General features: G+C 31.8%; 3 protein-coding genes across 11 annotated transcripts; 1 reads left to right on the top strand and 2 right to left on the bottom strand.

Moving 5' to 3' along the window:
- Window positions 1-5,385: 5,385 nt before the first annotated feature.
- Window positions 5,386-8,787, bottom strand: LOC138936824 (hexosaminidase D). 3 transcript variants are annotated; one of them, XM_070302561.1, is made up of 10 exons: window positions 8,588-8,787; window positions 8,409-8,463; window positions 7,620-7,835; window positions 7,102-7,450; window positions 6,938-7,012; window positions 6,626-6,821; window positions 6,489-6,558; window positions 6,283-6,350; window positions 5,909-5,995; window positions 5,386-5,808 (listed from the first exon to the last, which is right to left on the bottom strand). In XM_070302561.1, exons 1-10 carry the CDS (start codon window positions 8,623-8,625, stop codon window positions 5,634-5,636), a joined length of 1,329 nt encoding a protein of 442 aa, XP_070158662.1. In that variant the 5' UTR covers window positions 8,626-8,787; the 3' UTR covers window positions 5,386-5,633. The 3 variants fall into 3 exon arrangements, with proteins under 3 accessions (XP_070158662.1, XP_070158661.1, XP_070158663.1); XM_070302560.1 differs by having other exon boundaries at window positions 5,387-5,808; window positions 6,283-6,558; XM_070302562.1 differs by lacking the exon at window positions 5,386-5,808 and having other exon boundaries at window positions 5,915-6,063; window positions 6,283-6,558.
- Window positions 8,788-10,981: 2,194 nt separating this feature from the next.
- Window positions 10,982-47,697, top strand: LOC138936780 (putative leucine-rich repeat-containing protein DDB_G0290503). 3 transcript variants are annotated; one of them, XM_070302432.1, is made up of 10 exons: window positions 10,982-11,078; window positions 19,189-19,288; window positions 19,421-19,640; window positions 19,905-20,204; window positions 23,000-23,196; window positions 23,283-23,438; window positions 27,241-27,529; window positions 27,596-27,724; window positions 28,697-28,940; window positions 47,491-47,697. In XM_070302432.1, the coding sequence occupies exons 1-10, from the start codon at window positions 11,030-11,032 to the stop codon at window positions 47,523-47,525; spliced, it is 1,719 nt and encodes a 572-aa protein (XP_070158533.1). In that variant the 5' UTR covers window positions 10,982-11,029; the 3' UTR covers window positions 47,526-47,697. The 3 variants fall into 3 exon arrangements, with proteins under 3 accessions (XP_070158533.1, XP_070158534.1, XP_070158532.1); XM_070302433.1 differs by lacking the exon at window positions 47,491-47,697 and adding an exon at window positions 29,167-30,004; XM_070302431.1 differs by lacking the exon at window positions 47,491-47,697 and having other exon boundaries at window positions 28,697-29,084.
- LOC138936781 (UPF0047 protein YjbQ) lies at window positions 46,002-49,442 on the bottom strand. Of its 5 annotated transcripts, none has more exons than XM_070302437.1 (4): window positions 49,115-49,442; window positions 48,566-48,727; window positions 48,248-48,384; window positions 46,002-47,222 (listed from the first exon to the last, which is right to left on the bottom strand). In XM_070302437.1, exons 2-4 carry the CDS (start codon window positions 48,723-48,725, stop codon window positions 47,007-47,009), a joined length of 513 nt encoding a protein of 170 aa, XP_070158538.1. In that variant the 5' UTR covers window positions 48,726-48,727; window positions 49,115-49,442; the 3' UTR covers window positions 46,002-47,006. The 5 variants fall into 5 exon arrangements, with proteins under 5 accessions (XP_070158538.1, XP_070158537.1, XP_070158539.1 ...); XM_070302436.1 differs by having other exon boundaries at window positions 49,119-49,442; XM_070302438.1 differs by having other exon boundaries at window positions 49,281-49,442.
- Window positions 49,443-60,948: the final 11,506 nt, after the last annotated feature.

Below are 60,948 nucleotides of genomic sequence, written 5' to 3'. Positions count from 1 at the left end.
TTGTTGTTTACTGCCAATATTAAATATCTAATATTAAAAATAGTTCACCGTTCTTTAATATTTGAGGCTATCGTGCTGTACATGAATATTTTAGGTTTGGCTCCCGGGTTTGAGTTGTGTAATATTTTCTAAACAATCCAATATCTGAATTCCCTATGTTGGGATTGCATCAGAAATTGAACTGATAGAAAATAATTACATTTGTAATTTCCTGTCAGTTGCTCTTTGCAAGCTTTATATAATTCTGATGACCAAATCTCAAATACGAGTTCGCGTGTCGCATAGCGGTAAACAAACGAACTAATGGTTGAATATTATTGTTTGTAAAGTTTTTGGAATGTTGCGAACAGTAACATTTGTCATGAAATATTAAATAAATAATAATTTTGGATATATGAAAATGTGCGCATGGGGATATGCTTACATCTAAGTAGATTTTAAGTTTTCATTTTTTAAATTAACGAGATTTAATTAGATATAATTACATCCCAGATAGCACAAAACATCCTCGGGATCATCCTGAATATGTCCAGGACGGTTCAGGACATTTGTAGGATATTTTAAGATATTATTATAAATATATTTATAAAAATTTAATATGCATACATAATTATTTTTAGTTGTGTCGGCTATTTAATATAATTTAGAAATCTTAAGTATTATAATAAGTATTAATGTCCTATAAATGTCCAGTGAATAACCCCTGGATGTCTGTAGGATATATTTGCCCTGTCTATTATATTGGATGCCTTTTGGATTTCCAGAGGACATATACATGTGCAATTAATTGTTAACGTTAATTTCGTTTAATATTAATAATTGAATTTGATGCGCACATTTTCATATATCCAAAATTATTATTTATTTAATATTTCATGAGAAATGTTACTGTTCGCAATATTCCAAAAACTTTACAAACAATAGTATTCAACCGCTAGTTCGTTTGTTTACCGCTATGCGACACGCGAACTCGTATTTGAGATTTGGTCATCAGAATTATATAAAGCTTGCAAAGAGCAACTGACAGGAAATTACAAATGTAATTATTTTCTATCAGTTCAATTTCTGATGCAATCCCAACATAGGGAATTCAGATATTGGATTGTTTAGAAAATATTACACGACTCAAACCCGAAAACCAAACCTAAAATATTCATGTACAGCATGAAAGCCTCAAATATTAAAAAACGTGAACTATTTTTAATATTAGATTTTTAATATTGGCAGTGAATAACAAAACATAATTTTATTTTATATTAAAATTTTAAAATTTGCTCCTTGAAACATACGAAAAATATCCCTAACATATCCTATAAAAATCCTTAGGATGTTCCACAGGATCTCCCTGAATTCTCCAGAGATTAATATATGGCTATTATTTACTCTTCCTCAGGACATCCAGAGGAGATCTGAGGATTACAATGGGATATCCTGAGGATATCCTACATGTATGTCCTGGATGCCCTTTGGACGTCCTAAGGACATCCTTGTGCTGTCTGGGTTATTAATCATTTCTTTGCTATTTGGATCCATTTAGATCCAGATAGATCTATCGATGCAGATCTATTTCAAAAATTCATCTGCACCAGTAGATCTAAATAGATCATCATACGTATACTTTAATCTAAGTTGATCTTTGAAGATCTACAGAGATTTAGATAGATCTACCAGTGTAAATCTACATAGATTTATATCGATCCACTTACAATTAGATCTAAATTGTTACATAAGTAGATCTAAAAATATATAAGATATATATGCTTAAATCTAAAAGTAAATCTTAAGTTTTCCATTTTTTACATCTAACGAGATTTAATTATTAGATATAATATTATATCTATTTATATTTAATCTATTTTTTTCTGGGCTTACTAAATAATAGTACTTAAATTTAAAAAATAATGTTGTTAACATTTGACGCTATTTAGAGTATATAAATGTATAAAAAATATATATGAAAATAAAATATATTCCTAGCATTAATCCAATTATTTTAATAGTTTCTTTTTTTATCGGACGCAAAAAACAAATTTTTAAATGCAAGCGATATTGCATCGTATAATTTTATTAAAAATTATTGAAAAAAAACTATAAGTATTAGTATTATCATATTTAAAATAGTTATGTTAAAAAGTCAAATATAGATTGCATATAGATAGCCAAGAAGCAAAACTCGGACAAAAATAAATATTGGAGCGTAAATCAAATGTAAGGAAAAAGTGACAGAAGCGTAAACGAAGCTTCTAGAAAACAAAAATTAAAACAACGAAATATAAAAAAAAACGCTTCTTTTACGTTTCGTTGTTTCAATTTTTGTCTCCTAGAAGCTTTGTTTACGCTTCTGTCACTCTCTCCTTACATTTTGATTTAAGCTCCTTTGACTTAACTAAAACAGTTTATGCCAGATAAATTAATTATTTCAACAGTTGTAACGCGGTCACCTCGTTCGACGCTCGGATCGGCTCGTCGGTGTTCGGGTTCGAGAGGAGGGGAGATTCAAGCTTGCGTAGACACAGTATAGGTAGACAAGATAATTTATTTTAGTCAGAAGCAAACATATACAAAGCAGCGTGCAGGGCCAGGCGATGTCGGTCAGCGTGCGGTAGGCAGAAAGCTGGTGTCAGGCGCGAGGCAATGTGCAGCGGACGTGCAAAGCGGCGGCCGCGAAGCGATAAGCGGCAAGACACGCAAGGCGGCATGCGGCGGTAGCGCGGCTTAATTTCTACGGCGGTTTTATTTACAGGCGAGCTTAAGATTACGGCGCGGTTATAACTAGCAGGCTTATCATTAACAGGTTTATTACTAGCGCGATTAGAACTAGCGGACTTATAGCTAACGGGTTTATTACTAACGAGCTTATTCCTACGGCGCGGTTAGAACTAGTGGAGTTATAACTAACGGGCTTAAGACTACGGCGCAATATCTACAGACGACTTATCACTACGGTGAGGCTGGGCGGCTGGGTATTGCCGGCAGGCCCGAGTGTCACGTCAAGCTCCGCCTGCAACGGAAACCGGAGAAACCCGGTGGGGCTGAGAAAACCTCAGCCCGGGCTGGTACGAGGAACCGGAGAAACCCGGTAGGGCCAAGAAAAACCTCGGCCCCTAAGGTACCGAGAGCCAGAGAAATCCGGCAGAGCTAAGAAAAGCCTTAGCCCCCAGAGGTAGCTGGTTAGGTTTGTGTTGGGATTTGGATCGCAGGATGGGATCTGGTCCCGATGTCTCGGCCGGCCGGGCTCCGGGCTTATATACCCGGCCGGTGCCCCCACTATCCGTTGTCGGTCCGTTGGTAGGAGTCGGTTTCGCGGGGGGGGGGGGGGTAAGTGAGATAGCGTGAGCGGAGTACGTGCGAGCGAGATAGCACGAAGAATGTTATGCGCAAGTAGGATAGGTATAGCCGGGTGAGGAAGCGAGGTATGCGGAGTTATATACATATATATTTACATATATTTACACATATTTACAGTGACGACTTGGTCGTTACACTGTAATATAAAAAATATAATAATTAACTTTTATATTACTATTGAAATAATTAATTTATCTGTCATAAACTATTCTAGTTCGCCGGCCGCTTGCCACCGCTGCAATATCGCGTCACTGATCTGTCTATTAATCTCATGTTTATTCTCATCATTTCATCTCTCACACTGTCACACTCGTCTCGTGGTCATTTAGTCCGGATTTGCACCTAAGAGCAAAGTCTATCGACAAAATTGGATATATTTAGTCTGGACTCAAACCAGGAGCATAGTCTGTCGGTAAGGGGCATAGTGTGTCAATAATCTGAGCACGGAAATGGCAGTCTCGCCTTAACCTAGGCCATTGGCTATCTGTCTATTCATCTGTGCTGATAGATAGATTGCTGATGTCCTATCCCCCACCACAATATTCTCGTCCCCAATTGAATGCCGCCATGTTAAAAGGGAAAGTTGTCACGCATGCGCGTTAATCGTATTGGATATATATATATATACAGGATGTCCCACCAAAAGTGACCACCCCCTTTTATCTTTTAAACTAAAAGAAATAGACCATAACAAATATATATCAAATTAAATAGTTCAAACTGAACTCTATTTTGAGCATAATAGTTGCTTTCAAAAGCTATTTAGGTTAACAAATGGAAAGGTACCCATATTTTTTCTATAATAATGTGAAAATTTCGATATGATAAAGGTTGTACCGCTATTTGAAACGGATACATCAATGTATGATTTAATATAAATATTTTATATATTATATAAGTTTTATCGACTTGAAATATCGCAGGCGACATCTACTTTTTCACTTTTTGCCCTGCGTTATTTACATGCCCTGCGGCCAATTTCTGACTCGTGCATTAGAGATTGATGTGTGTGATGTTGTCATTTGATCATAATATTCAATCCAAAGTTGGCCATATCGCAGGGCCGTAAATGAAAAGGTAGACGTCGCCCGCGATGTTTCAAGTTAATAAAATTTGTATAATATGTAAAATATTTACATTATATCATACATTATTGTAACAAAGATAAAAAAATATGCCAAGTACATATCTAAAAAATAAATTATAAAAAATTTTTTGGTAATTATTTACATCAACGGAATCTCGCCGATGATCTTGACATATGTTGTCAAGGACATAACCTTAAATAACTTTTCCTTATAACTTAATCGGCGGTTATTGTTTATTAAAAAGCTATAAACCAAAAAAGTTTGAAAATTTTGCCACTTTGTGTCAATGCTAAAGAAAGTAATTGATATATTGGTTATGTAATATAGGGAACCCAGCTTCGATGACTTTGACCTTGACATATGTTGTCAAGGTTATTACCCTGAGTAACATACAATAGATTTTAGTTGGCGCTCATTGTTTATTAAAAAATTGTTCTACAAACAAAAGTTATGAAGCATTAATATAAGTATAACCAGAAGCGTGAATTTTAGTTTTAAATTAGAAATAGATTTGGGATAGGTTATATCTTGCGGAAGTAGACCCCTCCGTAGGATGGGGGGGGGGGGCGCAACCCACTGTGTCCACGCATATACTTTATAACGCGAAGCGAAATCCGCTTCGCAATTGTTGTGTGGATGAAAAAGTATATATGTGGACGCAGTGGATTCTGCCCCCCTCCCCCTACGGTCTACTTCCGAAAGATATAACCTAACCCAAATCAAATTTTTAATGTAAATAATTATCAAATTTGGTATGAGTTACGTTGTACATCCCAAACCAAATTTTCGTTTTGAATCAAACTTTAAATTTAAATATCTCAGAAATTATAAAAAAAGTTACTGAGAGTCATGTCCTTGACAACATATGACAAGGTCAAGGTTATTGGCGAGGTGTCCGTTAATGTAAATAACCAAAAAAAAAATTCTTTCTCAGAAAATTATGTATTTATTTTTTAATAATTTTTTTTCCTTTAAATATGCTAAAGTTTTAAAATAATAGATCATCTTACATTTTATAAGCAATGACTTACCATAATAATAAAAATAATTTTCCTCTACATCCAAAAAATAATTAATTATCTAATCATTAGTTAGCATTTCATAGTCTCTTTAAATGGAACTTTTCGTGGTTGTTTTATTTCATTTCGGATGTGATATATCCGAAACTGATCGCCGATTTTTCAAATAAAAAAAATATTATATACGACTACTTATTTTTAGTTGATTTTCAGTTGTTTGTTTCAGTTCTGTTAATTTTACTTTTATCGGCTGAATATTGGTGCCTAACCATTCTTCAATCATTGACGAGAAGAAAATCGCTTCCATTTGAACTCGTAGATAGCCCTCCAGAGAAGACAATTCTAATAATAATCTGAAATAAAAATATAAATTCTATTTCTTGGTACAATGTGTCAAAAAATTTGCAAAATCTAATCTATTTTTATATAGCCAATTACTGTAAAAATACTTACTCTGTAAAAGTAGGTATTAAATTCTCCAACTGCATAGGATTTGTGTAGTTATTTGCCACCTGCCATGGATTCATCCACGTCATAATTCTATTGAGGACAATTACTTTTTGAATATAATTGAGATCCAAATGCACACATTCTCAGCTTTTTAAGATCTCAAATATTCAAAAAAACATTTTATTATATTTAAAAATAATCAGTATTATATATTATATTTAAATAATAATCAATATATATTCCAATATATTTCTCAAATAAATATATATCTTTTATATATATACAAATAAATAACTAAAAATTATTCTATAAATTTAGAAAATAAAAAAAAGATTTTTATATTATAATAAATATAAACTGCTTTTGTGTGTACTTACTGATCACTGTTAATAATGTTATGATATTTCGTCTTGAAATTAAGAAACCACTCCATACCCACAGCTACCTGCCATCCAGGAAAAAGCAAATTACTAGGTATCGGGATTGGTCTAGGTTGTGGTATTACATGCAATGGATGATCAATATATCCTAAGCTCTTTGCAATTTGTGCATATGTCTCCTCTGAATAGCCATAGAGCCAAACCTTTAGACATAAAGCTAATGATGGTATAGCTGTGGGTAACAATTCGCACATCGTAGCATAATGATCATATCTAAAATTACAATTGTAATTATTGTTATATTTTAAGATGGTATAATAATTGTTCTGATTTTCTTTACCTTGACCAACCAGTAAATGCTGTGCCTCGAAATTCATGTACCTTACTCACATGAATTCCCAATTCTTCTAGCCATTTTTCGTGATTGCTTATATGATGTCGAATTACAGGTATATGTTGTGTGGAACCAGTGGCTCCTTTGAATGCAGTTGCTATCCAGATATTGGAAAAGACTGCGCTGTATTTATCCCACAATCCTAACAAATGATTCAATAATTATAATTCCATGCAATAATTATAATCCAGCAAATATTTTTATATATCGATGAATTTCTAAAAATATACGTGGTAAAAAAACGGAGTAAAAAGATACCATTAGGCAACATAAAATTGTCCCTAGGATTATAATGCCATATCATAGGTTCTACATATTTTCCAATATAATATTCTGCAAAGCGAAAAAAGAAAAGATTAGTTTTATTAGCAAAAAGATTTGCATAACCATATACATGTAACGCGAATAAGCTATCGAGATACCGTTCAAAACCTGTAAGTCTATTGACCTCAACATGTCATCCCAAATGATAATCTTTAAGTATGGATAAGTTTCCTGAATGTATTGAGCTATTGCCAAAATATGTTCCAAGTACAATGAAAATTTGCCATATTTACTGGCTGCAGCTCGTTTAGTACAGACTGAACAAAGGCCTAAGTGCCATACTTCATCAGAACCTATATGTAGATATTGTATGTCAGGATGAAAACTAACAATCTGACGTAATAATGATTTGACCAATGGTAAAGTTCTTGGATTTGATGGACAAATAGAACTTGGAAAAGTTTCTACTTCACGCAATGACCTCCATTCGTCATGTTTCAGGATAAACTATAATTAAAATTATAATAAATGAATAATGATGAATCAAATTTATGAAGCAATATTTCTTGAATTATAATTTCAAAAGCAAATATATAAAAATTTAATAATTATGTGTCATAATTAATTTTATACAAAATGAATCAATCTCAAAATGAATGAGATATCTTTTGTATACCTCCATATGTCCAAAAGTTTGTATCAATGGGACAACTGCTAAGCCACAATCTCCTGCTATTTGCAGAATGTGTCCAGCTTCTTGAATTGTATATCCACTTGCTAAACTGCTTGGCCCATTACTTCCTATTGGAGAAAGTTCTCGATTGTAAGGAAATGTATCCTCCCATTCCAGCAATAAACCAGTAGCTCCCCATGTTCGCAATAATGGAAAAAGCTGTAAATATTCTATTGAATCATAAGAATAAAAATAAATGCAAACAAAGAAACAAGAAAGTTATAATTGATGATAACTGTCAACGTGTTAAATATATATCATGATAATTATACTAGAATTAAAATCGTTACAGTTCATTCAAAATTTAAAAAAAATTATGTTAGATTGTTATTATTATTATAATGATATAATAAACAATAATTTATTTTCAGTTTCTAAATCTTTCTAATTCATAAAACTATACTCATTCTTTTGATTACTTAAAATTCAAAATATCACTATCTTTTATAAATGTTATTTAGACAAATACATTTGTCTTCATGCTCTTGTGTGTCACATACAATTATAAATATCAATTCAAATATAAAGATACAATCTCTGACAACAGTTATCTGCATGTACTATCCCAGATAGCCAAGTGTCTGTGAGGTTGCTATCATGTTGCTAATAATGTAGTTGTTGGCAACATGACAGCAAACAATTATATTATAAAAATTTTTTTTCTGGATTCAAATACACAAAGTTCTAAAATATGTCAATGAAATAAGGCAAGCGTTTACGAGTAACGTATACCTTTTCAAAATAACAAGTCCGTGGTGGTGCTCCTTTTAAATCAAGATGAACCAATCTGAAAAAGAAAAACGTGTCGTAAAATTTTTTATTCTCACATATATTATATAAGATATTATATTAAGATATTAAGATATTATAGAAATTTATATATGTTGATCTCTGGACTATTTACTACTTACCTATGTGAGCCTAACGTTAAGGCGTCCATTTCTGCCATTCCATTTATTGGGATATTAATACTGATTGAAAGGAAAAGAATAATTTTTTGCGTAAATAAGTAGATTTATGAAATCATATAAATTTTAGATTTTTATTTGTTTTTTTCATAGTAATACTTCCTACACTATTACTTTTGTCTTATTAAAGCGGGGAGCACACACTTTTGCATAAGCGCATAATCATAAGCATAAAGAATTTCATTGGTCCATTTTCTTATGCATAAGGAAATTGACCAATCAAATTCCTTATGCTTACGATTATGCGCTTATGCAAAAGTGTGTGCTCCCCGCTTAAGGATTGGCAAGAGGCAGGAGTATAAATATAAGATAGATCAGGTCTAGAGACTAGAGACACTATAATCAGAGACTGACCACAAAAAAACCAGTTTTGATTGGTCCGCTATTTTTTGTCTATTCCTGCTGATTTTTAAACCTATTAATTATGTTAATCTTAAAATATAACACAATTTTTAAAGGTAAATAAAAGTTAATAACTTTTAAAGTTAACAAAAAGTATGTTTTATCATACAATTCTAATTTTTTATAATATCTATTTATATTAAAATGCAAAATTGGATAATTATAAAAATTAATATATGCAACAAAAAGTTTAAAAAATTATTTACCTTTAAAAAACAGTCCATAAAAAAATTTTCTCTTAAAAAATACTTCGGTAGAAACTAGACCAGTATAATATATATCAGTAATATTTTATTTACTTTTTTCCCAATATATACCCGGGAAAAAATGGCCGATATATAATTATATATGAAATATGGTCATATATAAATATATATACAAATATATATGATTATATGTATATACCCAGACAGCACAAGGATGTCTTTAGGACGTCCAAAGGGCATCCAGGACATACATGTAGGATATCCTCAGGATATCCCATTGTAATCCTCAGATCTCCTCTGGATGTCCTGAGGAAGAGTAAATGATAGCCGTATATTAACCTCTGGAGAATCCAGGGAGATCCTGTGGAACATCCTAAGGATTTTTATAGGATATGTTAGGGATATTTTTCGTATGTTTCAAGGAGCAAATTTTAAAATTTAAATATAAATTAAAATTATGTTTTGTTATTTACTGCCAATATTAAAAATCTAATATTAAAAATAGTTCATCGTTCTTTAATATTTGAGGCTTTCGTGCTGTACATGAATATTTTAGGTTTGGCTCCTGGGTTTGAGTTGTGTAATATTTTCTAAACAATCCAATATCTGAATTCCCTATGTTGGGATTGCATCAGAAATTGAACTGATAGAAAATAATTACATTTGTAATTTCCTGTCAGTTGCTCTTTGCAAGCTTTATATAATTCTCATGACCAAATCTCAAATACGAGTTCGCGTGTCGCATAGTGGTAAACAAACGAACTAATGGTTGAATACTATTGTTTGTAAAGTTTTTGGAATGTTGCGAACAGTAACATTTGTCATGAAATATTAAATAAATAATAATTTTGGATATATGAAAATGTGCGCATCAAATTCAATTATTAATATTAAACGAAATTAACGTTAACAATTAATTGCACATGTATATGTCCTCTGGAAATCCAAAAGACATCCAATATAATAGGCAGGGCAGATATATCCTACAGACATCCAGGGGTTATCCAGTGGACATTTATAGGACATTAATACTTATTATAATACTTAAGATCTCTAAATTATATAAAATAGCCGACACAACTAAAAATAATGTATGCATATTAAACTTTTATAAATATATTTATAATAATATCTTAAAACATCCTACAAATGTCCTGAACCGTCCTGGACATATTCAGGATGATCCTGAAGATGTTTTGTGCTGTCTGGGTAATTATATATGATTATATATAATTATCATATGATGTATATATAGTTATATATAATCCTGTATGATGTTTTATATATTGTCATATAACCGTATATGAGATTATATATATTTATATATAATTTTATACAATTATATATATTTATATATAATTATATATAAAATTTATATATGAGCATATTTCATATATAAATGTATATAATTATAAAAAGGCCATTTTTTCCCGGGTATGTATATTTTTTTCTCGGGTAATGATGTGCTGCATTTATTTTTTATGATTTTTAAAAATATTTTTTATATTCTTCTTATTTTTAATAGCATTATATTGTATTTTTATGCTCAAGATAAAACAATTATTATATTCAAGATTTTTAAAGGCAGATGGAAAAGAAATATTTGAAGAATGCAGCTAAAAACAAAACTTGTTTTTCATTTATAAAGGTTGGTAATGCTGCACTATTCGACTCTCGGCGGATTTTTAAAATCTTTTATATCTACTGGCATACAGTGCGAGATCAGGTCTCTGCAGTTCACCGCTAGTCGCGTCAGAAAACAGTCGCCTGTGATTGAATGCATTTACGCCATACGTTTTTTCGTCAGAAGGATATAAATTTGATAAGTGAGTAAAGCAATCGATATTGATCGTTTCAATCGTCCTTCTTACGTCGAAACAAAAATCGAGTCTTTTTTTGATATCGATAGACATAATATTTAATTGTATATTCGCTCTTTCCCTTTATACATGATACTTACGGAAAAGAATTAACACACGCTATTCATCTATCTGTTATATCGCCTCTTATTTTATAATCGCATTTCTTTTCTATTTTATTCGCCTTTTCGTTTATGCATACATCTTTGATTCCGATTTATTTAATTATTGCGCATTAAAAACGCGATTTACATCGCGATTGTATTGTATATTACTTATCCAATGAGCAGATAATATTTTTAAAAACATTTTTAAAAATTTTTGAGAAATATTTTCAAAAATATAGTTTTGCTTATTGGGTACTTATATCACAAACACATTTTTGCAATTTCTTGGAGATTTTGATCGATTAATGGAAAAATGCTGTCTCAAGACTAATTGAAATCACTAAATAAGTTGCGTCGTTCGATCAGTTTCTCTTTTTTTGAAATTTTTTTATTGATATCTGCAATTTATCTCCCTTTTATATCTGCAATTTATCTATTATCAAAGTGCACTTCATACAAAGTCGAATAATGCATGAAAATTTAATTAATTTTCTTATAAACATTTATACCTGTTTTTTATTGCATTATATTAAACTTTTGGAATTCAAAATGATATATGTATATATGCTGATATTGGGGAAAGAAAAGAGAAATATATTGCGAGAATGATAAAAAACAGATAAAAATTAAATTTATCGCTTAAAACAAAAAAGTTTATGTTAATATTATTTAATTACAAGTTTATAATAAATATTTTTTTTGCTATATTTTAGCCATTTATATATATCTTTGAGCATTTTTATATACTAGGTGGAGCATTTAAAACAGGCCATCTGAATAACTCGACTGCTTTTGGCGATAGAAAAAAATGCATCAGACCAATTTTGCACCTACAAAAAAAACTATTGGCATCAGATTATGTTCTTGAAACCAAGCAAAATTGGTCGGATTCATTTTTTTCTATCGCCAAAAGCAGCCGAGTTATTCAGATGGCCTGTTTTAAATGCCTCACTCTGTATTTTATCCTCTCTTTATACATTGTCATATTCTTAATATTTAGAGTTTTAAATATTGTTATCTCTCTGTGCTTTTCTTGTCTTAGTCGATAAAATAAATATTTTGAATTTTGAATTTGAAAATATAGTTCTAACAATAATTATAAATAAATATATAGAATTGATAAATTCACAAATAAAAAGAAGAATTCTTGTTTTTTTTTAAATATTAAATCTTTCAAAGATCTTTCAAATCTTTTAAATTTTTCAAAATATAGTAACTTCAATCTCTACAAATTCTATGATATATATCTGAATTCTTAAAATTTTAAAAACAGAATATTCCTGGATTTTTAAAATATCAAAAATATTAAATATATCTCTAAACTTTGAACTTTTTCTAATAAGAATGTTTATTGAAAAATAATGGTGCAACATTTATATAAAAATTATATTAACATTGTACGCGTAACAGTTACCAGTCTTCTTAGCATTCTATTTATAGCACAATATAGCCTGTTATGAAGGAATATTCCTTGTTCAGCTCAGCAAATTATATACATCATACTGCAATCTTTCCCTCTCTCTCTTGCTTTTTCAATAATTATACTTTAAAAGATTATAAATCTTAACATCTCTCTCTCTCTCTCTCTCTCTCTCTCTCTATAATAAAAATATGTATACATTATATTTTGCATGTACATAATGTTATATATATATAAACATCTGTTTTGTTATTAAATATAGTAAAATTTAAGGATTTAATAATTGCATAGAAATAAAAAGAATAAATTTTTCTTTATTATTGAAAAAGTTTATTGTTACATTCTGTTTATTTTTTTTATTACACATACACACGTATGTATATATATGATAATAATAAAATTATTAAAATAAAATTTGATTGCCTTGCAATAAATGAATTAATGAATTTTCAAAACTTGCTTCACATCTGTTAGTAATGCACTTATATAAAAGATAAAATAGATCTGTTGCGCGCACTTGAAACACATGGCTTGATGGCTATAATGGCTCACATGGCTTCTTGCAGGAATGCTTATTTATGTGTCCATAAATAGCTACACACATCTTATTCTTTCATCACTTCCATAGAAGAAAGGAGCTGTATTGTGTAGAGAAGTTACTTAGTAATAAATATACATTCTACAAAAAAGTATTTTACTTAACTAATTTTTGTTTAAGCAAATTAAAAATATGTAAAAATTAATGATATTTATAAATTTAATTTTAAAGATAATATAAACCTCTGAAAAAACCTCACAAAGGTAAAAAAATACGCCTAGTATATAAAAAATATTTCAACTTCTATGCAACAAAAAGTTTGAAGAAATAAAAACAGATATCCCTAGTAAACACTGTTTATTGTAATAATATAAAATGGTAGTAACAAATAATATAACACAAGTTACTTATATAATATATAATTGAAATATATTATATGTGTTATTATGTAATATTATAATGTTTACTATATTAAATATTACTGCAATTTAATATTGATATATTAGTGTTATAATATAACAGAATATCATTGCAATATAATATTGCTATATACGTGTTCCTTCGCTTGCCGCTACGCGGCAAAATCAGATTTAATTAATTCATATTCAATGAAATACACATAAAACTCGCAAAAGACGGATACTAACATAAGATACAAAATATATCTTCTTTTTTGACAGTTTAATTTCTGATAAAGGCTGCGTTCCGATGTTCACTGCTAGTACCTGAAAATCTATAGTATACGTGACGTAAACTATAGATTTTCAGTACTCGTAGTGAATATAGGAACGCAGCCACAATCTCAACAAGAGATCCAGAATATTAAATAGATTATTTGAAATTGGGCGAGTAAATAAAATAGTCTATTTACTACTGGAAAGCAAATTTACTATTTACTATATTTTGAAGCAAAAAATCGGAATTTTTATAAAAATTAAATCGCAAGTTTTATAAATTAGATAGATTTATAAATTATTAGTTATTAATTAGTTTTATAAATTATTTTTTATATTTATTTAATTACCAAATCTATAGTGGATTTTATATGAACCAATTCTATATGGTATTACTATACGATATAATAACGATATAACATATATTATATTACATATTATATTTATAAGTGAGAAATTATAATAAACATATTATAATTAACCAGTAACTTACCGGAAATACTTATAGTATTTCCTTTGTAACATTTCGTTTTATTACTCTTATATAACATTAATATAACAGTGTTTACTGGGATATTAATGATATTTACAAATTTAGTTCTAAAGATAATATATATAAGATATAATCGACATAAAAATTAATATTTAAAAGAAGATAAATTTTAGAACATTAAGAAGTTGAAATAAACTTTTTTATTAATTTTGGTTCAGCAACTAAAGTTAATATTTCGTAGAATGAAATATACAAATATAAAAAAGGAATAATATATATATATATATATATATATATATATATATATATATATATATATTATCCATTATTTATCAATTATTAATATAATATAATATAATACAATATAACACAATCTAATATTTATTAATATTTACGAAATCAAAATCCACGGATAGAGATATTAATATTAGAATTTTTATAACTAATATGTATATAATAACATACAATAATATATAATTAATTAAATAAATTCAAACATGCTTTTATAAACGCTGAGGGACAGAATCGTCTTGAGACTAAATGTCTTCTACGCGAGTATAACTGATAATTAAGCATGATTTATTATGAGTGATTTCTTTCTACATTTCTTGGGGTCATCATGGGTGAGTGCGTGCTTCTTATCTCGATGCAAGTTCATTCAATTAGACACATAGAAAAAGATATTTTATAGCTTACACAAGTAGTGACATTCTTATTTGTTTAGTATAATTTTATTGAGATTTTTCACTGTTTTCTTAATTTATATTAGATTTTATCAATATCTAACAATCTTTTTGGGTAATATCCCATAACAAAAAAGTTATGGACATATTACAAAATAATTTTATTGAAACATCGCAATATTGCAAATCAGTTGCGAAACATTTCTTTACGATTGCTATAAGATTGTAGCAACATATTAAGATATCACCTTCTTGTAATATTGCAACAAAATATCATAGCAATTTAATTCATACAGCAAGAAGTTGCAAAAACATTAGATATCCGGATAGCCAAGAATGTTAAAATCATGTTTTGTCAAAGCTTTGCGACAAGGTGTGCTTTAATTTTGACAACAATTATCTAACAAACATTTGTCTTGTTTTGGTTTGTCAAAAAGTTTGAAGCAAATTGACGGCAAAATTTTTTGTCTTACGATGCTGTAAATGTGTAAATAATAGAAAAAGGCTTGTCCGAAAATTTTACGCATAGAAGAACACGCATGATGCTATTCACGGTGTAACACAAACTTTACGTCAATTAATAGCAAATCTTGTTATACACGCTATAATAGCAAATTTACGACAAGAACAGAGCAAACCTTGTTGTACACAATATGATAACATATTTACGAAAAGAACAGAACAAAGTATACTCTGGCACAACGAGATGCAAAATTCATGCAAATAACAGAGCAAACCTTGCCATGCATGGCATGACAGCAAATTTACTTTATTACAAACTTTACAAAAATATAGTATTCAGCCGATAGGTCGTTTGTTTATCGTTATGCGACACGCTATATGCATCCATCTTGTATTTGATTTTTAGTCATGAGAAGTATATAAAGCTTGCAAAAAGCAACTGGCAGAAAATTAAAAATATAATTATTTCTATCAGTTCAATTACTGATACAATCGCAAACATAAGGAATTCAGATATTGGACTGATTGTTTCTTTTAGATCAGGCAGATAAATGTCTGAAAAAGTTTAAATCATCCGTTTATTGTTTACTTAAAATGTAAATATATATATATATATATATATATATATATATATATATATATACTGGGTGTATATATATATATATATACTTCTATGTACAGAATAATGAGACAATTCAATTAGTATAAAAAAAAAATTGTTTTTAGGAAAATTATTTACAATGTATTTTTTTAAACAATTATTTGTTTTTTTTGGTACCAATTAATTTGTCTTATTATTCTGTACATAGAAGTATTACGGTAAAATTATCGAAAACTGAATATTTTACGAAATATTTTATTTTTTATATCAAAATATGTCAGATTAAAATATAAAATAACTCAAAAAGTACTTAATGAAAAAATACTTTATTATAGTGTTTTGGAAAGCTCTCGATGTCAGCTACAAGAATACTAAATAAAAAATGGAGGTTTCCATTTAAGATTTTAAAGTTGACCTTCACATGACCTTCAAATGATTTTCCAAGGTCAAATCATTGTCACCATCTTATGGCCCCCTTGAAGCCACACAACTTTTGTTTGAAACATTTTTCTCTTCCGGGCTTGTTTTTTGAGATATTCGACTGGATGAATTAAAATGGGCCACCCAGTATATATATATATATATATAATTCATATATTATGAACTCATTTTCAATTATTCATATATTATTATCATCTCATAATTATAATAAATGTCACCTAAAACTCTTGTCTACGCGGTCGCATATTCTTAAACGACGCGTCAGAAAATATGATGGATTGCTTCACAAAAAATATTCCTCTCTGCGAGATTTATCGTTCTTCAGAGTTTGTCGCAGAGTTTCTGAATTACCCTATACAGAAAATTACCATAAATTTACTATCATGGGCATACGTACATGGCAAGATTTGCCCTGTTCTTGCCACAAATTTGCTGTCATCCCGTGCACAGCAAGGTTTGTCCTGTTCTTGCTATAAATTTGCTGTCATGCCGTGCACAGCAAGGTTTGCTCTATTATTTGCGTAAAATGTACGTCACACTATTGCGACAAGCCTTGCCAGCAAAAACTAAGCTTTTTGCGGACACACCTTGGCACAATTTTCTTGTAAAGGCATGCTGCGAGCTTTGCGCGAAATTTGCATCATTTTGCTTGCTGGGTACCCAGTAAATACAAAGTAACAGTAATATAATATCAATGTTATAATTTCCCACTCAACAATGTAACTGTGATATAACATGCCTTGTACATAACAGTTAAATTGTTGAGTGGGAAATTATAACATTAATGTTATGTTACTGTTACTTTGTGTTTACTCTGGGTAGATATTTCAATGTAACAATGGAATATTCCATATGCATTGCAAAATATTGTTATAATGTTGCTACAAGATTGCAATAACATTAAAGTGTCCGCCCAGTAATATTGCAATATAACATTGCAGTAATTTTATAATGTAACATATACTTGTAATAATACAATACATTACTGTGCAAATTTATTTATAATAGTATAATAATATATAGCATACAGATGGTTTTCATCTTAACATTTACTTTTTCTAAACTGCCTTATATCTGTAGTTACAATACAAATATTACTTTATATATTGTATGATAAAAACACTTGATGTAACGTAAATTAAATAATAAAAATAATAAAAATAAATTAAAGAATTAAAGAATTTTTAAATAATTTAATTCGTAAAATTCAAAATTTTATTTATATGGATATTGTACCCCAAGTAACAAACTGACGTCATAATGACGGTAAACATTAGTCACAAAATTACCAATTAGACGTCCTAAGTTAGATTTCATGTGACCCGAAAATGACATCGATATGTCACACCCACGGGACGTCATTTTCTGACGTTTCTCAGACAGCACAAAACATCCTCAGAATCATCCTGAATATGTCCAGGACGGTTCAGGACATTTGTAGGATGTTTTAAGATATTATTATAAATATATTTATAAAAATTTAATATACATATAATACATAATTATTTTTAGTTGTGTCGGCTATTTAATATAATTTAGAAATCTTAAGTATTATAATAAGTATTAATGTTCTATAAATGTCTATTGGATAACCCCCTGGATGTCTATAGGATATCTGCCCTGTCTATTATATTAGATGTCTTTTGGATTTCCAGAGGACATATACATGTGCAATTAATTGTTAATATTAATTTCGTTTAATATTAATAATTGAATTTGACGCGCACATTTTCATATATCCAAAATTATTATTTATTTAATATTTCATGAGAAATGTTACTGTCCGCAACATTCCAAAAACTTAACAAAAAATAGTATTCAACCGCTAGTTCGTTTGTTTACCGTTATGCGACGCGCGAACTCGTATTTGAGATTTGGTCATGAAAATTATATAAAACTTGCAAAGAGCAACTGACAAGAAATTAAAAATATAATTATTGGATTGTTTAGAAAATATTACACGACTCAAACCCGAAAGCCAAACCTAAAATATTCATGTACAGCATGAAAGCCTCAAATATTAAAAAACGTGAACTATTTTTAATATTAGATTTTTAGTATTGGCAGTAAATAACAGAATACAATCTTAATTTATATTTAAATTTTAAAATTTGCTCCTTGTGAAACGTATTCCTTGAAAAATATCCTTAACATATCTTATAGAAATCCTTAGGATGTTCCACAGGATCTCCCTGGATTCTCCAGAGGTTATTACTCGGCTATCATTTACTCTTTCTCAGGACATCCAGAGGAGATCCGAAGATTAAAATGAGATATCCTCAAGATATCCTACATGTATGTTCTGGATGCCCTTTGGATGTCCTAAGGACATCCTTGTGCTGTCTGGGATTATATATGGGCCATTTTTTCCCGAGTTCTCATGATTAAAACGTAAATACGAGATAGATAGAGCATAACACGCCACATAGCGGTAAGCGAATAAACTAGCGGTTATTGAACATTGTTTTTTGTAACGTTTCTGGAATATTGTTGTAATATTTCTAATGAAATATTACAGTTATATGTTCCTAACGTCTCTAGAATATTATATTGCAACTTGTAATATCGCAACATAAAATGTGTTCAGTGCTGTATGGGTATAATATATTATACTAACAATAAGAAAAACAATCCAATACAGATTAATATAAATTACAGTTCCTTGGAAAAGCAACAATAACAAGACAATGAGACTGCTCATTGTTTTGATGCTCTTGTATTGCTTTTGCATCAATATTGGTCATACCAGGGAGATAACGTATGTAATTTATTAATTATTTAATTTATAAATTGATATTTTAAATATGTTCTTCTTTTTTCAAATTCAGTTTTCATAATATTTCGTTATATTTATTCTATGTCCTATAAATGGTTACATCAAATTTTATAGTCACGAAGATATTAAAGATGCAATGTTGAGCTTAGTACATATGATGAGGGAGAATACAGAAAAACTCGAAAGGCACGAAGCAAGAGAGCGGCAGCTGGGCGAACAATTAAAGAAAACTATAACTATCTTAACAAAGCGTGTATCCGCTGTGGATGGTCTGAAACTGCAGCTGAATAAATTAGATGAAAGGATCTCTGGATTAGAGCATCTGTTCGCGCAGGTCAATCATTTACTTAATAAAACGAGTAAAAACATTATTTTTTATAGTGAATAAATAAATAAATAAATCTCGTCTTCTTTTCCATTTTACTTCCGTTTAACTTTTTTTAAAGTATTGCGATAAACTCTCTTTTCTTATCTTTTTGTACCACCAGTTGTAGCTTCAATCTTTACTCGCTTTTCCTTCCTCTGCATTTCTCTGTATATCTTTCTTTTCTCTCTATCCTATTTTTTGGAATGTTAACAATGTTTTTTTTCCGTGCAGAGGGATGAGAGAGAACGCATACAAATGCAGAAAACGATGGACAGTTTGGAGGATCTGGAGAGCCGCTTGGAAGGATGGCTCACGAATATTGAAAATAAAGTTGCAGAAATAAATAGTCGCCCAGAAACAACATCTATATGGAACAATAATTTTACCGATATTCTCAATAAATTGAATAAAATCGAAAATAATTCAATAGAGGGAATTGCAAGGCTCAAAGAGGATCTGCATAACAATGTAGAAAAGATGGATAGAGAATCAATTACGTTAATGGGGAAGGCACATACAATTTTCTTAGAGGTAATCTATTTGGGAAAGTAACACACATTTCTTATATTTTCAAAACTATAAATCGCATGCTGAGTTATACAGGGTGATTCAAAACAACCTTCTGTACTTACAATGTCATATACTTGACACTATTCTAAGACGATTTTTCCTTTGCCAAAATTTTTTCCGAAGCTTAGTTTTCAAATTATAAGCCAAAATAGTTAACGAATTACGGGCCGCGTACGCGTGGCAGCAGGGGCGGCGCAACTCACCATCCGATGCTGGTGATTACGCGAGGCGCTCGCTGCGATCAACTGTTTGCTATGTGATGGGGTGTATGTGTGAGAGAGAACGTATATGCGTATACACACACATACACATTCTCTCTCTCTCTCTCTCTCTTTTACACCCATCGCATGTAGCAAACAGCTGATCGCACACACGCACTCTCTTTCTCTCTCTCTCTCTGTCTTTCTCTTTTACATCCATCGCGTGTAGCAAACAGCTGATCGCACACATGCACTCTCTCTCTCTCTCTCTCTCTCTCTCTCTCTCTCTCTCTCTCTTACTGATTCTTTTTATGTAGTAATTCGTTGCCTTCATACGACTCAATAAGTAATACTTCCGTGTGACACAACAAGTAACTAGCAAATTTTTTTTAACTCACAACTCAGATAGCCAAGAATGTGAAAATCACGTTTTGCCAAAGCTTTGCGACAAGATATGCTTTAATTTTGACAACAATTGTCTAGTAAACATTTGTCTTGTTTTGGTTTGTCAAAAAGTTTGAAGCAAATTGACGGCAAAATTTTTTGTCTTACGATGCTGTAAATAATAGAAAAAGGTTTGCTCGTAAATTTTACGCAAAGAAGAACACATATGATGCTATTCACGGTGTAACACAAACTTTACATCAATTATTAGCAAATTTTGTTATACACACTATAACAGCAAATTTTTCGACAAGAACAGAACAAACCTTGTTGTACACAATATGATAACATATTTACGAAAAGAACAAAACAAAGTATACTCTGGCACAACGAGTTGCAAAATTCATGCAAATAACAGAGCAAACCTTGCCATGCATGGCATGACAGCAAATTTACTTTATTACAAACTTTACAAAAATATAGTATTCAGCCGATAGGTCGTTTGTTCATCATTATACGACGCGCTATATGCATCCATCTCGTATTTGATTTTTAGTTATGAGAAGTATATAATCCTTGCAAAAAGCGATTGGCAGAAGATTAAAAATATAATTATTTTTATCAGTTCAATTATTGATACAATCCCAAACATAAGGAATTCAGATATTGGACTGATTGTTTTTTTTAGATCAGGCAGATAAATGTCTGAAAAAGTTTAAATCATGCGTTTATTGTTTACTTAAAATGTAAATATATATATATATATAAAATTCATATATTCATTATATTGTGAATTCATTTTCAATTATTTATATATTATCATCATCTCATAATTATAATAAATGTCACCTAAGACTCTTGTCTGCTCGGTCGCATATTCTTAAACGACGCGTCAGAAAACATGATGGATTGCTTCACAAAAAATATTCCTCTCGAGATTTATCGTTCCTCAGAGTTTGTCGCAGAAGTTCTGAATCATCCTATACAAAGAGAATTATCACAAATTTGCCATCATGCCGTACACGGCAAGGTTTGCCCTATTCTTGTCACAAATTTGCTGTCATCCCGTGCACGGCAAGGTTTGTCCTGTTCTTGCCACAAATTTGCTGTCATGCCGTGCACCTCAAGGTTTGCTCTATTATTTGCGTAAAATGTGCGTCACACTATTGCGACAAGCCTTGCCAGCAAAAGCTAAGCTTTTTGTGGACACACCTTGTCACAATTTTGCTGTAAAGGCATACTCGAGTTTGCTGCAAACTTTGCGTAAATTTTGCATCATTTTGCTTGCTGGGAAATTGTACCACTTATGGAACTTTTACGAATTAATCCACGCACTTTATCGATAAATTGAATTTATTAACGATTATAACGGTTAATCACAATCTACCGATTACTACCGATTAATTATTAAAATAACTCGAAGAAAGAAACGCGTTATTCGATGCGGAGACTGCTCGACGACAACAAGCAAGTTATATCGGTACTGGCGTTGCTGGGTTGCTGGCTGCCGGCTGCCGAACGACTGAATGTATCACATTACACGTGATCGACGTTATCATGTATCCTGTGATCGGCTAAAGCCTCCGACATTGTCAATTCGATAGTTTCGAAAACATGAAACTATAAAATATGAAAATATAATGACGTATAATAACATCGTTTTTTTTTAATAAATTCAGTTTATCGATAAAGTGCGTGGATTAATTCGATAAGCGGTACAATTTGTGAGTGAAAAAAAGTTTGATAGTTACTCGTTGTATCATACGGAAATATTATTTATTGAGTCGTATGAGGGCAACGAATCTCTACATACAAGGTAAGAGTCAGTGTGTGTGTGTGTGTGTGTATGGGAGAGAGTGAGGGGGAGAGAGAGGGGGAGAGAGAGAGAGAATGTGTATGTATACGCGTATACGTTCTCTCTCACACATACCCCATCGCATATAGCAAATAGTTGATCGCAACGAGCGCCTCACGTAATCACCAGCATGGGATGGTGAGTTGTGCCGCTTCTGCTTGCCTCGCGTACGCGGCCCGTAATTCGTTAACTATTTTGGCTTATAATTTATAAACTATGCCTCGGAAAAAATTTTGGCAAAGGAAAAATCGTCTTAGAATTGAGTCAAGTATATGGCATTGTAAGGATAGAAGGTTGTTTTGAATCACTCTGTATAGGTGCAGGATGTAGCCACCAGGATTGAGGATATCGAGAACTCTCTAGAGAAGATAAAACAGCTGACGCAGACTGTTCAAGAGAAACCATCGGAGCGGCAGATGGATTTGGCTCCATCCTTTGACGAACATATCAGGACATTATTGCGAGTGCAAGAGTTAATAGAGAATTCTTCTGACAGATTACATGAATTACCCAAGTAATTTTATATCTGAACCTCTCATGATTAAATTTGAATTTGTGTGACATTATTAACTTTTAATATTTTAATGTTTCAATATATAGAATAAATGAAGTGCAGATGCTCCACAATGAGACGCAGGCCATGTTGCAGGAGACTACGCACGCGTTGAAGGATATTGTTACAAGGAGTATCAATAATATCGAGGATAGAATAACAGAAACCAAAGAAGAAACAAAGGATTCAGTAGCAGCATTACGGTAAATTTTTTTTTGTCATCTCGAGATATCATAAATATTAAATATTGTCAATAAATATTAAAGATGGGCAAATAAGAACCACACGCTAAGAGAAAGACGCTAGAATTATGTGAATCTTCTTAAGTTCACTTACGTTTATTAATTATATAGCTAATAATTGCAAAAAACCAACCGCGAACCTCTAGTTTGAAAGTTTTTCTCTGATGATAGAGTCGTTGGAAAGCAGACGCCAAGTGTCAAACTCCGTCCTCACAATGCGAAGTCCGAAATAGCACTTGGAACGCGTCGAAAAAGCGAGATGTATTTTATTCATATTCCCAGGTAGCCAAGAATGTTAAAATCACGTTTTGCCAAAGGTGTGCGACAAGGTGTGCTTTAATTATGACAACAATTGTGTAGCAAACATGTGTCTTGTTTTGGTTTGTCAAAAAGTTTGAAGTAAATTAATGGCAAAATTTTTCATCTTACGATGGTGTAAATAATAGAAAACTGCTTGCCCGTAAATTTTACGCATACAAGAACACGTATGATACTATTTACGGTGTAACACAAACTTTAAGTCAAATCTTGTTATATACGCTTTAATAGCAAATTTACGACAAGAACAGACCAAACCTTGTTGTACACAATATGAAAAGAACAGAACAAAGTATACTCTGGCACAACGAGATGCAAAATTCATGCAAATAACAGAGCAAACCTTGCCATGCATGACATGACAGCAAATTTACTTTATTACAAACTTTACAAAAATATAGTATTCAGCCGATAGTTCGTTTGTTTATCGTTATGCGACGCGCTATATGCATCCATCTCGTATTTGATTTTTAGCCATGAGAAGTATATAAAGCTTGCAAAAAGCAACTGACAGAAGATTAAAAATATAATTATTTCTATCAGTCAATTACTGATACAATCCCAAACATAGAGAATTCAGATATTGGATTGATTGTTTCTCTTAGATCGGACAGATAAATGTCTGAAAAAGTTAAATCATCCGTTTATTGTTATTTAAAATGTAAATATATATATATAAAATTCATATATTCATCATTTTATGAATTCATTTTCAATTATTCATATATTATCATCATCTCATAATTATAATAAATGTCACCTAAGACTCTTGTCTGCGCGGTCGCATATTCTTAAACGACAAATCAGAAAACATGATGGATTGCTTCACAAAAAATATTCTTCTCTGCGAGATTTATCGTTCCTCAGAGTTTGTCGCAGAGTTTCTGAATCGCCCTATACAGAAAATTACCGCAAATTTACTATCATGCCGTACACGGCAAGGTTTGCCCTATTCTTGCCACAAATTTGCTGTCATCCCGTGCACGGCAAGGTTTGCCCTATTCTTGCCACAAATTTGCTATCATGCCATGCACAGCAAGGTTTACTTTATTATTTGCGTAAAATGTGCGTCACACTATTGCGACAAGCCTTGCCAGCAAAAGCTAAGCTTTTTGCGGACACACCTTGTCACAATTTTGCTGTAAAGGCATGCTCGAGTTTCCTGCAAACTTTGCTCATAGTTTGCATCATTTTACTTGCTAGATTGTAACCGTTAACAATTGCGTCTCGCTTTCGTTGTGTCCTGGGTGCTACTGCGAACATCGCGTCGAGGATGGAGTTTGATACTTAGTATCTGAGTCCGGTAATTATACATATTAAGTCCCTACCCCTGCAGGATAGTAATATCGACATATGTTGTCAAGGTCATGATCCCGATCAAGATTCCGAAGGTTTTAGCCGGCGGTCGTTGTTTATTCAAAAGTTATTAACAAATAAAGTTTGAGAAGTATACCACGTCATTTTCGAACAACATGTATAAAAGAATAGCGAGTTTGACCTTGACATAACGAAACTCGTTACACAACGACTGTCATCGATGGGAGATTTCGCAAATTAGAGATTAAAGGTTGGTTTCTCAATTATTAGCAATTATCAGCTATATCGTTTTAAATTACTGAGGATAACCCGATATGAGAACAAAACGTATAATTAATAAACATAACTGAATTTAAGAAGATTCACATAATTTTGGCATCTTCCTCTCAGCGCGTAACTCTTATTTGCCCGTCTTTAATATTTTTATTAATATTTATTATTTAAAATCTTATATACTAAATTATCGTTAAATATTGTCTTTTTCATCGGATATCAAATATCATCTTTATATTAAACAAATAAAAATCATGGTCAGAAGACCATATTTAACATTAAATATGAGTCTAAATATATTGTATAATCATCTTTTTTAAATAATGAAAATATCTCTCATGAAACAAAACAAAAAAATTGATAAATGGTCTTGAAAAGCAAATAGCGAATGTCCGTGCAATATATATATCAAGTTATAAAATCATTCAATTCCTAAATATCTTAAAGGATAAGCTTTCGTAAAAAACATTCTCATATAAATAACAATGACAAAAGTCGCGAATCGCAAAAAATAAATAACATAAATAATGAACGCAACCCAGACAGCATAAGGATGTCCTTAGGACGTCCAAAGGGCATCCAGGACATACATGCAGGATATCCTCAGGATATCCCATTGTAATCCTCAGATCTCCTCTGGATGTCCTGAGGAAGAGTAAATGATAGCCGCATATTAATTTCTGGACAATCCAGGGAGATCCTGTGGAACATCCTAAGGATTTTTATAAGATATGTTAGGGATATTTTTCGTATGTTTCAAGGAGCAAATTTTAAAATTTAAATATGAATTAAAATTGTTTTGTTATTTACTGCCAATATTAAAAATCTAATATTAAAAATAGTTCACCGTTCTTTAATATTTGAGGCTTTCGTGCTGTACATGAATATTTTAGGTTTGGCTCCCAGGTTTGAGTTGTGTAATATTTTCTAAACAATCCAATATTTGAATTCCCTATGTTGGGATTGCATCAGAGATTGAATTGATAGAAAATAATTACATTTGTAATTTCCTGTCAGTTGCTCTTTGCAAGCTTTATATAATTCTCATGACCAAATCTCAAATACGAGTTCGCGTGTCGCATAGCGGTAAACAAACGAACTAGCGGTTGAATACTATTGTTTGTAAAGTTTTTGGAATATTGCGAACAGAAACATTTCTCAAGAAATATTAAATAAATAATAAATATAAAAATGTGCGCATCAAATTCAATTTTTAATATTAAACGAAATTAATGTTAACAATTAATTGTACATGTATATGTCCTCTGGAAATCCAAAAGACATCCAATATAATACACAGGGCAGATATATCCTACAGACATCCAGCGGACATTTATAGGACATTAATACTTATTATAATACTTAAGATTTCTAAATTATATTAAATAGCCGACACAACTAAAAATAATTATGTATGCATGTTAAATTTTTATAAATATATTTATAATAATATCTTAAAACATCCTACAAATGTCCTGAACCGTCCTGGACATATTCAGGATGATCCTGAAGATGTTTTGTGCTGTATGGGAAACGTTTCTGTCCTCGACTCTCTTCAATAATACATATAAAAAATAGAAAAAATACAAACGATCAAGCGATAAAAAGTCAAAAAGTGTCAAATATGTGTTGCTATCGCTTATGGACATTCCAAAGTCGCACAGGTCGAGATTCATTATCCATCAAAAAGTTTTACCCAGAATTTGCGAGAGGAATAATTGAAGTCAGACAAGCGCCAATTGAAGATCCATATAGCAAGCGTAAAATCAAAATCGTGTACGAAACTCGCATGACAGTAACGCTTCGCAGCATAACTTAACTTTTTTTTAAATTTTGAGCCTTTTTTATGCTATAGGATGGACTTGGCTAACAACGCAGAACGTGTTAGCCAGGAATTACAGGATCTGGAAAAAGGGCAATCCGTAATGGTTTCCATGGCTGATCACGTTTTAGATACAAAAAAAAGAGTAGAGTATGGCGTACATCAAATCTTACTCGAAATGGGCGATCTAGTAAAGGCACAAGGTGTCAATATCAACAGCACTCTTAGTCAAAGATTCGATGGAATCTCAAACGACATCATGGATAATCAGAACGGTGCTTTAGCAAACCTTACTAGTAAAATGGAACAGGAAATGAATAAAGTAAATGATCTGTTACTTGCTTACTGAGTTAGTTGCCGGAATTTATCGCTACTATCTTTATTATAGGTCTGGCGACAGATCAATGTGATGTACCAGCAGATGTCAGAGAGTGCACGAGCTTTAGACAAATTACATCAACAAAATGAAGCCTACGTTAACGGTACGACATCTACTATGGGTGGAATGGAAAGTAAGGTAACGATAAGCATAATTAGATTTAAAAATAAAGAAGATTAACGCAAAATTTTTCTAAAATAAAAGCCAGATGACACCCCAGTAAGCAATTTGATAACAACTTGTTGCCAAATTGGCATCAAATTCGCTCAAAACTTGGTAACAAATCCAGTGCCATCTGTGTCCGTATTAAGCTTGTGTTTTGGTGACAAAGATTGTTGATATAATCTGACATCAAATTGACGGCAAAAACCGAGCAAAGCTTGACATGATTTGACGTCAAATTGATGGCAAAAATCGAGCAACATCTGCGCAAGACAATCTGATAGCAGATTGTCAGCAAAAACCGAACAAATTCTGCAGCTTTTGGCCATTCATATAAAAGTATATTTAAATAGATTTAAAGCCTTAACCCTAAGTACAAAATGATGATAAGTTTTGGTCATAAAATGACCATTAGATAATTAGACTAAGACTTAAGATATTATAATATTATTAGCATTTTGTAGGCTTTATATACACTCATGACAAGAATTTGAATACGGGTATAGATAATGAATAACGTGCCGCATAGCGATAAGCGACTGAACTATTTTATAATACTTTGTAATAAGCTGCAGATTTTGTTCGGTTTCTGCTGCCAATTTGCCATCAGATTGCGCACTCTAGATCCTGCTCAGTTTTTGCCGACAATCTGATGTCAGTCATGTCAGCAAGCTTTGCTCGGTTTCTGCCGCCAATATGCTGTGTAGTTATGTTAGCAAGCTTTGCTTAATTCTTGCCGGCAATCTGCCAGCTTAATTGGTAATAACAACTCTTGTACCAAATTTGTAGCCTTTTTTTGCTGACAATAATTTGTAGCAAACACTTGGCAATATCTGTTAGAAGAGACCTGACTGACTGGGACTATATTAGATTATCACACATGTATTCTGTACTTCTGTAGTCAATATTTCTTGCGTCATTGCTAAACTAATCATGAAAATCTTGCAGGTCGGCGAAATAACAAAACGTATGATGGAAGTAGATGAGAATTTGAACTATCTGCTCGGTCGCTTGTCTTTAGTGACGCACGAATTCAATCAAATTAAGACAGGCTTAGGAAAAGCTTTGGACAATATCAAAGCTTCTTTTAAGGTAGTCCAAGAGAAGGCGTTGGACTTAACCCATCCGGGTCCTCACCCGCTTCCGGAAAATTACAAGAACCCGAACGAATCTGAGACCAGAAAACCAGACGGTAAGCCTCTATCGGATCTTGAAAGTTATATCTTCAACCTATTCTTTAATTGACTACAAGGTTTCTCCAAAGATTTTTAATTAATTTCCTTTATTCATTAAAACAATATAAAGTCCTATAAGCACAAAGAACTCTCGTAATATTTTTTACGGTTTCCAGCAACAAAATTCAACTTTAAAAATTTTGTTGCCGTTAATTTATTTATTGCGCAAACTATTTGTTTTAGTGGTGACCGTGAAGTAAGCCCTATCCGACTCTCAGATTAAACGATTGATTTGGACTAATTTCAGCAGAAAAGATAACTTTTTATCCTCTTTAGTGAATTAATACCGTACCGCCACCAACATCATTATTACCATCATACTCATCAGAAACGATTATAAGATATACTGTCATTTGGAAAACTTTCGAATGTATTCATCAAATTTCTATGAGAAAAGCTAATGAACCGATCTAATTTATTAAAATATAATATTATATAAAAGAGAATGTAATTAGAAAACTACATGTTTTATGCAAATGCACATTTTCATGAAAGATCGACAAAACTTACAAAAAAGGTTAATTTTTTTTATCGGAAAGCTTTAAAATGCAATTTATATTTTTTATAATACACATTTTTAGCAACTATTTTTTTCCACGAACTAATAATGTAAGTCTTATATGAAGAAAGAAATATATTCCAGATAATTTTTAATAGATTTTAACAAAATTTTAGTTTATAGATTAGTATTCTATATATTATTAATATCGAAAAATTATATAATATAGCCTGATCCTAATAAGTAAAAAATCATTAATGTAACATTTTATAAAGGCTGTGTTTCGATATTCACCGCCAGTACTGAAAATCTATTATAGTTTATATACATCACGTATACTATAGATTTTCAGTACTAGCAGTGAATATTGAAACGCAGCCATAATCTGTATTTAGTAATATGTAATGTTGTTAAGTTATGTAGATTTTAATGTTGTAATCGACGTTATTATGAACAAACTTTGACATCGATTTCAAGATTTTAATAATATCGAAATGGGCATGCCTTAATATTGTAAAAAATGTTGCATGTAAATGTTTTTCTGATAATGTGTTAAAATAATAAAAAAAATAATGTTTTGAAAATGTTCCAACGATACTCAAAAATACCATATTATAAAATAATATATTTAAAATATTTATAAAATATTATGACAGAAAGAAAGAAAGAGAACATTAGGTAAATTTACATAAAACTAATATTACATATTATTGATTTAATATTTCTTGCTTACTGGGATATTTTTCCTAAAAAAAAAAAAAAAATCAATTACAGATTTATAAAAAATCCATTATTATAATTTTAATCCATCATTAATATTTGATTTGCAGAAATAGAACATTTTATGTTTCTTTCATATATACGTCATCGTAGGCAAATAGCTATTTTAGGGCCGTGTTCCGATATTCACTGACAGTACTGAAAATCTATAGTATATGTGACGTAAACTATAGATTTTCAGTATTGGCAGCAGAGTTATGCCGTAGATTTCAAACTTACGTCTACATGAATTGTTTATGTATTGTCTACATGATGTTTACATGGACTTTTTTCATAGACAATGTAAACTATTAGGTGTACAACTTTGCTTCCGCCGTTTTCCTATAGATCGCTTTAGCGGTAAGTAGTAGTCGAAATAAATAGATCATAGACGTCATGCAATAAACTTGGGCATCTGTCAACATAACCCCATAGAAACATTAGTCGATTTGTGTCTGCATCATAAAGTTATTCTCGATTGAAAATGTCAGTTTACGAGCCAAATTCTCGTCATTTGCGGGAGGTTTTAATTTTCTGCTTCAATATGAAGAAATCTGCGGCTGAGGCTCATCGAATGCTCTCAAATACTTATGGTGAAGCCGCTATTAGTGAAAGAACATGTCGTGAGTGGTTTCAACGATTCAAGAACGGTGATTTTCACGTCGAAGACCGGCATAGCGGTGGAAGAGAGAAGGTTTTCGAAGATGCAGAATTGGAGGCATTACTTAATGAAGACTCGAATCAAAGTCAAAAAGAATTGGCACGATCATTGGGAGTGGACAATACTTTGAATCATAAATGTATAACCAGTTTTTTACAATAAAGCCTCGAATTTCGGGAAAAAAACGGCGGAAGCAAAGTTGTACACCTATGTAAGCTTTATAAATAAGATGTCAGAATGCAAAAAAAAAAATGATTATATTATAAAATAGGTAATGTATATGTATATTGTATAGATAATGTATATGTATTGGTAATGTATATGTACCCAGTAAGCAATTTGATAACAAATTGTTGCCAAATTGGCATCAAATTCGCTCAAAACTTGGTAACAAATCCAGTGCCATCTGTGTCCGCATTAAGCTTGTGTTTGGTGACAAAGCTTGTTGACATAACCTGACAGCAAATTGACGGCAAAAACCGAGCAAAGCTTGACATGATTTGACGTCAAATTGATGGCAAAAATCGAGCAAGATCTGCGCAAGACAATCTGATAGCAGATTGTCAGCAAAAACCGAACAAATTCTGCAGCTTTTGGCCATTCATATTAAAGTATATATTTAAATAGATTTAAAGCCTTAACCCTAAGTAACAAAATGATGATAAGTTTTGGTCATAAAATGACCATTAGATAATTAGACATTATATAAAATCATATATTAATATGTTAAAACATATAGGTAAATTCAAATAACTTAATTTATAAAATTGAAGATCTTTTTGGACAGAAATTGTTTGAATAAGTGAAAATCGAACAATTATCTGTCCGATTTGCCAAAAATCAATTCAATATCTGAATTTCATGTATAAGAATTGTGTCAAAAATTGAACTGATAGAAATATATATATTATAATATTATTAGCATTTTGCAGGCTTTATATACACTCCCCAGACAGCACAAAACATCCTCAGAATCATCCTGAATATGTCCAGGACGGTTCAGGACATTTGTAGGATGTTTTAAGATATATTATTATAAATATATTTATAAAAATTTAATATGCATACATAATTATTTTTAGTTGTGTCGGCTATTTAATATGATTTAGAAATCTTAAGTATTATAATAAATATTAATGTCCTATAAATGTCCACTGGATAACCCCTGGATGTCTGTAGAATATATCTGCCCTGTGTATTATATTGGATGTCTTTTGGATTTCCAGAGGACATATACATGTACAATTAATTGTTAACATTAATTTCGTTTAATATTAAAAATTGAATTTGATGCGCACATTTTTATATTTATTATTTATTTAATATTTCTTGAGAAATGTTTCTGTTCGCAATATTCCAAAAACTTTACAAACAATAGTATTCAACCGCTAGTTCGTTTGTTTACCGCTATGCGACACGCGAACTCGTATTTGAGATTTGGTCATCAGAATTATATAAAGCTTGCAAAGAGCAACTGACAGGAAATTACAAATGTAATTATTTTCTATCAGTTCAATTTCTGATGCAATCCCAACATAGGGAATTCAGATATTGGATTGTTTAGAAAATATTACACGACTCAAACCCGAAAACCAAACCTAAAATATTCATGTACAGCATGAAAGCCTCAAATATTAAAAAACGTGAACTATTTTTAATATTAGATTTTTAATATTGGCAGTGAATAACAAAACATAATTTTATTTTATATTAAAATTTTAAAATTTGCTCCTTGAAACATACGAAAAATATCCCTAACATATCCTATAAAAATCCTTAGAATGTTCCACAGGATCTCCCTGAATTCTCCAGAGGTTAATATATGGCTATTATTTACTCTTCCTCAGGACATCCAGAGGAGATCTGAGGATTACAATGGGATATCCTGAGGATATCCTACATGTATGTCCTGGATGCCCTTTGGACGTCTTAAGGACATCCTTGTGCTGTCTAGGTCATGACAAGAATTTGAATATGGGTATAGATAATGAATAATGCGCCGCATAGCGATAAGCAACTGAACTATTTTATAATACTTTGTAATAAGCTGCAGATTTTGTTCGGTTTTTGCTGCTAATTTGCCATCAGATTGCGCACTCTAGATCCTGCTCAATTTTTGCCGACAATCTGATGTCAGTCATGTCAGCAAGCTTTGCTCCGTTTCTGCCGCCAATATGCTGTGTAGTCATGTTACCAAGCTTTGCTTAATTCTTGCCGGCAATCTGTCAGCTTAATCGGGAATAACAACTCTTGTACCGAATTTGTAGCCTTTTTGCTGACAATAATTTGTAGTAAGCACTTGGCAATATCTGTTAGAACAGACGTGGCTGACTGGATCCAGATACATTAACTATTTTCTAATATAATCATTTTTTTTGCATTCTGAGATTTAATTTAAAAAGCTTACATAGTTTACATTGTCTACGAAAAAAAAATCCATGTAAACTTCATGTAGACAATACGTAAATAATTTATGTAGACGTAATTTTGAAATCCACGGCATAACCCTGCAATAATGTGTTTCAGCTATTTCTCGCAGTTCGTTTCCCAATCTAATTTTACTTTTAAAACTGAAAATAGGTTTGGGTTGAATTATATCTTTCGGAAGTGGAGCCCCCCCGTAGAGAGGGTGGAATCATGAAGGAAGAGTAAGAAAAGTTATCTACCTAGATTGGAAATGGTCACGAAAAATGTTCCGTATGTGGCCAGGTTTGCCAAATAGAATAACTTGGACCAATTCGTCGCCATCTTGAATATTCGTACATAGATAATGTTACGTTTAGTTGTGTTAGTGATTAGTAAGTGTATGGATGACACCTCAGATAGCCAAGTCTGTCGAAAGCAGATCATGCCAAGTGCCTGCTATCAATTATTGTTAGCAGAAAGAATACAAATTTGGTACAGAAGTTGTTATTTCAGATTAAATCGACAGATTGGTGCCAAAAACAAAGCAGAATATGCTGAGCAGAAAACGAGCAAGATTTGTTAACATGACTTAACATCAAACCCTCATAGCACATCAACATCCTAATAAGGTTCCAATCATCTTAAGCTGTAAGATAATAACATTCCACGGAGATTAATAAATCTGCCATTAACCTCGCCCAAATTCATCCCATTAACATTCCAGAGACCTTGCGCATAACGTTGTATTCCCAGTAAGCAATTTGATAACAAATTGTTGCCAAATTGGCATCAAATTCGCTCAAAACTTGGTAACAAATCCAGTGCCATCTGTGTCCGCATTAAGCTTGTGTTTTGGTGACAAAACTTGTTGACATAACCTGACAGCAAATTGACGGCAAAAACCGAGCAAAGCTTGACATGATTTGACGCCAAATTGATGGCAAAAATCGACCAAGATCTGCGCAAGACAATCTGATAGCAGATTGTCAGCAAAAACCGAACAAATTCTGCAGTTTTTGGCCATTCATATAAAAATATATATTTAAATAGATTTAAAGCCTTAACCCTAAGTTATAAAATGATGATAAGTTTTGGTCATAAAATGACCATTAGATAATTAGACATTATATAAAATCATATATTAATATGTTAAAACATATAGGTAAATTCAAATAACTTAATTTATAAAATTAAAGATCTTTTTGGACAGAAATTATTTGAATAAGTGAAAATCGAACAATTATCTGTCCGATTTGCAAAAAATCAATTCAATATCTGAATTTCCTGTATAAGAATTGTGTCAAAAATTGAACTGTATTATAATATTATTAACATTTTGTAGGATTTATATACACTTATGACAAGAATTTGAATACGGGTATAGATAATGAATAACGCGCCGCATAGCGATAAGCGACTGAACTATTTTATAATACTTTGTAATAAGCTGCAGATTTTGTTCGGTTTTTGCTGCCAATTTGCCATCAGACTGCGCACTCTAGATCCTGCTCAGTTTTTGCCGACAATCTGATGTCAGTCATGTCAGCAAGCTTTGCTCGGTTTCTGCTGCCAATTTGCTGTGTAGTTATGTTAGCAAGCTTTGCTTGATTTTTGCCGGCAATCTGCCAGCTTAATCGGTAATAACAACTCTTGTACCAAATTTGTAGCCTTTTTGCTGACAATAATTTGTAGCAAGCACTTGGCAATATCTGTTAGAACAGACCTGGCTGACTGGGTTAATATTCATACAACATGCCAGAAACTTTCTAATATTATTTTCAATAAGGAATCCTTGCAAAAAAAATATTATATTAGCAAAAATCGATTAAATACTGTTGGTTTTCAATAGCTTTCAATCGTTTTTTCAATAATAATTTAATAGTTCAAACTATTTTTTTCTTTAATATGGAATGTCGTAAAAAATTCATAAAATTAAATAAAATGGGCTATTTATTAGTGTATTTTTGGGAATATGAAAATATATATACATATATATATATATTTTTTTAATATGGATAATTTAAACTTTTTCAGACATTTATCTGCCCGATTTAAGAAACAATCATCCAATATCTGAGTTCCTTATATTGGGATTGTATCAATATAATATTGAACTGATAGAAATAATTATATTTTTAATCTTTTGCCCGTTGCTCTTTGCAAGTTTTATATACTTCTCATGATTGAAATTCAAATACGAGAATGGACGCACTGCGTGTCGCATAGCGGTAAACAAACGAACTAGCGGCTGAATACTATTTTTTTGTAAAATTTTTGGAATATCGCGCGCAGTAACATTTCTCATGAAATATTAAATAAATAATAATTTTGGATATATGGAAACATGCATATCAAAGTCAATTATTAATATTAAACAATATTTCATAGTTTTGTAATATTTTCAGCATATGCAAAAAGTGAAATGTTAGCGCGTAAGGTTGTTAAAATATTGAAATAAGGTTCCATTAATCTTCTGACAATATTATAAAGTACGGTCTTATTGTAAGATTAATGGTATATACCAGTAACACGATCATTAAAATATGTAAGTTTGTAATCTCCCTATAATCTTATTGCAATGTTCGGTGCTGTGAGGGAATTGGTGGCAAAAACCGAGCAAGATCTGCGCGCGCGCAATCTGATGGCAGATTGATAACAAAAACCGAGTAGGATCTGCGCGTATGCAATTTGACGGCAGATTGGTAGCAGAAATCGAGTAGGATCTGCTAACTTGACTTAACATCAGATTGTCAGCAGAAACCGCAAGATCTGCACGTGCGCAATCTGATGGCAAATTGGCAGCAGAAACTGAGCAAAATTTGCAACTTTTAGCCATTTATATAATTTATTGAAATAGTATAGTTTATTTGTTTACCGCTATGCGGCGCATTATTTACTTTCTATACCCGTATTCAAGTTCTTGTCATGAGCGCATATAAAGCCTGCAAAATACAATTAATGACATTTTAATTATTTTTATCAGTTTAATTTCTGAAACGATTCCCATACAGAGGTATTCAGATATTAAACTAATTTTTGGAAAATCGAACAAGTAAATGTCCGATTTTCATTTATTCGGACAGACATTGTTCGAATAAATGAAAATAGTTATTATATCTACTTAGGTATAAAATAGAAATTAAATTCCATATATAAACTTTAATTTTATAAATTATTTAAATTTTTCTATATATATTACATTAATATATGTTATTAATATTATATATTTATATGTTATTAATACAAATATCAGAAAATGAATATAATATATCAACTATGATGAATATAATATATCAACAGTCTTGTGAATATAACATATCAATTTTTACGTCATTTTCGGGTTTTATGAGACCTAGTTTAGGACATTTAATTTATCATTTTGTTACCAAAATTCAGCATTATTTTGTTACTTGGGTTTGAAATCCTTTAAATTCATTTAAATGCACCATTTTATATGAATGGCTGCAGATTCTGCTCGGTTTCTGCTACCAATCTGCCGTCAGTTCGCGCGCGCGCAGATCCTGCTCGGTTTCTGCTGACAATCTGATGTCAAGTCAAGTTAGCAGATCCTGCTCGGTTTCTGCTGCCAATCTGCTCTCAGATTCTGTGAGCAGGCTCTGCTGGCAGATCATTAGCCTAATGCGGACATAACAGATGCCAAATTGCTAGCAAGAGCTGAGGAAATCTGTTGCCAATCTGCTGGCATATTGCGCGCATTTTGCTTACTAGGACCCTACTCGGCATGTAATATTTCTGATACATTGGTGCAATATTCCATTTGAAATATTACACTTTTCAAACAATATTACAGAAATATTTTACGATTGTTTCTGCAACATTTCTGCAATGTTACAATGTCCGCAATCATTTAAAATGCAACCTTGCTAAAAGATTTCAACAATATTTCGGTAATATTTTTAAATAATTTAATTTATAATATTAAACATTTTATTTATATGGAAGTTAATTTCTGTTTTATATTTTAAACAGATAATAACGAACGATTTTCACTGATTCGGACAGAAATTATCCGAATAAGTGAAAATCATTTATCTGTTTGATTTTCTAAAAATCAGTTTGAATTTCTAATATTCAATATCTGAATTTCCCGGTACGGAAATCGTATCAGAGATTAAACTGATAAAAATAATTATAATATTATTAAACGCATTTTGCAGGCTTTATATACGCTCATGACAAAAATTTGAATTCGGGTATAAACAGTGAATAGCGCCCCGCATAGTGGTAAGCAAATAAACTATAACCTTAATACTAGTTACAAAAGGACTTTCTGAAAGATTTCAGAAATATTGCAAATACAATATTTTAAAAAACATGATGCAGGAACATTTCTGAAATATTTCGGATGAAAAGTGAAATATTAATGAAATATTTTTGTACCATTTCCGAATTACATTATTTCAGCAATATTACATGCCAAGTGGGACTTCCCAGACAGCACAAGGATGTTCTTAGGACGTTCAAAGGGCATCCAGGACATACATGTAGGATATCCTCAGGATATCCCATTGTAATCCTCAGATCTCCTCTGGATGTCCTGAGGAAGAGTAAATGATAGCCGTATATTAACCTCTGGAGAATCCAGGGAGATCCTGTGAAACATCCTAAGGATTTTTATAGGATATGTTAGGGATATTTTTCGTATGTTTCAAAGAGCAAATTTTAAAATTTAAATATAAATTAAAATTATGTTTTGTTATTTACTACCAATATTAAAAATCTAATATTAAAAATAGTTCACCGTTCTTTAATATTTGAGGCTATCGTGCTGTACATGAATATTTTAGGTTTGGCTCCCGGGTTTGAGTTGTGTAATATTTTCTAAACAATCCAATATCTGAATTCCCTATGTTGGGATTGCATCAGAAATTGAACTGATAGAAAATAATTACATTTGTAATTTCCTGTCAGTTGCTCTTTGCAAGCTTTATATAATTCTCATGACCAAATCTCAAATACGAGTTCGCGTGTCGCATAGCGGTAAACAAACGAACTAGCGGTTGAATACTATTGTTTGTAAAGTTTTTGGAATATTGCGAACAGAAACATTTCTCAAGAAATATTAAATAAATAATAATTTTGGATATATAAAAATGTGCGCATCAAATTCAATTATTAATATTAAACGAAATTAATGTTAACAATTAATTGCACATGTATATGTCCTCTGGAAATCCAAAAGACATCCAATATAATACACAGGGCAGATATATCCTACAGACATCCAGCGGACATTTATAGGACATTAATACTTATTATAATACTTAAGATTTCTAAATTATATTAAATAGCCGACACAACTAAAAATAATTATGTATGCATATTAAATTTTTATAAATATATTTATAATAATATCTTAAAATATCCTACAAATGTCCTGAACCGTCCTGGACATATTCAGGATGATCCTGAGGATGTTTTGTGCTGTCTGGGTTACTAATTATTACCATAGCTAAACGTAATACTATACATATATGAATATTCAAGATGACGATGAAATGGTCCAAGTTATTCATTTGGCAAACTTGGCCACATATGGAACATTTTTCGTGACCATTTTTTTTCCTCTCTACACTCGAGATAACTCTCCTTACTCTTCCTTCATGAGCGAAACCCATTGTATCCACGCATATACTTTACAACGCAAAGCGAGGTCTACCTCGCAATTGTTGTATGGATGGAAAAGTGATGCGTGGACGCAGTGGGTTCCGCCCCCCTCCCCCCTACGGGGGTTTCACTTCCAGAAGAATCGGGAAGCTAACCCAAACCTATTTCTGATTTATACTAATGTAAATGTAAATGTAAACAAAAAAATATAAATACGCAAGTAAAATATAACGAAAAGATAATATAAGTAACCATTTGCCTAGGAAAATAGCATTTGGATACAAAAATAAACGAGCGAGTCATTTGACCAGGCAGATAGCACTTGTCTAGTCAAAAGCTATTTTTCTAACATAACTGTTTGCCTCATATATCCCACGTATTTTTTAAATACTACATACTTTTTTGCACATATAAACATTTGCAATCTAGCAATTAGTATAAAACGGACAATAGGATATAATTAATCTCATTTGTATCTTAATATCAGTAGTCTCTATGCAGGAAAGAAAACAGGACACTATATTAGAGTAGGGTATCATAGGTTTTACTGGAATGTTTATATTTCTATTATGGCTATTTATAAAAGATAAATAAAACCCTACAAACATAAAATTTAGAACATGCAAAAAAGTAAATCTGATGAAAATTACATAAAATCGTTGTTAACTTTACTGTTCTTATGCAAAGGTTATTGAATTCGGTATACTTTAATAATGTATGTAAGTTGGCATTGTAAAACCGCGGTACATGTTTATTCATTCATGCGTCTCACCTCTTTCTCTCTTTCACCTTTGCACATATACTTGTCTTTATAAATCCATATACACACGGGCATATATGCAAGCACACAGGCACACAGATATTTAATAATTGATGAATATTATATATATGTGCCGTGTTATAACAATTCTTTATTTCTAAACGGTAGAAAATATTTTTATTTACGCAAGAGTGCAAAGAGGGATTGACAGAGTCTGCATGCGTTGCAATAATTAAATCTGCGTTCGCTGGACGCAAGCAGAAGCCTACGTTTTTGAAATAAACTTTTATCTCTCTCAATTCCATTTTTGACATACAAGTGATCATAACTCTTATACCTTTTATATAACGGTTATAATTTAAACAGAAGGAATCCAAAGATCTCCAAGAATCCAAATTTAACATTAAATAATAAAATTAAATACAAGTCTCTAAATTCAAAAAGAATAAAATCTATAAAATCTTTTTTTTTACACAAGAAAAATTGAAAATAATGTTCTAAAAGATTATTCACGAAGATTTAAAAAAACAAAAAAAAATTGAGAATTAATATCAGCATAATCTTATTGTTAATATATTTTCAACGACTCGAGATATTATTCCCAGGGTGTTTCTTTCTTTCTTTCTCTCTCTCTCCTCTCTCTCTCTCTATTCAAATCTTGTAAAAAAAGTTTTTGATCTTCTAGATATTTTTGTTCGAAATTCCAGGTAATTAGAATATTTTAAAGATTTTTTGGTGTATTTTCAAAAATAAATTATTTTATTGCGTGCATTATCTAATGTTTTTTTTCACTTATATGAAGGGAAAAGACAGAACCTCTTAAATTTTAAGTGCTAGATTTGTAAATGTATTTAAAAAAAACTAAATAACTTTTGTAACAAAACATTTTTCATTTGCATATTTTCATTTTTTTATCACTAAAAATTACAATAAAGAATATATGTACAGCATATTCAATATGTAAGACATTGAACATATAAACTGAGATAGATACCCAGTCAACAAAACCTGTTCAAACAAATTTTGTCAAACATCTGTTTTTTCTCATGTAAATTGTATACAAAATCTATTATACCAGATAATGATAGCAGAATGTCAGCAAAATATCACAAAACCTGCTGACATAATTTGACAGCAGATTAATAATCGAGCAGGATTTGTACAAAATTATCATAGCAGATTGGCAACAGAAACTGAGCAGGATCTGCGCAACGCAGTTTGGTATCAGATTGACAGCAGAAACTAAGCAGAATCTGGAGCTTTTAGCCATTTATATAATTTATTGAAATAGTATAATTTATTCGTTTACCGCTATGCGGCGCACTATTCATTTTTTATACCTGTATTCAAGTTCTCGCCATGAGCATATAAAGCCTGCAAAAAAAGTGCGGCTAATAACATATACAGGGTGTATCTGAAATGATGTACTAAACTTTAGGAGTATATTCTAGAGCAGTGCTGGGATTTACTTGCAACTTTCGGCCGGATTTCTTGATTCAAGCCTACTGCTCCCCTCTTACTGCTCGGGTCTTAGCAACGCAGCGCCGGACGTTCGTAACTAAGGAGCGCATCATTTAGTCTCAGGAATGTGCGTATTACAAATGTAATAGCGTAATATTCTAGTAGCAAAAGTTCTCATCAAAATTTGATATTTTACTTTATATTAATAATAAAAATAATTATTATTCTATTATTAATACAAAATAAAATATTAAATAGAAAATTTTAGTGAGAACTTTTGCTACTAGAGTATTGCGGTATTACAATAATACGTACGTTCCTCAAACTAAGTGACGCGCTCCTTAGTTACGAACATTCAGCGCTGCGTTGCTAAGACTCGAGCAGTAAGAGGGGAACAGTAGGCATAAGTCAAGACATCCGGCCGAAAGTTGCAAGTAAATCCCAGCACTGTTCTAGAGATCAAAATAAGACTTTTTTCTTATGAACATGGGTCCGCAAATGAACCCTCCTCCGAGCTAGAGGCCCCTAAAGTTTGGGGAAAAAATTTAAAACTGGCTGTATCTCAGAAAAAAATGGCAGGTTGAAATTTGGTATAGCCCAATAAATTATGAAGTAAAGTAAGCCTGCGTTGCGAGTGTTTGGTCAATATCACACATTTTCGAATTTTAGCTCGGAGGGGAGTTCATTTGCGGACCCATGTTCATAAGAAAAAAAAATCTTATTTTGACCTCTAGAATACGCTCCTAAAGTTTAGTGCATCATTTCAGATACACCCTGTATAATTATTCCTATCAGTTAATTTCTAATACCATTCCCGTACAGAGGAATTCAGATATAGAACTGATTTTTGGAAAATCGGACAAATAAATGTCCGATTTTCACTTATTCGGACAATTTCTGTCCAAATAAGTGAAAATATTTCGTTATTATCTATTTAAAATATAAAATAGAAATTAACTTTCATATAAATAAAATCTTTTTAATTTTATAAATTAAATTATTTAAATTCTTCTATATATACATATTACATTAAATATACTTATATGTTATTAATACAAACATCAGAAAATGACGTCCCGTAAATGTGTCATATCGACTATTGACGTCATTTTCGGGTCTCATGAGACCTAACTTAGAACTCTATAATTGGTCATTTTGTGATCAAAATTTAACATTTCTTGTCCCAATAAAACAAATATATATTACATATTACATTATGGTATACTTCATCTATTATGTAAAGGAAACGAGCAATGTAAATTAATGAAGTATTTAAATGCTGCTATTCCATTTAAATTGTGATAATAGATCCTATTCGATTTCTGCCGCCAATCTGACATTAAATTGCGTTGTGCAGATCCTGCTCGGTTTCTGCCGCTAACCTGGCATCTAACTGCGTTGCGCAGATCCTGCTCGATTTCTGCCGTCAATTTGCTGTCGGCTTATGTCGACAGGTTCTGTCGGCAGAACACAAGCTTAATGCGGACGCAGTTGATACCAATCTGCTGCAATATTCTGCTTGAATCTGCTCGCAAACTGCTTGCAGGCTGCTAATATTTTGCTTACTGGGATATATATATTTATAATATATTTTAAACGCGCATAAAATTTATTTTCCTTGTTGACTGTTTAATATGAGAGCAAAATTATCAAAGAAAGTTTTTTTAAGAAATCCCTGAGCCCCAATAAAATTGCATGAGAATTTCCTGATTTTTTTCAGGTCCACGAGAAATCCCTAAGAATTCAAAGTTTTCTATATTTTTTCCAGGGAATAGACACCTTGAATTATTCCACAGATTCCAAAAATAATTTTTTCGAAACAATCGCCACTTTGAACATCTGAAAAATTGAAAGAATCAAAAGATTCGCGCAAATTACGAATTTGAGAATTACATCTCTGAAGAGAGAGAGAGAGAAACTGGAGTTCTGTAAACGCTTTAGATCGCGCTAAGTATATAACATATCTTCTAAGATCTCGACCAATGCACCTTCGTTTCGAGTTCAACAAACCGTTATTATTTACAATATGTATGTGTACAGATTAAAATGCTAATCACTTCACTTTAAACCAACTGTATGTAGTAAGCGACTGGCTGTCGAATCTAAAGTTGCATTTATGAGGACACGTTAGATACCATAGAGAGAAAAGATATTTTTATGCATAAGTTTTCCTCGTATCTTCCATGCCCTCGTTTTGCGTATTCGAAGGAGCAACACATACGATGACCTCGACAGTGTACCATTACATCACATTATATTACATTATACTTTGAGCTCCGATAATATCTTTTTAAGCTATGTGAACTGTAGATAGAGACATACTTTAAAGCATAGATCCATTTAATCACATAATGGACGACGCGTTTTTTTTTCTTGTTGCATGCTTATGTGTATGTTAAGAATTAACGACTAAACGACAACATTTGTCCGGCCTGTCTCTCCGTTTCGACGACATGCTGCAACAAGCTCATAATAAGCATCGATTAATAACATTATGTAAATAGCTCTGTTAATTCATCACAAAGATTTGTTCGGCTTTTTTTTCTGTGCCGATGATCTTTGGAAAAGAAAATGCAGATATTTTTATATTTGTGTCTAAAAATTCAAAGTTCGGAGGACTAAAAATGACTAAAACTTTCCACATTTCCAAAGAGTCAAAAGTACAAAGAAAATTTTCTCTGGAATTGACACCGCTGGATCTCCACGATGAATCAACGTTACAATTCACTGCAGTGCTGAATTCTTAAAAATGATGACTAATATATTTATGAATCTTAGAATTGGTTTTTTAATAAATAAGAGTCAATTGCATCAACAGCCATATTTAATTCCAGCGCTTTTTCGTTTCTACAAACAAAAAATGAAAAATTCAGTACAATAAGCTGTAATTAATTTACTTTCTTCAAAATTTGAGAAAAGTCATTCTTTAATATGATTTTCTCGGTAAGAAAACTCTGATAAGTAGTAATAAAATATATAAAATCTAATTTAGTTTATTCAAAATTTAAGAAAAGTCATTCTTAATATAATCTTTAAACTGCTGATTTCTTACTATATCCATATTAAATTATGACATTTGAAGAATAAAATGAACTTTTTTTTTACATTCATCGAAAAAAAATTAGTTTTTTTTTAAATGTCACTCCAGTTCGATAATATAAATTGCTAAAATATGCAAAAAATTCCTTTCCTAATTGTCACCTGCTTGTACTATATAATAAATAAACATATATATCTACTATATAAATAAACACACACATATATATATATATATATAAGATTATATATATATATAAGATTATTTTCCTTCAATTTTATTTTGGAAATGTATAGAATACATAGAGTAGATATATATATATATATATATATATATATATATATATATATATATATATATATCTACTCTATGTATTCTATACATTTCCAAAATAAAATTGAAGGAAAATAATCTTAATGACAATAGAATAAGTTTTAAAAAAGCTAATTACTAATCTACTTACTTTACTAATCTATGAATTGAAAGAGAAGAATCTATCTATTTCTCTCTGTATCTAATATTTGACAGATATATGCTATTAAAAATATGATAAAAACTAATTTAATTCAAGATATAATATAAAAATTTACACATAATTTCTCGTTTTTAAAATGCAATCATTTAGTAAGCAAAACGAAGAGAGATTAGTCTTAAGATTAGTTTTCTTAATACTTCAGAAAATAAATAAGTTGCATACTAAATTCTTAAATTGAATTTTAAAGCTGCAGATAACAATGGCAAATCAGCAATTCAATTTTTTATTAAACATTTTGATATTAAACAATAGTTCAAAAAAATTTTATTTTAGATTATACATAATTATATATATAAAGTAAGAATACTTAAAATTTCTCAGTGAGAAGAATATATTATTAATAAAGAATGTCTTTAATGATTGTAAATTAAATGGCATTTTGACTGAACATAAAACAATTCAATTTTACATAATTTGTAAAAATTTTAATATTGGAAAACAATAAAATATTGAGTTTTTTTACTTAACAAAGTACTATAGTTGCTATAATATAAACATGAAAAAAAGTCATTGACGTTGATGCAATTAACTGTTTCAATATATAATAACATTGCTTCAATTACATAAGATATTACAAAATTTAAGCATAAAAATCTTCAACAAAAAAGTTTGTAAATTCAATAACAAAAGTGTATGCCATTTTTTAATTCCATACTTTTAATAGCTTTCTAAATATGATACGATTTAAAATTTCTTTATTCCTATCATAGTAGTGTTAGTGCATAATCTTTTATTAAGCATTAGTAATTAAATTAATGTATACAATTATTAATATCATTATATATATATGATTTAAAAACAGAAAATTCCTCAATCACAACTCATGATTGATAAAAAAATTTTTGATTGATATATTCAAAACTTGCACAGAATAAAAAATTGCATATACTTTTATTATTTAGTCTCTCACAAAACTGTAATGTTTTTATGTTCAAATTTTGTGACATTTATATATGCTATAATTCACATAGGAAATGTAATTGCACTATGTGCCCATGATATAACATACCTTATAATTCTAGCAGAAACGCACACAGTGGCAGAGAATCAACGCTCTTTTCCTTATATACATATACACACTTCTAATGCATAGAAACATTGTTCGCGAACGATATAGCTAATTTTTAAAGCAACAAGTTAGAAAGTTAGCAACAAAGTCATAAAGTTTCATACCTTACATTCTCTTACTCTTGTTATCCTCTTTTTTATCCCTCTTTCTGTTTCTCATTTTGGGACAGTCTAAAGGTAGCAGAGTGTAAAAAAGGATGCAAATTTTTGCATGTGGTTGCTTGTATTCGTTAACTTCATTTATACAAAAGGGTCTCCTAAATAAAACTACGTAAATTCGGAGTATTGGACGCGTTATCGGAATGCATAGATTCATTCTTCCCCCTCTGTCTTTTTCTTTTTAAATCCCTTAGAGCGTATCTTTCCCCTCTTCTACTGTCTTCTTTTTTCAATAGTGAGGTGGAAGAGCGCTGGATACTCGCATTTAATTCATTTTGTTTATAAAAGACGCGTATACGCAGTGGCAGTTTTTTCTTTTTTTTTCTATCCCTTTATATTCCTTCGCGTCTTTTATTATTATTATTATTATTATTATTATTATTATTATTATTGTATTATTATTATTATTAAATATCGCAAATGTATATCACGTGAAAATGCGAGTTTAAAAAACCAGGAAAAAAGAAGCATTTTAAATATTTACAAAGAAATTAATTTCCATGAAAATGTTACATAAATTTTAATTCTTCCAAGTCTTTAAATTCCAATATTTTTGGAACCAAAAAAACTTTCAATGATCTTAGTTTATGTATTTTTGAATATCAGACTTTTTTTTATTTAATTAATAATTATAATGTAATTTTTTAAACAGAAAGTTTCCTTAAAATCTTGGTTTCCAATATGCAAATTACATCGACATAAACTCAAAAGTTTATATCGTATCATTTTCAATTTCTCTTGTCTAGAAAACTCGTGTAACAGAGACTCATCGCCTCTTAAAGAAAAAAAGATATCCTTGCAAAATGTCAAAAACATGAACAAAACTTTAAAACACATATACACGCACAAAAGTGTCATGAACAGTGCGCAATATCGATTTTTGTCCACGATCGACGCGGATGGATAAATTTGCGAGGTATCCGACTCATTCTTCCTCAATAGATTGTACTTTTATAAATCGACTAGCGCTTGTAGCGGCTGCTAGCTTGATTCACTCGAGGTGGACACGTATAGTTGACGTTTGTCACGCCTTTGGGGGTGCGAGTGGTCCTAGCTGCTAGTAGAGGCAATAGGGCTGACTGGGCTGAGAGGGCTACGTGCTGAGTCCCTTAGAACACCAGTTAGCGTTACCACAAGCTTGCGACTGCCAGCATGATCGCGATGTTCGCCTAACCAAATGCCCTGCCATGTGCCTAGCGCCAGTTTACCATCGGTGATTGGGATGCTTAGCGATGAGCCCAAAAAACAAGCCTTTACATGTGCCGGCTATGGAACATTAGAAAAAATTGGTACTGTTTATTGATGTTCCAAATTGTTTTGTTCATTTAATAGAGAACTTCAAAATCAAAAAAATTTTTTATTGTATTCTTTTTTAGACACTTATGACATACACATTAAAATTAGAAAATGAATAGTTTCTTTCTTTTCTTATAAAAATAAGTCTATATTTCTTGAAAAATAATAGAGATTTATTAACACATTATGAACCATATAAACTGAACTTTATAAAAGCCCATTTCCTGTGCATTTTCAGAACATATCTTATTATCATTCGGATGTATCCAATGAATTAAGACAATGGCAAGTAAGGATCAATCTCAAATTTTTCATCACTATGAATATCCTATCTTGAGTCACTCAACAAGGGATGCACGTATCTTTTCTTACAACGTTGAAGCAAAAGAATCACTATTATTATTGTCATTATTATTACTCTATCATTATTGTTACTTATATCTTTTCATTCATTGTCGCTGGAACGTCTGATAAAACAGCATATAATTTTGCAACTGAATCCTTAAACTGATACTGTATTTTTAAATAAAGAGTTCACAAAAGTTTAGTATAACCTATTAAAAAATTGAAAAACTTTCTTGCATATTAAATTCTGAGAAGGCACTTGATATAAAATGTTTACGTAATACCGACAAAATGCTTTCTTAAAAGAATAATTATTTATTAATTAATTATTTTATTACTTATCCCTTACGCACACCATATATAAATGTTTGTCTGATAATACCACATGAAAATGTTCAAAAGATGCCAATTGACATATCTGGTCCTTAACACTTCAAAAATCAAAAATATCGATTTACATATTTGGTACACAATGTATTAATATGCTATATAATTAGATTTAATTAGTCCATTAGATCAAAATGCAAAATTTGTGAATTGTTGAAAATAAATATGGTAAAGTAGTTATTCATTATAATATAAAAAAATGATAAAATGAAAGCAAAGAATGGTATCGTTTTAAAAAATATCTTAAGAAAATTTGAATTTACCATATCATCAGGCCCTTCACAGCTATGTCTATATTCCAAGCCTTCAGGAATTATTTTATTAAGCATCATTTCCATATCGTCTCTCACATCTGGATCCCAACTCTCATTTAACGCTAAACTAGCTGAAGTGTGGAGAACTATAGAAAAGAATTAAATATAGCATTTATTGCTCCTTTCAAGGAAAATACACATATACATGTTATACAATGAAGTAATTACAATGACGTTAGATAAATAAACTATCAATTTTTAGCCATCTATAAAATCATACAACTATTGTATTCAATCAGATTATTAGTAATATAGGTTAGCGCTCACTTTGAATATGGCAAAGACCAATGGAAAACTGACAGAGTTCAGGGACCTGCCTAAGGATCTCCTCGGTGACAAGATGAACGCCCCGATGCTGCGGTCTGAGATTAATCTTGGTCTGGAACCAGCCGGAGCCGATTTGGATACCGCGGTTAGAGGAGGCCATGGCTGCACACAGTTGAACGATGCAAAGGGAGGGAGAAAGAAAGAGAGAAGAAACCTGAAAGTTTCTCCTATAGGAACTAATTGATCTTTAGCACTTGATGGATTACTCCAAGTAGTCGAAGCAGGATTCCATTTTCCTTTCGATGTTTATAGATAATCTATCGCGCCCCAATTTCTCTGCCGAGTGCTCAAGCCACGAAAGGTTAGGTTAAGTTATATTAGGTTAGGAGAAAAATAGTACTGACGCGGTATAAGGAGAAAAAAGAGGGAGAGAGAGAAAGAGAGGTGACGGCGTGACGTATACAAGACGTATATATGTATACAAGGCGTGCACGCTTTCACGCGTATACACATGGAATTTGTCACTGCGATACGAGTTGTGTCACTTACCTACCTATATTTACACGTAGCAGTTGAAGGTAGCGACAAACGTGCGTTACCAAATTGCAACTTCGTGATGGAATATCACGTGATATATATATCTATATATCGGATGAACGGATAATCAAAAACGGTGGACGACATACGTAGTGCAACGCAACCAATTGTACCATACCTGTCGTACACTACTAGCGTACAGTACAGTGTACACTGTATAGCTACAGTATATACAGTAGCGCAACTCCCTGTCGGCACCTGTGATGTTAGTGTTGGCCAAAACGGAGTGCGTATGCGCCAAATAAATAAGTTGGTCGGTAACGCCATCTAAACTTCTCTCTCGCTCACTCTCGTTTTCCGTTCTCTCTCTAATTTATTGATACATATGTAGCAATAAATAATAATTCAAAATAATGTATTTTAATAACAAATATATATACAAATAAATTGTTAATAATATATTTAAAAAAGGAAAAAATAAAATAGAAAGATAAATATAATTATGCTAATATACAATATATTACATAAATAATTATGCTATATGCAAAATATATTACATGAAATAATAGAGAGAGCAAAAAAAGAAAATAAAATATTATTCAAAAAATGTTAAATGTATTATAAAGCAGTATCAAGAAAACATATATATATATATATATATATATATATATATATATACAGGGTGTCCCATTTTAAAGGACCCACTCAAATATCTCAGAAACACTGCGTTAAATCGAAAAATGTTCCAAACAAAAGTTGTGTGGCTTTAAGGGGGCCATAAGATGGTGACAATGATTTGACCTTGGAAAATCATTTGAAGGTCATGTGAAGATCAACTTTAAAATCTTAAATGGAAACCCCCATTTTTTATTTAGTATTCTTGTAGCTGATATCGAGAGCTTTCCAAAACACTATAATAAAGTATTTTTTCATTAAGTACTTTTTGAGTTATTTTATATTTTAATCTGACATATTTTGATATAAAAAATAAAATGTTTCGTAAAATATTCAGTTTTCAATAATCTTACCGTAATACTTTTACAAAATAATGAGAAAAATCAATTAGTATAAAAAAATAATTGTTTTTAAGAAAATTATTTACAATGTATTTTTGGTGCAAAAAAAATAATTGTTTAAAAATTAACATATGTATTCTTCATTTTAATGTTCTTTAACTTTATAACATAATAATAATAAACGTAATAACTCTGTAAACAGTAAACAGCGCATGGAACTATACATGCTAAAGCCCCATATGATTTACAGCTAATACCGTCCCTGAGTTCGAGCGTCTTACGTCTCCGCGAGCAGCCTAGATCACAGATTAATAGACAGATAAGGTCTGTTCTTTACAGCTGAACTGGTTGCACTGGTTCAGAGCCCATCCTTCTCCTTCCAATAGGGACAGAAAAAGATATCACGCGTCGCGTCATATCCAATGATCCTTTAATTACCAAACATTGTAATTAAACTACCAATCACCACCAAACGATTATCTTTCAATTAAGACCAATTTGAACAAAATTGGTTGGTAAATAATATATATATTCGGCTAACTTTACAGCTTCCAGTTAGCCATCCCTATTATCTAACCGCACATGGTTTTTTTTACTTTTTGGATAAATTGTGGATCACCAAACGTAAATAAAGGATTTGTGGAACTTCCGGTTACGTAGTGGCAGAGAGTATACGTACGGTTAGTTAGTAGAACGATAAGGTAGAAAATTGGACGGTTAGTGTAGAGAGAAGATAAGATAGAGAAACGAGGAGAGAGGTGAAAGGACAGAGAAGACACAGGAAAGAAGGAAACTTCGGAAATTAAGCAATGTAGCAGGAAAAGGGAAAGAAAGGTAACAACAGAGAAGTGAGGTTATCCAGCGGGGAAGAAGAACAAAGAAGGAAGGAGAAAGATACCAGATATTAGTAGTTGAGAAGAAGAACAGACAGATGGCGCCAATGGTAGGAAGGACGGGTAAAAGCAAGGCGCAGACGGAAAGTAAGACAGTGGTCTAGTTTCCACCGAAGTCGTCAATCCGATTCTGTTTCGGTGCGCATCGAATTTAATGTACTGTTTCCACTGAAAGTAGAATAGAAGCGAGAAAAATTGATATTTCAGTAGAGCCAACTTAACTTTTGCTTGTGAATGTAAATAAACATAATCTTTGACAATCTTTTTGTTAATATTCCGTTTTGATGATTAATACAAACAAACGATAACTGTTACGAACGTCGATATATAGATTATGTATCGATTATATATTGATGGTTATAAAATAATGAAAAATAAAAGTTGGCACCATTTAATCTCAATCGTTTCCACCGACTAAATTTCGTGTCAATTCGCTGCCACTCCGACAAAGCTTGTAGATCGAAATGGGAGTGAAATAAACGCAGTCAGTCGTGTTTCCATCGACTTAAATTTGGTTCTATGCCGCTAAACCAGTGATCTAGTTTCCACCGAAGTATTAATTCGCATCTAGTGCGGCGTAGAACCACATTTAAGTCGATGGAAACACGACTGACTGCGTTCATTTCACTTCCATTTCGATCTACAAGCTTTGTTGGAGTGGCAGTGAATTGACACGAAATTTAGTCGGTGAAAACGGTTGAGACTAAATGGTGCCAACTTTTATTTTTCATTATTTTATAACCATTAATATATAATCGATATATAATCTATATATCAACGTTCGTTACAGTTATCGTTTGTTCGTATTAATCATCAAAACGAAAAATTAACAAAAAGGTTGTCAAGGATTATGTTTATTTACATTGTTGTGCCTCCGGAGAGGCACGGTAGTTGGGATCGTTTGCCGGAAGGAATTTGGGAATTCGGGCTCCGCCTGAGAACTTCACTGTTTTTATTTGTTTAAAGATTGACACCTTTTCAGTTAAATAAATATATTAATATCTATTTTATTTGTGACTTGATTACAATGTTCCCGCACTTTCGCTCGCGTCGCGTATCACGATAACGGATATCTTAACATGCGCGTGTCTAGAATCGAGTTTCGGTCTCGAGACTCGCCTCTCGCTTCTTCGTATATATTTCTGCCGACTGCGTGGCTATTCAATATTATAATAATTATTGATACTCGTTTTGACACTCGCGGTTGTTAGAGATATTGCTCGCGTAAAAGAATAAAGATTGCCCGCGTAATATTAATTAATGATCAAGACTGCCCGCGTAATATTAATGGTAAAGACTGCCCGCCGTTCGTTAGCGGTGGGCCTTTTTATTAACTCCCCTTGGCTTCCCGGGAGGGGGTCGTTTAGCGACAAGGCTGTGTGTCATGTCGCTTGATTTTGGCAATCTCCGGATGCAAGCTAAGAAGTTCTAAGTAGGACTTCTTTGCTTGCACTTTCGCAATTTCTTTATTCCTTTTTATTTCGCTTTTAAGTAGGACTTCTACGTTGCATTTTCGCAATGTCTTTCTTCCGCTTGCCCTGATTTCCGCGTTTTCGCAATGAAATGATTGCACGGTCGCTCGGGCTTAGCGCGTGGCTCGCGTTGTCAGCGCTTTGTTCGGTCAACGCTCGTAACGTGATCTGTATTCGCGTTACACATTGGGCAATCATATAAAATAATATGTATTTAGAATAATATATTTAATAATTCGTGTATAGCCTGTTCGGGCTATAACAACATTCACAAGCAAAAGTTAAGTTGGCTCTACTGAAATATCGATCTTTCTCACTTCTATTCTACTTCCAGTGGAAACAATACGTTAAATTCGATGCGCACCGAAACAGAATCGGATTGACGACTTCGGTGGAAACTAGACCATTGGATAAGTAGGTAGGAGGAGAGGAGGAGCATGCGGGAAATTTGGAAAAAGCAATAGAAAAGATATACATAAAGATGCAAGAATTTATAACGGAGCAGATGGAAAAAATTAGGAAGGAATTAACGGAGGATAGAAGGGCAAGGAAAGAGGAGAGGGAAAAAGAGAAAAGAATGTGGAACGACGATAAAGAAGAATTAAAGCGGAGAATAAGGAACTTGGAAAGAATGAGAAGAGAGAAAGGGAGTGCCATAAAAATAACATAGTTATAAAAGAAGTAAAATAGATAACCGGCGACACGGAAAAAGAGGTGGAAGAATTCGTAAAAGGAAATTTAAAAACAGAAGTGAAAGTGAAAAAGGCATATAAGATGAAAATAGAAGAAAACAAGGTGATTGTAATAGCGAATTTGGATAATTGGGAGCAAAAAAGAGAGGTAATGAATAATAAGAAGAATTTAAGGCCAGGCATATGGATAGAAGATGATTTGACGAAAGAAGAGAGAGAGATACAGGGAAAGCTAAAAGCATTAGCAAGAAAAGAAAAAGAAAAGGGAAATAAAGTAAAGGTAGGATATATGAAGATATACAGGGTGATCCGAAACAAGTATAGTGTCCCTGAAGGATCGTATTCTTGAATCAATTCTAAGACGATTTTTCCTTTACCAAAATTTCGTCTGAAACTTAGTTTTTAAATTATAAAAGGAAATAGTGAGCAAATTACGGGACGAGTACAGAAGGTAGGCAGGGGCGGCGCAACAGACCGTCCGCTGCAGGCGCTTACACGAAGCGTTCGCTACAGCTGATCCAGCGCTACAGCATACTCGTCCCGTAATTTGCTCACTATTTCCTTTTATAATTTAAAAACTAAGTTTCAGACGAAATTTTCGTAAAGAAAAAATCGTCTTAGAATTGATTCAGGAATACAATCTTTCAGGGACACTATACTTATTTCAGATCACCCTGTATATTGAGAACAGCATGTACAGATGGAATGAGAAAGAAGAAATTAGAAAACAAGGGTAAAAGACAATGAGATAACGACAGCGGATAAATAAGAGGACGGGGGGTTTAAAAATTTGTTTTTGGAATGTAGCTGGATTGTTGAATAAGTGTGAGGAAACGTGGGAATTTTTAGAGGGATTTGATATATTAGGGTTAACAGATAGATAAAGAAGGTTGGAAGAAAATCAAAGGAAGAGTATCAAATAAATTTAGATGGAATTGTATGCCAGCAAGAAGAAAATATAAGAAAGGAAGAGCAAAAGGGGGAATAATAACAGCTGTAAATAAAAGTTTGCAAGAAGTAAGCATTAAAGATATGAGTTACCAAGCAGTGGAAATAAAATTGAGATATAATGGAAACAGATGGAGAATAATTACGGTATACAGTCAAAACATAGACGAAATCATGTAAACAATAAAGGAACAAATACAAGAAGAGAAAGAAGAATATCTAGTGGTAGGAGGAGATTTTAATGCAAGAACGGGTAATGAGGGAGGACCAGTGAGAGAAAAAGATGGAAAGATAAGAGAAACGAGAAATTCAATAGATAAGGTGATAAATAGAGATGGAAGGATATTAGAAAACAAAATAGAAGAAAGAGGATGGATGATTTTAAACGGACGTTATAATAATAAAGGAGGATAGACGTATATTGGTGAACAGGGAGCAGCAGTAGTGGACTATATAGTAGCAAATGAAAAGGCTGTAGAAAATATCAAAATGATAGTGGAAGGAGATCGAACGGAATCAGATCATGTGCCATTAGAAGTGGAATTGGAAGAACCGGAAACGAATATAATAAGGCAGGAAAAAACAATTAAAGTTATTGAAAAAAGTGATTGGACAGAAGAGGGAAGAGAAAGTTATCATGAAAGATGTGAAGGATGGAAAACCACACAAATAGAGAATAAGAATATTTAGAAGGAACTGAAGGAGAAAGTAAAAAGTTCAATTATGAAGACAAAAAAGAAGATATTGTTATGGAGACTGGGAAGAAAGGAATAGCATAGTAAAGATTGGAAAAGAGAAAAAAGGTATTTAAGGAAAATGTTAAGAAGGATGAAGAAGCGTAAGATCAGTCGTGATGAATATGTCAAAAAAAGAAAAATTTACAAGATATGGTATGAAGAGGAGAGGAAGAAGCATAAAAAGAAAGAAAAAGAAAAGATAAATAATATCAGCAGAAGCGGAGGCATGGAAGTATATAAACAAATATGGCAAGAAGAGAGAAAGGATCGATGAAGGTATAAAATTGGAAAGTTGGAAAAATTATTTCATGGACTTACTGGAAGGAACGAAAAGAAGAGTTGTATTAGAACTAGAGGAAGAGAAAGAAGAAGAGGAAGAAAAGGAAGAAGAGATCCAGGATATAACAAAGGAAGAGCTGATAAAACAACTGAGAAAATTGAAAATAGCCAAGGCACCAGGAGAAGATGGCATAGAAAATAAGGCGTGGAGATATATGCCAAAGGAAATAAGAAAGGTATTATGGAAGCTATTAAATAATATATGGAGAAATGGAGGATTACCAGAAGACTGGAATAAACGAATAATTAGCCCGATATATAAAAAAGGTGAGAAAAGTGAGGTAAAAAATTATAGAGGAGTAACGCTGATGGATACAAAATTTATGCAGGCATTTTGAACGAGAAATTAATAAGAATAATCGATAAGAAATTACAAGAAACACGATTTGGATTCAGAGCGGGAAGAGGAACAATGGATGCGGTGTATGTATTGAATTACATAATAAATAAAGAATTAAGGAAGAAAGGAGGAAAGATATTTATATTTTTTGCGGATTTAAAGGCGGCGTTCGATAAAATGGATAGGAAGAAGTTAAATGAAAGGCTGGAGAAAATAGGAGTAGAGGATCACCTAAGAAGAAAAATCATGGAAACATATAAAGAGGCGATAAATATAGTGAAAGTAAGAGACAGAAAGACAGAAGCTTTTTGGATAGAAAAGGGGGTGCGACAAGGGTGTCCGATGAGCCCTTCACTATTCAATATAGTATATGTGGCGGATCTGGAGGATGAAATGAAGAAGGAACAGACAGGAGGAGTAACAATAGGAAAAGAAAAATTTTGGACGATGACGTATGCAGATGACATGGCATTGTTGGCGAAGAGCAAAGATGAATTAAAAGGAATGCTGAAACGATTTAAGAAATATTTAGAAAAAGGGAGCTGGTTTTAAGCCCAGAGAAGTCAAAGATAATGGTGTTTGAAAATGGAAGAGGAAGAAAGAAGAAAAGAGAGTGGAAAGAGCAAAGATGTTCGACGTTTTAGTAGGAAGCGTGGCGTTATACGGAGCAGAAATATGGGGGTGAAAGAAGGCTAGGCTGGATAGGGTCAAGAGAAAGTACATCAAATGGATATTAGGGTTGGATAGGAGAACGCCAAATTACATTTTAATAGAAGAGACGAAAATGATAGAACTAAGATTAGAAGTAATGAGAAGAGCTATTAAATATGAAGAAAAGGCGAGAAATTCAGAGAAGAATATAGTTATCGAATGTATAAAAGACTTAGAATAAGAAAGAAAAGGAGGAGAAGAGAGCAAATGGGAAGCGGCAAGAACATTATTAAAAAAAAGAGAAAGAAGAATTAAAAAAGAAGAAAGAAGAAGAAAATCAGGAAATAGTTAAAATGATATTGGAAAAGATTTGAAGGAAAGAGAAAGAAGAAAGACAGAAGAAAATTAATGAATCAAGATACAATAATATGTATAAGGACATAATGACAGAGGATGTGCCAAAATATCTACAGGGGAAGAGAAGAAGAAAGGAGTCTAATAGCGAGATATAGATGTGGAAATGAGATGAAAGGAGACTAATACTGGAGAGAAACAGAAGATAGGATGTGCAGAATTTCCGAAAAGGTGGAAGAGAATATAACACATGTACTAAGGGAGTGCCAGGCGACCAGCAATGGCATGCAAATTGACGAATTTCTCAGTGAAGAGGGGAAAGGACTAGAAATAATGAAAAGGATTGAACAGGAAAGAGAAAGGAAGTAGGAAGAAAAAGGCTAGATAATTAGGCAGACGGAGTATAAAGGTCATAAAAAGCACAAAGATTTCAAACTTAATTCGAATTTAAATTCAGGGCTTTTAAGGTATTAAAGTTGTAAGAGTTTTGAGAGTTTTAAGAAAGTTTTAAGAGTTTTAATGACTTAATGATTTAACGATTTAACAAAGGAATGATTGAATGTTAATATTAGATTTCATGTTTTGGGTTCTAGGTTTTGATATCTTATGTTTCTAATATTTCATGTTTTAGGTTTTATGTTTTATGTTATGGGCTTTAGGATTTATGTTTTCATGTTGTATGTTCTAGGTTCTAGGTTTTAAGTTTTAATTTTAAGCGTAAAAATTGTCAAATGTGAATTTTGGATCTCAGTATTCTAGAATATTTAGAGTTTAAGAGTTTTAAGTTTTAAGGTTTAAAGTTCAAAAAGTTATAAACTGAAGAAATTATAAGATGCAATATTTTATAGTCAAAGTGACAAAGTGTAATATAGGTTTTACAATGTTATAAATGTTTAAATATATTTATTTGTCGAATGAATGTAATGAAGGAAAAATGCCCAGTAAGCAATTTGATAACAAATTGTTGCCAAATTGGCATCAAATTCGCTCAAAACTTGGTAACAAATCCAATGCCATCTGTGTCCGCATTAAGTTTGTGTTTTGGTGACAAAGCTTGTTGACATAACCTGACAGCAAATTGATGGTAAAAACCGAGCAAAGCTTGACATGATTTGACGTCAAATTGATGGCAAAAATCGAGCAAGATCTGCGCAAGACAGTCTGATAGCAGATCGTCAGCAAAAACCGAACAAATTCTGCAGCTTTTGGCCATTCATATAAAAGTATATATTTAAATAGATTTAAAGCCTTAACTCTAAGTAACAAAATGATGATAAGTTTTGGTCATAAAATGACCATTAGATAATTAGACATTATATAAAATCATATATTAATATGTTAAAACATATAGGTAAATTCAAATAACTTAATTTATAAAATTAAAGATCTTTTTGGGCAGAAATTGTTTGAATAAGTGAAAATCGAACAATTATCTGTCCGATTTGCAAAAAATCAATTCAATGAATTTCCTGTATAAGAATTGTGTCAAAAATTGAACTGATAGAAATATATATATTATAATATTATTAGCATTTTGTAGGCTTTATATATACTTATGACAAGAATTTGAATACGGGTATAGATAATGAATAACACGCCGCATAGCGATAAGCGACTGAACTATTTTATAATACTTTGTAATAAGCTGCAGATTTTGTTTGGTTTTTGCTGCCAATTTGCCATCAGATTGCGCACTCTAGATCCTGCTCAGTTTTTGCCGACAATCTGATGTCAGTCATGTCAACAAGCTTTGCTCGGTTTCTGCCGCCAATTTGCTGTGTAGTTATTGTAGCAAGCTTTGCTTGATTCTTGCCGGCAATCTGCCAGCTTAATCAGTAATAACAACTCTTGTACCAAATTTGTAGCCTTTTTACTAACAATAATTTGTAGCAAGCACTTGGCAATATCTGTTAGAACAGACCTGGCTGACTGGGTGTATACCGGAAGCCATCCGAAGCCGCAAGGCAAGGATTAAATATAATAAATAAATAAAGGATTTGTGACCACCTAAGGATTCTGCATCAAATAAGCACTGATTTAATCGATTAGACTAAAAATTAAAAATATTCGGCTAACTTTACACCAATATTTTAATTATTTAATTAAAAAAAAACCGATTAACCATCAAACGTTTTAATTAGACTACCAATCACCACCAAACGACGACCAAACAATTAGATAATTTTAATTATTAAAAAGTTAAAGTGATCCGGCTAACTTTACGGAGCTGAAAAGGACATACTCTGTTTCGCGGTCTTCTCTTGCTCGCACATGATGAAAGAGAGCACTATGCTTTGTGCGAGCGAGAAAGAACGCAAGGGGCACAAAACAGAGTATGTCCTTTTTTACGTGCATTTTTTCTCTACTCCTTAAATAAAAACAAACGCTCGGACTAGATCAGGCCTACGGCCGGTTTGCACTTTTCGGCCGATCTTGGCTGGAGCCATCCCCACTCCTTTTGTTTAATAGTATCTAGGCACAGATTAATAGACAAATAGCCAAAGGCCCGGGTTAAGGCGGGACCGGCATTTCTCACTGGTTTCGGCGCCATACCGTGGTTAACGGCCAATGCAGTAACTACGTTCTCAATCTTTACTTAGCAAATTTGCAGCAAAGTATTTAATAATTATATTTATTTAAAATATTTATTTAAAATACTTTATTTAAAATAAAATATTTTTAGGTATATCCGCATGTGCAATGAAATAAATTTCCTAAAATAAATTTTTCTTAATCTTAATTGAATATAATGTAGAAAATATCTGCAATAAATTACTTTTACTTTTCTTTTTATTCTTGAAACAAAAGTATTTAAGCATTTAAGCAATCATGCATTTTAATCAAATTATGCTTTTAATTTATAGCTTTTTATTATTAATTTATTTTTACTTATTATTAATTTAATTATTTTTTTAATTTATAAATTCGGTTGGATGCCCTATAGTGCGCACCTATGCACATTAAAGACTATTATGTATACAAATTTACACAAGCATAATTGTTCAAGATTGAAACGCTGAATTTAATCGATAAATTTAAACTGTAAATTCAACTGACAAATCTGAACGGTAAGAGCCGCAATCAAAACCCGAGCGAGAATATACATCGTCGCGATCAGCCGATTGGCGCGTGATCGCGTGATCATAACAAAGAAAAAATGTGACAAACAGCTAGTTCTCGAAGGTTCGACGTAGAAAAACCTTGTTATTCCCATCGGCAGAGCGCGAGCTTCCGCGGTCGATGGATTTAGTCGGCCTGTTTCGAGCCGGTCGACGTTCATCGAGCTCGATCAACTTTCTTTCTCTATTCTCGCTCGTATCGGAGTTACAGTGGTTTACTCGTCTCAAAATCGTACCAAATTGTCTCGCATCCGATCGCGCACATATTCTCACGGCGGTCAATTCGGGAAAACCTCACGCTGTATTATTTTCTCTTTTCGTGCTAAGACATTGTGAAAGTTAATTGTTTGGAGTCCGAGAGTCGACGCTCGTTATTCGCACCGCGAATGTCCTCTGCCTTGCGCTAACTTCCATCCGGCGTTCGCGGTCAAGATTTCCGTTATCGCAAGAGTTTCTAGCAAGAAGCTCTTAATCAAGATTTCCGAACCACGAAAAAGGGGCAGTAATTAACAGGACAATTTGAAGATTCCGTCTGAATCGCGGAATACGTGCCGTCGCTCGCTCCTATTATTCTAAATAAAATGAATAGTTAAAACAATCTGCACTCGAGTCTTTTCTGAATTCTCCTTGTCCTCCAGCGGATCTACAGATTCGCGTTACACACCGCTTCTCGCTTATCTCTGAGCGTCTCTTACAGTTTCGGGCGATCTCGTCCAGGTCGACTCCCGAATTGAAACAATAAGATAATTAATATAATACTACAATAAGTTTTTAGAAAATAAACATATAACAATAGATGCGCTCCGCTTAATGCTATTTTCGCTTCAAAGATCAAGATTCTTTGCACTCCATCAAACGTTTCGGAGTGCACCTATCAAATATATAAAAACTTTTATAAAATTTTTATATTTTTTATTTTATCTTTTTGAGCGTAATTTTACTGATCTAATTAATAAGATTTTTGCGATTAAAATAACACCAAATATTCTGATACAGATTTTTGCGATTAAAATAATACAATATTCGGATGAATTTTAATTAGATGCAAATAAAAAAATTTTTTTATTTATCTAAGTAAAATTATCCGAATTACCATATATCATATTTGATGTCATTTTAACCATAAAAATGTCATGAGTCCGTTATAAATATTTTCAAAAAGATAAAAGAAGAAATAAAAGTCTTAGTTTTTATTTCATAAAATATTTAAATTCATATAAATCATTAAAAACTTTTATATTTTACATTTTATCCGTTTAAAAATAATTTTAATGGGTTCATAAGA

The sequence above is a fragment of the Polyergus mexicanus genome, unplaced genomic scaffold, assembly GCF_030449975.1.
Source record: "Polyergus mexicanus isolate NDT 795.1 unplaced genomic scaffold, iyPolMexi1.0 SCAF_10, whole genome shotgun sequence".
NCBI classification, from domain to species: domain Eukaryota; kingdom Metazoa; phylum Arthropoda; class Insecta; order Hymenoptera; family Formicidae; genus Polyergus; species Polyergus mexicanus.
Note: the sequence above shows the minus strand (reverse complement) of the source record. Positions and strands in the feature narration are given on the sequence as shown.

What these genes read in the sequence shown, in the direction of transcription:
- LOC138936824 (XM_070302560.1), bottom strand. Translation starts at nt 8,625, where the DNA reads ATGGCAGAAATGGACGCCTTAACGTTAGGCTCACATAG. An exon ending in CAATTTTATGTTGCCTAATG is followed by an intron (nt 6,822 to 6,937) that starts GTATCTTTTTAC and finishes ATCATTTGTTAG; the next exon opens with GATTGTGGGATAAATACAGC. An exon ending in TTAATACCTACTTTTACAGA is followed by an intron (nt 5,809 to 5,908) that starts GTAAGTATTTTT and finishes TTTTTATTTCAG; the next exon opens with ATTATTATTAGAATTGTCTT.
- LOC138936780 (XM_070302431.1), top strand. Translation starts at nt 11,030, where the DNA reads ATGCATTTACGCCATACGTTTTTTCGTCAGAAGGATATAAATTTGATA. An exon ending in GAAGGATATAAATTTGATAA is followed by an intron (nt 11,079 to 19,188) that starts GTGAGTAAAGCA and finishes TATAAATTACAG; the next exon opens with TTCCTTGGAAAAGCAACAAT. An exon ending in TAGAGCATCTGTTCGCGCAG is followed by an intron (nt 19,641 to 19,904) that starts GTCAATCATTTA and finishes TTTTCCGTGCAG; the next exon opens with AGGGATGAGAGAGAACGCAT.
- LOC138936781 (XM_070302437.1), bottom strand. Translation starts at nt 48,725, where the DNA reads ATGGCCTCCTCTAACCGCGGTATCCAAATCGGCTCCGGCTGGTTCCAG. An exon ending in TGGTCTTTGCCATATTCAAA is followed by an intron (nt 48,385 to 48,565) that starts GTGAGCGCTAAC and finishes TCTTTTCTATAG; the next exon opens with TTCTCCACACTTCAGCTAGT. An exon ending in GTGAAGGGCCTGATGATATG is followed by an intron (nt 47,223 to 48,247) that starts GTAAATTCAAAT and finishes AATGTTCCATAG; the next exon opens with CCGGCACATGTAAAGGCTTG.